We start from the raw sequence: 72,089 nt of genomic DNA on the forward strand, positions 1-72,089 counted from the left end.
CTCCACACTTGATTGTCTTGATTATTGGTAAATAATCCTTGATTTCCCTTAGGTTTGTGTTAATATGGTGTGTGGAATATTCTAGAGCTTTCAAGAGTTTAGGAGAAGTGAGGCAATGAAAATTTGGAACAAGGGTCGTGCATATATGGAAAGAGAAAAAAGTGACTCGACCCGATTATACGGGCCATATAAATTATACGGTCCGTACAATTGGACCGTATAATCATACCAGGGGTCACTCTCCTCTGGAAGTATTCTACGGACCATTATACGGGCTGTATAAATTATACGGACGTATAAATGGCCGTACAATTACGAATTTCCCGAAACTTGCTCTAGCCGCTTCGTTCAACCTCCAATCCTTGCAGAACCTTCTTGGCACTTGTTTAACACTTCATTAACCATCCAAGAAGTCCTATAACTCCTTCCCAAGAGATTACTAAACAATCGTTACCTTGATAGTTTCAAAAGCTTCCCCAAACATGACTTATACTTTACTTCCTTCAATGAACTTAGTTTCACCAATTCATATAACTTCAAAATCTTGTCGTATACACCTTAAAGCTGCCAAATGCCCCCCTTAAAGTCATAAAGACTTCATGTCCACCTCAAGCTTGCATTAGTCTATTCACATCCCAACGATATGAAAATCTGAGGTGTAACAAGGACGATCACACACCACAACCACACAGTTTCTATATACTTGTCTAGCTATTACCAGGTCACCAACAGGAGTAGACACCTCAAAAGGTTAAATTGACTCGGGTTTCACTCCAATACGATCAACAATATAAGGAGTAATATAAGACAAAGTAGATCCCGGATCAATCAATGCATATATATCATGAGAGAATACTGATAATATACCCGTGACAATATCTGGGGAGGACTCAAGACCCTGTCGCCCGGCCAATGCATAAATAGAGGGCTGACGGCCACTTGAACTGGATGCTCCCCCTTTGCCTCTACCACGACCTGAGGTCTCTTGCGAGCCTTGCCTCACAGGGTGCACAAATGAATAAGACTAGCTACCGATCTTGTGGGTTGGGTCCTACCTTTACCATTCATCGATGGACTCATATGCCCAGTCTGACCACAGGCATAACAAGGATCTGAGCCTCGGCGACACTGACCCGCATGTAACCTACCGCACTGGCTGCGTCATGGTACAAATGGTCTCCTCTGACTAGGATCACCTCTAAGCCGGGAACCCGAAACTCTTGAGCTCTGACCCGGTCCAGAATAAATAAGGCTGTCAAATCTCTTGCTCGCAAATCGAAGAGGTGCACTAGCCGCGGATTGGCCTGAATACCTGGAATACTATTACCTCTGACCCATTCTATACTCACTGCTAGCATATGCAGATCTGGCTCTCTTACTATGTCCTCTGTCAATATCGCGCGCTCACCCCTGTGCGGTTGTTGCTACTCTTCCAAATTATAGATATAGGCCTAGATACTAGAGATATCCATCCCTTCCTGGAGTGAAGCGATCAAGCAGTCTTTAATCAAATATGGCCCCAAGTCACTCACAAACCGACGCACCCAGTCTCCCATATCTGCTACCATAGCTGGAGTATACCTAGCCAATGAATTGAAGCGGAGACTATACTCCCGAGCACTTATATTTCCTTGCCTTAGATTCAAAAATCTATGAGCTCGGGCCCGTCGATCCTCGAGTGGCAAATAATAGTGGAGGCGTATTTCTCCCTCTCGAAGATATCCAATTATTGTACCAAAGAACGGCCACATCTCACAGTCTATAGGAAACCAACTCCACTGACTCAGTGTCAGAAGCATGTATTATGCTTAACGTCCTCAGCATCTCATCTATAAAGCCCTGTTGGTCTTTATCCGGCCTTGACCCAAAAAATTCTGGAGGATTCAAGCTCATAAAATCACGAGATTTGGCACTAACCGTTATATCACCTTGACTTGCACCCTGTCGCTGAACCTAGGCGGCAACTAAATGGGTCAGTAATTGAATGGCCTCTGTCATCTATTGGTCGGAGTCACCTGGAGGAGGAACTGGAGGCATTGGAGCTAGAGTTGAGGCTCCTTCATGCCCTTCTAGAATAGGTGAAGTATAAGAGGTTCGAGATGGAGACTCATTATAGGACTCACCCTCCTCTATATTTATCGGTGGATGCTTTCAGTCCGCCTTCCTATCTTTGTCTTGCCCTTCCGGGTAGTTGTTGCTTTCCTCTTCATAGGCATCACTGAAATCATAACACACAATTAGGAAAAGGAGAAATCTTATATTATGGCTCTATCACACGATCTATGAATAAGAAGAACAGTCATTATTCCTAAATTCCCCACAACCTCTTGTTTATAAGTGTGGCGCGCTTCACACCCATAAACAAGACTCTACCGGACACAGCTCATACACACACCCTAGGATGGAACTGCTCTGATACCACTTTTGTCACGACCTAGCCATAGGGCCATGACGGGTACCCGGAGCTAGCCTACCAAACACCACTGGACATACTTCTTCCAATCTATCTTGGTGGACCACTTTTCTAATTATTAAATAACTGAACCTGAATAAAAGCCATTCTCAAAAGTAAAACCCATTATGAAGTAATCTTCGATTCCACCTCAAATATATATAAACAAGCGTGCAAGGCTACAAAGTGATATACATAATATACACTAATAAGGTCACGAAATATCGACCATCCGCACATGTCTACAAGCTTCTAACTGGTGTACTGAAAGTCATGAGGATGGGATAGGACCCTGCCATGCCCCAAATATAAGCACAAAAGAATATACCAATAAACCATAACTCTGGAGTAGTGGAGCGCTCCTGTATAGCTACTGATAAAGCTCATAGGGATCTGGACCATCTCCCTGTCTACCTGCGACCATGAACGCAACATCCACAAAAGAAAGGACGTCAGTACGAACTTTTTACTGAGTATGTAAGGCATGAACAAGAATATTATAAAGAAATAAAGAAACATGAGATAAAGAGATAACCTGTAACTGACTACCTCTTAAGTCGGAACCGTGCATGCTAACTTTTACTTTTAAAACAACATGACATCATATATACATATGTATAAATTTCCCGACCATATAGGTACGGTGTAATCATCATTAGCCCGCATCCGGGGTAACCATCTCATGCCTCCCACTAGTGGTGTCTGCTCGGCCAACTAGGCACGGTGTAATCATACATAAGCCGCCCACCGAAGTGATGTTTGCCCGGCTAACTAGGCACGGTGTAATCATACATATACATATAGCATGCATGAGAGCCCAATGTAAACCTACAACTCTATCGGAGTGACATAAGGTCGGTAACCTCCGATTTACATTGTGGAACAATCATCATCATTATATCTCACCTTGATAGAACAAGTAACATAAGGTGAGATCACAACAATGAGTAAAATGAAGAAAAATCATAGAATAAGATCAACTGTCTCATAGTAGCTTTGCAACCACAAGCTTTGGAATTCCTAGCATTAAAATTATTATCATCATGCTCATCATAGAAAATATCTCATCTTTGGTATCATAAGAAGCTTTTAAGAATCATGTACTTCTAACTTTTAGGCGTAAGGAAGTTATGGAAAATATGGATAGAATCATAACATAGGAATCATTCCTTTGAAGGAAAGGGACTAGCCTTAACATACGTTTTTTATTCTTAACAACTAAACATTCTCCTTCCAAGCTCACGACTCGACATTCAAGAGAATTCGTACCAAGGTTAGGTCATTGAAAGCATGATCAAGCTTAAACTAAGGTAACGTAGAGTTAACGGAATTTGGGTAGCATTTCCTTTGTTTCATCAACTTTCTCCACATAATGAAAAACTCCCAAATATTAATAGCAACATCCATAGTGTCATAATATAGAGGCTTCTTTCAAGTTAAGCATTGTCCAATCCTCAAAACTCCCTTTTAAGGTCTTTCGTAATCATAGCTACAACACAACACCATATTGACTTACAGACAATACTTCCTCAACATCATTAGTACCACCCATAATAATATTATACCCATGGCATACTAAGAATCATAACTCAATTTAATTTACTATTCAAAATATGATTAAATCCATATTTGAGCTCCATCTCCTACTTTCTTCTCTCATAAAAGTTATTCAACAATAAAAAAACCTTAATAACATGAAATAGATGTAAAACTCACCTTTTATCATATAAGGATGAACTTTGGATTAATGTATTTCGCTTGAATGAAACGCCAACTTCAATACCAAAGGAAATCTTGAATTCTACAAACCCTAGTGAGTCTCCCCACACTTGATATTCTTGATTCTTGCTATTTAATCCTTGATTTCTCTTGGGTTTGTGTTAATATGGTATGGGGAATGTTCTAGAGCCTTCAAGACTTGGAGAAAATGTGGGACATGAAAAATAAGACAAGGGACGTTCATATTAAAAAGAGAAAAAATCGACCTGACCCGATTATACGGCTAACTATATGGGCCGTATAAATTATACAGTCCGTATGATTGGAAATTATAATCCCACCATGGGATAACCCTTCTCTAGAAGGGTATACGGACCGTATAAGTGGTCGTACAACCCAATTTTTCCGAACTTGCTCCCGTTGATTCATTTGACTTCCAATCCTTGAGGAACCTTCTTTCCACTTATATAACACTTTATTAAACATATAAAGACCCCTATATGTCTTCCTCAAAACATTACTAAATAAATATTAACTTAATTATTGCGAAAACCTTCCCAAACACAACTTATATTTCACTTCCTTTAACAAACTTAGTTCCACCGATTCATGTGGCTTCAAAATCTTGTAGTACGCACTTTAAAGCTATCAAATACTCTATTTAACTTCATAAGGACTTCATCTTTACCTTAAGCTCACATTAGTCTATTCACAACTCAACAACTCAAATTTTCTGAGATGTAACATCAGATCAAGTTCTGTCTAATGAACCGTCTCTTGTACCTAAGATAGTGCCATGGATTTCTTTGCTTCAGTTTTGGGACTCTTAAAACCTGTCATTTACCTATTTGAAGTCTCTTTTCACTCTTGACTTGTTTGGGACTAATGGACCACTGTTCTATCTAATATTGGCTACTTGTTTGCAATATTCATGGTGGTTTGTCACCTGTGACCTATATTCTGCACTTGGATTACTCATAGATTACTTGGTTCTCTTTGTCTAATATGATCACATAATAGCCTAAGTGTAGGGAGTCTAAAATATGACTAAGGTTGTTTGAAAGGACTGAGTGGGATACTTGCTTTTGTGATACACCCTCCTCTTATCATTTGCTTGTGAAATCTGAGATTGTCTCATATGCATTCTTCCTCCTATTTGCTTGAACCATGTCTGATATTGTTAATGCCTAGGATAGTTTCATGCCTTTTTAAGATGATCTTCGAGACTTCTGAATACCCTTATGGAATCTGTCCTTGCTGAGTTAGTCATAGGATGCTAACTATAACTTGCCTTTACATATGCATGCACCCCCTTAACAACTGTTGAACCATGCTAAGACTTGAGAGTTGGTTTAAAACCAAACTTTCCCTTTAAGATTCTACCTAAGTGTTTGGAAGTTGTGATAATTGCTATGGTCCAAATTCATATTTTTTACTTTTACCATTATTTTGGGACTAAGTTTGATCTAAATCTCCTTGTTTGAAGCCATACTATGAACCTGTAAAATTTAGAAGTTGCTGAACCAGTGTAAAGCCAAAAACTGAAGTCAAAACTGCTTTAAAAAAGCAAATATAACACTTGCTAATGTGTGCCTGTTTTTATAACTTGATGGTGAGTTCTTGTGGTTCATATGTATGATTTCGCTCTTTTGTTTGCTTACTTGAATCAAGAAATGTTTAGTATAATGCTTTTGGAACCCAGAATAGTATCCTGACCTTTTCTAACCATAGTCTAGATTTTATAGACCTGTAACTGTTTCCACATGAGTTTCCTACTACTAGGAGCCTGTTGTGATTGTAACTAAGATCATGTTTACACTTAGGGTAGTCTCATGCACCTTAAGGATCGACCTATTTCCTGTATTTGTGCATATGCCTATCTTGAGAATAGAACTAAGCTAAACTATCATTTTAAGAATCTGTTAATGTTTTCTATAAAACTGCTAACTAGTTAAAGATCTTTGTGAGTAATGACTGGATCTAAAAATAGGATTTAGAAGTTTAGGGAATATTAAGGAACTTACATTTTGAGTCCACTTGATACTGATATCTGCCTAAGTTAAAAAATAGTTAAAAATGAATTTAGATTGTGAAGTTTGCCTCTGTTGACTCCTTGGTAAGTGGTGAATGGGTAGAAGATGGCTTTATAGCATTTGGTTTAAGTTCCTTATTTGACTGAAATAAATTCTGGGCTAAATAGTTTGTTATTCTATCCTTGATAATTATTAGTAACTTGAACTATGTCGATTGGGACCTCGGCCTGATTCTTCTCCTCACCTCTCAACTCTGTACTACTTTGTTTCTTTACCTTTTTACTGTTGTGGCTATTTGCCTGCTATCTTGAAACTTGTTAGGCCCTGCTAACTATGCCATTGCTATTTTCTAAGTCTCAAAACACTTGTTGTGCTTTGCCTTAGCCATCCTTGCATTGCCTGAAACTATTTGTCTCCTGATCTGGTGTTTGTTGAATTACTCTGTGGCATTTTTATTTTGTGATAGCTAGCCTTGCAACTGTGCTTGATTGTTTAGCCTTGCTTAGTAGCTAAAACATGAGTTTGGGGATTATGGGATTACTGGGTATATTTGAAGTTTCCTGTTTGATCTAAGTTGATATTAGAGGATTTATATATGTTGGATGCATAGTGTATTGAAGTGTATAGATGGTATGCCTTTCATGGGTTTTGCTCTCTATATTAGTAAGTATATATGTGGTATACTATGTATACTACAGTTTGACACTTAGAAAAATTTGAAAAGAAGGTAGCTTGGACTTGTTATTCGTAATTGGGCCTATTATCCACACTTTTAAAACATGGGCCATCATTGTTTGTTTAGATTTTGTCTCGGCAATTCATTATCATATGGGCTTGGCCCAAGTTTGACGTAATTCATTTTTTGACATTGTAATAATTATTATGGCTCTTTAAATTTTTACTTAATTCAATTTGTGAACGTATACTAATATCATGTATGCCCATTTTCATTCTTGTCCACCTAAACCCATTGGTGGGCCCCAACGAGGCCCCCCAACGTATCTAGATCGAGTCAACTCAACTTGGAGCAAAAACTGGAGCATACGTTTTGACCGGAGGATTTCCCGAATGCATAATATATTCTTATTGGTCTTGGTCGGCCCAATATCCCTATCTCCTTACTTATTTATGTATTTAAATTCTATACTTGTGTATTTATCTGTCAATTGGAATCCTTAAGGTTACCCCATATTTAAAGTTGCCTAAAACCCGATTTTTTAAACTACATAAAAATTAATTTTGCAAACTTTAAATAAGACTTATAACTTCAAGCGGATTAGCTTAATATGAGTTGGACTAAGACGACCGATTTCATAGAATTATGGGACTGATTTGGACATTCACGAAACATGGGGACTTGAACGTATAGACTGATTTGAACTAAATTTGTGGGACCAATTGTGGCTAGTTAGACTTAAAATAAAAAATAAAATTTAGCTAAAACTTGACCAAAGCATGAGAATAAAATGGATTATGTAGTATGCTATTAATATATGAGTTATATGTTTAAAAACTATTTTTAAAAACTACTGTTTTTTGTACTAATATATATATATATATATATATATATATATATATTAAAACTATTTTGGGTGGAATTACGTAGGGTCCTACTTAGGCTAAGAGCCTTCGGGTATTAGCCTAAGTGTTCTAGTCCGACACCCTAAAAGCCCAATTTTGGGCAATATTTTACCACTTTTGATTCTTGAAATCTCCTATTTTGCATAAATGATTAATATTTATTAGCAAAAATATTTTTTTAAAAAAACTATTTTTATCACAAACTAATTTATATTTATATAAACACATTATTAGAAACCGTAGGTAAACCGCAATTAAGCGGATCCTTAATACCGGGGTGCATAACAGCTTCTCCGGGAGATCATCAAAAACCTTACCTAGACTCTGCGTAGATTAGATTTGTTTTAAAATAATCATAAAAATAATTGTTTTAAATGAACCCTTTTCGACTCAATTTTTCCTAATTTCCTAAAAATTAGGTGGCGACTCTAAAAATAAGTCCATTTAGAGTACCATTACATAGAAGCATATATTTTCCTTTTTGCCGGTACGATTGACAACCGTACTTTCCCGGGACACTTTCCTTTTTAAATAAGGCAAGTGCAAATACGAATCGGAAAAAATATGACACGCTACACGTACTGGTAGGTATCATAGGCCGACTAAGCTTAGCTAACATATACCAAGACAATAAAATAAGATAAACAGGTAAATCAACAAGGTACAAATCAGCGCGAGCCAACAAACCAAGCACAAGTCATCACCTATGTTATAACATCTAAACCCAACTATGCCAAGTCTCAGTATATCCAATCCGAATCAATCAATCACAATACATATCACGCCTATAACGCCCAATTGGGCCAAGTCTCAGTATATCATTGCTGATCTGTATATCACAATACTACCACAGGTCTAAGCCCGAAGGTACCAGGTCTCAATATATCAACATCGAATCCATATATCACAATGGTATCACAATAAATCACAGGAATATCATAGGAAGCCAAATGTGTTACACCTTGCACCTTTAGAGCATGAGCACGCCATGTATTTCACCGTATTAATGGAGTATCGGAGACTTCCCATGAAGTTTTGAAAGGTACAAACCATGGGAAGTACGTAGCAAAGAAGTAAAGGATGAATTACGATCTCGTAAGTCGTAACCGGGAAGGACAATCTTGGAACCAAAGGATATGACCATTATCAAGTATGATTAATGATAGATATCATGTATGAAGAGTTTCGGAAGATTCCGGGATAAAGCAAATCGAAGAAAATAAGTTTGTCGAAAATTTGAAAAAAAATCAGCAGAATTTTGGACAGAAATTTGGGTCAACTTTAGAGAAGTTTATCTCCTAGTATATCAGGAGTTTTGAAGTGAAACAAAAGCCTAAATTGAAGTTCAGGAAGTTTAGTTTCCAACACAACAAACCGTTCATCAAAACAACATCGGTGTAGGGAGTTATGGGCATTTCAAGATAGCCTCCAAATGGCTCCCCGCGGGCCCCACTTGGAAAGTCGGTGGAACTGACTCTCAAGGGGTATAAATACCCTATTATTCCACTTTTTTCATCATTTACACTTCTTGTTAGCTCTAGAAACATCCACACACTTCTGTTAAACACTTATAACCCCTTAAATCAAGAATCCAACAAGATTACACCAAACTAGTTCATGAAAAGTGATTGTTCTTGTTTCTACTTGATGTTGTGAGTGTCACGACCCAGCTAGGGGCCGTGATGGGTACCCGGGGCTGACCACCGAGCACCACTCGTTCTACTACTCATCATACTCATTAAGCCTCCTTTTTCATTCATAATCTCATAATCATAAGAAAATCATTTTTCATTAAAGAACATAAATACTTTTATATACATGAGCCCTTTGGCTATCAAAAGATAATGTACACATATCTACATATATACAGTAGTGACCTTGTGAGACCATATAACCCACACATACGTATCTACGAGCCTCTACTAGAGTACTAGACATATGGACGGGACAAGACCCCATCGTGCCCAAAATACTTATACATATATACATACACAAAAGTATAAACCCGATTAGCACCTCCGGAATAATGGAGTGCTTCTGCAAATCTACTGGTAGCTCCTAAAGGTCTGCGCCGTCTCCCTGTCTACCTGAGGGCATGAACACAGCATCTAAAGAAAATGAACGTCAGTATGAATATTGTACTGAGTATGTAAGGCATGAATGAAACAAACATAATAGAGAAATCATAAGTCATGAGGTGAAGGCAAAACCTGCGCGACCTTTAAGGGTGAATACATTTCATACATATATCACATATACATAATCGTCGTACATGAAACATCATAGTGTATACATCATCATGTCACATAATTCATCATCGTAGTACCATAGCTTCTCATACACATAAAACACTATCCGTATTCGGCCACGTAGGGCTCGACAATATCCGTATTCGGCCATGTGGTGGCTCGAAAGTATCCGTATTCGGCCACGTAGTGGCTCGAAAATATCACATGCATCATACAAGGATCAATATATCTCATCATTATCATCGCCATCACATACATCTTATAAGCTTATCGTAACCTTTCATTAATGCACACGTTTAAATTTAAAGACAATATATGAAAATCACATCATATTCGTAGCATGAATTTCGTATAAATATCGTATGATAGTCTTTATAATCTTTGGGCTTAAGCTCATCATTTCCATTATCATTTCTATAGCGTATCTCTTACCTTTATCTCACATGAAATCCTTTATGAACATCGACTCGTAGATTCTCGAAACATTGGTCATAGGACATGCATTGAGGCTTATGAACAATCTATAACAATGTCGGGGTGACGTAAGGGCGAGAGCCCCCGCTTACATTATGGAGAATTCATAGGTAATCCGCCTCACCTTGAAGGAATTACTATATAAGGTGAGTGTATACATCAAGCATTACCAATAGATCGTAGTTAATGTCTTTAGCTTTGTTTAAACATTATACCATGAACTTTAGAATCTTTAGTCTTAAGCTTATCATCTCCGTTATCGTGCTCATAACATGTCTCTTATTCTTATCTCACGTGGCTATCCATGAACATAGGCTCTTGGTTCCGGAATATAAGGAAGCCATGGAAGTGTATGGAAATAATATCATATCATAGGATTCATGCCTTGGAAAGAAAAGACTAGCCTTACATACCTTTTCCTTTAGCTATTCTACCGCTTGATCGTTCTTTTTCAATATTCGCGTTTTTACCTTCAAGAGAATTCGCATCAACGTCAGTTAATCGACTATAAGAACGCGTGACTATTTTCTAGGGAAAATTGGGCAGCATTTCCTTTGTTTCTACTACTTTTCCCATGTTTCATTTCAACTACCAAACATTCACAACAACACTCACAATATCGTATCAACAATCGTCATATATCTACATTTACCACATTCCACCATTTTTCTCCAATTTCTCCACATTTATGGGTTTTAGCTCATCATCACATTTTCTCATACATCACACCTATTTTATGGTATACACGTCATTTATAACATATTTATACTCCCAACTCATCAACATTCATAATTCAATCCCACTATCATTCAACTATGGCACTATTCACATTTTATGACCCATTTACTACACTATTCTATAATCCAAGTGTTTCAACGTATAAATACTTCAATCATCCTGAGAAAGTCATAAAACTTACCTTAGATGTGGTAGGAATGAGCCTTGAGTAGCAATACTCTTCTATGCCAAAAACCCTACTTCACTTTCTTTGCAATTTCTTGGTGTAGATGAACTTTGATGAGTTCCACACTCTTGATTTCATGGTTTTAGTGTTGTTGATCACTAATTTCCCTTAAATTCTTGTGGATGAAATGGTTGGAATGTTCTAGAGTTCTCTTGAGTTGTGTAGATGAGAAATGAAATGAAAATGAATGAAAAGGGTCCCTTTTAATAACTCAAAACCTGATTTTCAATGAACAGTAGTCGGGTGCACAGAACGGGTCGTAATCTCAGTTTACGGGCCTATTCTGGTTTACGATCCGTCCTTCGCGATTGTATTTAAGCATATCAGAAACAGAAAGGTTTGCTGGAGTCTTGGTGGTTTACAGTCACAGTTTACGGGCCGTATTCCGATTTACGGTCCGTATTCTGAGTCATATTTAACCATTTCGTCATTTGGCAGAAAGTTGAAGTTTTTGGAATGTTGAAGGACGATGGCAGTTTTTCGGTCCATAAACCACTTTACGGGTCGTATTCTATTTTACGACTAACTGGGTCGAAGTGCAAATCTGTAACTTTCTCATTTCCAAAATTCATAAATAGTCATTCCCTACTTAGTAAAACATCGCACACTCATACACTTCGTTGATCTACTCGTTGTACGTTCACGGAGAAATTTCCGAGGTGTAACAGTGAGTTTGGTCTTGAGGAAAGTTGGTGTGGCTAAAGTTCTTCAAGTATAAGGTATGTTCTTCATCCTATCTCTTATGTTAAGTTGATTTGAAGGTTTAGCACGTCTTAAAAGTGAAAATAGTTATGGAGGAAAGGTCATAAAATGTTGTGTTGTAGTTGTTGAGATTATGGACTATTTTGAGCATGTTGTGGCTGTGTTGTTGAGCTAATTTCAATGTATATGGATGGTATCTAATGTTTTTGGTGTGTTAATGAGACTATGCTCCGTGATTGGGAAGAAAGGAAGTATATATTGTTATTGTATATTGTTATACTTTGGGCTGTCTGATGTATACTTTTTGTAAGGGCAGTAAAAAGAGTATTTAAGGACTTTTGTAAGTTTGTTGTTGTTGTTATTGTGGGTTGTTGTATATGTTGAGGTGATTGGAGAGTAAGGGGAAATGCTGCCCGTTTTACTTTAGAATCAAGTTGTTGTTGATATACGTGATATAGTAGCACCATCTAAGTTTATATGTGTATTCCTTGTTATAGGAATGGCGTGCTAGTTATAATTAGCCCGATTGTTGGATTGCTTGGGCGACTTGAGGTATGTTAAGGCTGTTCCTTTCTTTCATTTTGGCATGATCCTTATCATATGAATGAACATAGCAAGCAAACGAGTTCCAAAGACTCTATTCTTGGATAGTGTAGGGATATTCGTATCCTTGACCTCTTAAGTCCCGAAGGGGCATCCATAAGTTGTGCGTTTTCATAACGATGTCAAAATCCTGAAGGGGACACTCATAAGATTTTTTTATTCATATGCATTTCATATTTTATTTTTAAGTCTCGAAGGAGACAAATGAAAAGGGGAAGAAGTTCCCATTTTTGAACTAAAAGTTGCTCCGAAGGGAGTCTTGATGTTTTACAAATATTATCATGCATTTGCATACTTATATACATCATTTCATGGGAAAGAGGAAAAGGGCTAAGGCGTTAGATACGCAAACCACCTGATCAGTTGGTCCACGATGATTATGCTGCCCGAAGGGGCCATTATGCTTTTATGCCCGAAGGAGCCATTATTCTATTATGCCCGAAGGGGCTGCCCAAAGGGGCCATTATGCTATTATGCCCGAAGGGGCTGCTCGGTGGGGCCATTATGTTATTATGCTCGAAGGGACTGCGACCAGGGCGAAGATATATATATATATATATATATATATATATATATATACACGCACACACACACACTCATGATGCATTAAAAGTTCATATGCACGTACATGATTCGTAGTATTGGTTACAGGTACAGATTGAGTCTGTTACTCTTTTTATCATTTGAGTCGAGATATATTGTTTCAATTCTACCTTACATACTCGGTATATTATTCGTACTAATGTCCCTTTGCCTGGGGGTACTGTGTTTCATGCCACACAGGTGCAGAAAGTTGAGTAGAGGACACTTGCCATAGGATGTTCTCGGGCTATCAGTTGGATTGGTGAACTCCATTTCTATTAGGAGTGTTGCTGAGTCAGAGTACTTATGCATGTCCTCGAGTCAGATGCATTATGGGTATGCTGGGGCCCTGTCTCAACTTATGTTATGGTAACTTGGTCCTTGTTAGAGGCTTTTGCAGATAGTGTCCTGTGAATAGTGCGTCGAGATGTCGACAGTGGTGTAAGGCGGCCACATAGGTCGATGTGTTCATGTGCATTGATTTAAAGATTTTATTATGACTAAAGGTTTTCTTTGACTTAACGATAAGGGAGAAGTCCCTGACATGATGAAGGAGTTCTGTTAAAAAGTTTTCTTGTTTTACTTGACGGATGCATCATTTCATAATTTAAAGGTTCACAAAAAGTTGAGACTAATGAATAGAATGGTAGTATGGCACTCAGCCGAGTAGGGTCGTGGGTGTCAGTCGTGGCCCTTCGGTTTGGGTTGTGACAAAATGATAAAATGCAATGCAATAATGTATGAAGTGTGAATGCAATGCATATGCATCGTACACATGCACTCCGATGATCACATCTCGGCAGCACAATCCATGAGGGACCCGCGAAGTCCATGTACCCTCACGATTCCAGCAAAGACCTCAGCAATCACTACCAGTACTCACACCTCGATTCCGGGATAAACATCGGACATTGGTCCTCATGTCACTCTCATTCAACTGAGCCTAGCTCATAACAGTGTTTCCTTGTATATCATCAATGTATCAATAGTATATCATGAAGGACGAGAATGCGTGCAAGGAATGAGTGCAATATCAATAATCAAATCAATCTCAACCAGTACCACACATGGGCACACCAATAATATCAATAAAATGCTACACAATAAGCCACAAAAGAATCGCAATCCCTGTCTCAACATCAACAAGTAAAGTGCTACAATATCATCATCAAGATATATCACTAGTCACCTATATCTAATATCTCACGTGGCAACGAGCTAACAATAAATAGAACAAGATAAGTCATAACACAACGGCGTGGCTAGTCCCCAAATCATACAACAAGGCCCAACCTACGGCAATATCCAACCCAACTTCATACCCGAAGGTTTACATGTAGTCTCCGACAATATCATCTAAATATATGCCTCGCTAATCGAAGTCTCACCATAAGGTAAACCGTAACCTACCTGGAAAGCCGAACTGCACAAGCTCCAAGAATCACATCTTAGTCTTTCCTTTCCCCGAGTCTCGTGATAAAGGAAGTCTAACCATATCCAAACGGTGGAATTAGAATAAAGAATAAACAACATCAACTCATACTCTAATCAAGCCCCAAACCCTAATCCCATAGGATGGGTTCATAAACTAGAAAGGTGGAATTAGGTTTCTACAAGTCCCAACATGAAATTAACATTCTAGGTGATCAATTCCCATCAATAACAAGCTATAAGGATTAATTAATCACTTAATTTCAGATTCGACGAAAAACCCCCAAATTTGGGCATAACCCTAACTCCCAATTCAACAATTAAACCTTAATAAAGAAGTAAACATGTTACTATAGCTTATACTCATCAGTTCCATGCTAAATAACGTTAACCCAACCACTAATTTCAAATTTTATAGCCAAGAAATCATTTAGGAAGAAACCCATTAAAACCCACTATTAATATCAACTTATTGATGAACTTTGCATGAACCATGAATTTCTATGGTGTTTTAATGATCAAGGAATGAAGTATAAGGTTGGGGAAACTCACCACAAAGCTTAGCCTCTTCAAGAACTCCAAAACCCTCTCCAATAGCCTTTAGACGAAATGGGGAAATGTTTAGACCCTTTGGGGTTTTTATCACTTAAACCATTCAGTTACTGCCCGACATGCTCTTCGGCGCTTAGCTTGACCGCTTCAGCGGTTGCGCTTCGGCGCTCCCTTGCAAATGGTCTAGCCCGCTTCGGCAGTCGGTCCACTGCTTTCGCGGTGCTGCTTCGGTGGTACTGGTGCCCCGGAAGTGGACACCAGTAAACCAGAAAACAGTCCAAGTTTCATGAACTTCACCCGAAATCCCGACTAACACTCGATACAATCTGCTCACAAATCAAATATGCAACTATATATAAAAATGCGCTACGAATGCACTCGTTGCCTCGGAATTCCCATCGAAGTTTTCTTTGATCGAGCCAACCCCCGATACCTTTAAACTAACTTTCCAACCCTTGTCCCAAAATGCACCCAAGTGCATTGGGAACCAAATCGAATATGCGTACAAGTTCTAAACGGCCATCCGAACCTCTCGGAATTGATGAATTTTCGATTAAGGTCCGTTTACCCAAAAGTCAACTTTGAGTCAACCCTTTTTTCATTTTAAGCCTAAACTTCTCCAAACTTTACCCAAATCAATTCCGATGACCTCAAAAAGCGTGCCAAGGGTCCCTGCGGGCCTAATATGAGCTACCAAAGCTCAGAAAGGGTCAAAAGCACTGGAAAAGCAATAACGACCAAACAGGTCGTTACATTATTAAACAAATTAATGTCATAGTAATGATGGGCAATAAAGAGAACAATAATGCTTATTAATACCCGTAGAAGGTGAAAGGTCATTACATAACGATTGACCGTTGTCCTTTCAAACCGGTGCCTTATCATTTCCACGGACCCCCGAAGGTAATGCCTCTTGAGCCCCTAAATCTCCCCAGAGGCCTAGAATGCTGACTTGGATCTGACTCACTCCTACTGACACGTGTCATCATAGTATTCGTCCAGCTGTGTTCTACGAATTTTGCACAATACATGAATTTTAATTATGGTCACAGCTATAGAAAATTATAAGAATCTGATATATAACCACATCACTACAAACAATTATTCAAAATTGACCAAATATTTATAAGGAATTGTCCAAATCTTATGAACGGCATTATTTTCACACTAAAAGATATAATATGTCAATTAATCCTCGTAATGGCATTCACATTTTGTAAGATATTTTTTCATTTTAATTTAGCTATATATACACTCCATATTCAACCCTCAAAATGCATTGTTTCTCAATATTTTTAGTTCCTCTTGAAGTAAATTTTCTTTCCTTTATCTTTCCTAGAGAGAAAATGAATTCTTCTTCTTCTGTAATTAACAGCCGCCGCGACATAATTCCATATCTGCCCCAATCAACATAGCGGTATGCTATGTTCTAACTAGGATTATTCTTTCAATAGTGATTTTTTTTTAAAAAACAATTTGTATAAAAAAGTGAAGATGCATTCGGTAAAAGTACTTGGATGGTTTGCACAATATTTTTGGATAAGATTGTTCGAAAGGTTGAATAAAATAGAAAAGTTCCTTACCCCAAAAAAAAAAAAAACAATTTCTTAGTTGGGTTCATTTTGAGAAATCACTGTATAACGGAACATCGATTTGTACTTTGGAAAAACTTAAGCGTACATTAGGGTAGCTGGGATAGTTATGAAACTTGATAAATAAATTGCTATTTTGAAATATAAACAAGTCAAAATTATAGAGAACTTAATGTAAAAAGAGAATTACTTTTCTGCATTCAAGATTTTAATAATCTTTAAATACTCTTTATGCATCCTTGCAGGCTCATGAAGAAAACCAAAAATCAAGTCATCCAATGCAGAATGTCTCGAGGACAACAGTAAGAATACTATAGTTTAATTTCATTTCTTTCTCTTGCTAATTGGTGCTTTACCGAATCTTTTCATTTATTATCTTTTGCATATATTTTAACTCCTTGTTTAAATCTTAATTCTTGTTGGGCATCAGCAAACACACATGAATTCTAGACATTTCTATACACTGTGGTGGAATTTGAATGTGCTTTCTTCCCTTTTATGGGGTTAATTTATAAAAATAATTCAGAGGAAAAGTTGTGTACACATTTTGTCATAATTTTATGCCTCAATTTGAATTTTCTTTTCTGGTAGAACAATCACATTTTACCGAATCAAGAAAAAAGCAATTAGTGTGGTCATAACATATTAGTTGTATAGATTTGTGTTGTGGAGTTTTAATTGCAATGTCGATGAAAAATCACAAGAATCTATCAGATAATCTAATAATCTATGCTTTAATAATGCAATGGGAAAATAGCTACAGCGCACCCTAACTTTTGACCGGATTATTTATAGCACACTCAACCTTTACGGGTGACCTTTTAACCCTGGACAAGTTTAAAGTGAAATTAATACCCCCTCAAACGCTATAACCAAATTTGTGCTGAGTGTGTGATGTGCACATGTTGATACATATAATTTTTATATTTTTAAAATTAATTTCTCATTTTATTCTATTCCATTTCTCATTTATTTTTTCATTCTTTTCATTTTTAAGAGCAAAAAGGCTCTTTTCTTCTCTCAAGAAAGCTCCTCCATTGTTGAGCTCTTGCCGGAGCTCCAGCGAACTCCATCAACAATTGAAATTTGCCATGTAATTTTCCTTTTTTATATATAAAAAAAAATCTAATCTTCTTCTCCATCAAATCACCATTTCCCCTTCTTCCTCTTCTCCACCACTGTCCACTGCCGTCCACCACCCTCCACCGCCGCCAGTTAATTTTCAAAACATTAACCCATTACTTCTTCACCTTTTCTTACCCAAACCCATTACTTCTCCAGGGAAAAAAAAATTCAAACCCATTCCTAACCATGTTAACACCGTACATCACTTCTAAGACCCACTTCACTAACCCTTTCAAATGGTCTTGGTGTGACGTATCCATCGAAGTTCAAAACATGCGTCACTAGTATCTGTGTGTCAAGGGAAATTTATTGAAGTATAAGGAAGTGTTTGGGGATGTTGAATTGGATGTAATAGAGAATTCCCCCAATAATGAGATGATTGAGCTTTACCAGTGATGATGAGGTACCTTCTAATACCTTATTGGAGGATGATGAGGAAGATGATAGTGGGGAAGAAGAGGAACTTGAGGATAGTGTCAGGATTAGGATGGTGGGTGGATAAGTTTTGGAGTTGGGTTTGGGTAAAAGAAGGTGGGGGAAGTAATGTGTTAATTTTTAGAAAATTAACTGACGGCAGTGGAGGTGGCGGTGAAGAAGAAGAAGGGAATAAGAGAAAAAAAAAGAGGAGAGAGAGAATGAAAAAAAAAATAATGCTTATAATTTTTTTTAACATTTTTATTTTCTTCTCACTCTCTCAAAGAGAGTGAATTACACTCTCTGTACCACCTCACCATCCAGGGAGGTATTAATTTCACTTTAAAATTGCCCAGGGGGTAAAAGGTCACCCATAAAGGTTGAGTGTGTTATAAATAGTCCGGCCAAACGTTAGGGGTACACTGTAGCTATTTTCCCATAATACAATCTACAAATTTTCTTCTTTTTTTTTTCTCTAAAATGCAACTTTTTGGGAAATTTGGGCTTAAAGCGAAAAAGAGTGGACTCAAAGTTGACTTGTGGGTAAATAGACTTTTTTTGAACATTCGTTGATTCCGCGAGGTCCGGATGGTCTTAAAAACTTGTACGTATATTTGGTTTGTTTCCCGATGCACTCAGGTGCATTTTGGGACTTGGGTTGGGAAGTTGATATTGAGGTTTCGGGGGTTGACTTGGTTAACGAGACCTCCATTAGTAATTCTGAGGCCATGAGTGCGTTCGTAGCGTATTTTTATGTGTGTCTGTATATGCGGTATGTGAGCAGATGGCCTTGGGTGATAGTCGGGATTTCGAGTTAAGATTGTGATTATGTTGGGGGATTTCTGGTTCTGGTGCCCGCTATAGCAGCACCAGTACAGCATCAGCAGCACCGCTACAGTGGTGGACTTGCCGCAACAACAGCCTAGTGCTATGTTGGCTGACTGCCGCAGCGGTCCCGTTGTCGCATAAGCGGTATCGAGAAGATGATTTCATTAAATGAGTATTAAAAGCCCTAAGTCCCTCATTCTTTATTATTTCGACTTTAGAGTTTTTGAGAGATTTTTAAGGTGATTCTTTGGGGAAACTCTTTGTGGTAAGTTCTTCTACCTCCTTTGCTATTCCATTTTCCATAATCACCATAGGATTCCTTTATCATGATAGTTCATTAAGAGTTTGATTATTTAAAAGAGGGTTCAATGAGTTCTTCTTTCTAGGCTTGTAAATCTTGATTTATTGGTTGGGTTGGATTCATTAAGCATGGACTTGATGATTAGAACTTATTAATGCATGAATTCCTTCCTAATTAGTGGTTAAATTATAGATTTGGAGTTAGGGTTTATACCCAAATTTAAGGGTTTGCCTAGAATCTGAATTTGCGTAAATTGTTGGTTCTTCTAGCTTGATATTGACGGGAATTGATCACCTAGAGCTTTAATTTCATGTTGAGATCTTTCGATTCCTAATTTCACCTTTCTAGTTCATAAACCTTATTCCATAGGTTAGGAATTTGGGTCTTGAATAGAAGTAGGGTTTGAATGTTGTTCTTCTTGATTCTGATTCCGTGATTCAGATATGTTTAGACTTTCATTATCTCGAGGCTCAAAGGAAAGGGAAGACTAAGGTTTGATTATAGGAGACTTTACTGTTCGGCCTTCCAGGTAGGTTATGGTTTACCCTATGGTAAGACTTCGGCTAGCGAAGCGTATGTTTAGATGATATTGTCGGAGAATGCATGTAAGCCTTCGGGTATGAAGTTGGGCTGTATATTGTCTTAGGTTAGGCCTTGTTGTCTGAATTGGGGGCTAGCCACCCCGTTATGTTGTTGACATATCTAATCTATTACTCGTTGGCATTGTTGACACATTGATACCGTGGTAATTGTGAATAGTGATACATCATGGCTATGATATCACGATACTCTACTTGATTGGTACTGAGATGAGAACAGTGATTCAATTATGGCTTGTTGTGTAGCCTTGTTATTGATACTACTTGGGTGCCATGTGTGGTACTGTTTCAGATAGAATTGGTTGTTGATATCATATTTCACCATATTCATACGCATTTTCATGATACAGTGACATATGCATGGTTTTGGTACTGATGATGATATGTGAGAGAGTGTAGCCTCCGAGATTTCTGCCGAAGAGCATAAAAGGGAGATAAGTGTTCGTTGACCGAGGTTTCTTGTCGAGAACGATGCAGTGTACGATGCCCGAGGTCTTTACCGGGATCGTGAGAGTGTGCTCGTGATCCGAGGTCATATTTCAGAGCGAGTGGTACATGGACCGCTCGTTCCGAATACTCATCGGACCCGAGCCATAAATCCTCCACTTCGGAAAGAACTCGAACGTGGTCCACATCATGTACTACTCATTTTCGAAACGAACCTCGGACCACAAGCCCATAAACTAGGTCACATCCTCACCCCCGGTCAAATGTGACTTTTCATATATATACATATTAGTATTTCTTGTCCTCTTGTTTTTAATACTCGAATCATCATTTTTTATCACAATTTCATCGAGAAGATCATATTAACTTCTAACCACAACAACATCAACTGTTGGTTCAACATAATGAATAGTGGCACGAAGACAACACAGTCACTCAATAAGTTGCATATAGGAGTTCAACCACACACATATCATGTTTGAAGACTAGTCATGCTTTCTCTTATCGAATTCACAACACATACAATCAACTAATCAAAGTCTAACTCAAGTAGACCGTAACCTACCCCAAACGTAGACCTGGAACAATGTGAATCACTCCGCTACAACTTTTCCCTTCCATAAAGCCTCGGAACGCTCAAAGTCTAGAAATTAGAATGCCCAACGAGTCATAATTACTCTAGTCACAAAATCAATTCAAGAACTCCCTTTCCTTTAGCCCCATTCTCATGGGTGAATAATTTCTAGGTGTAAAACAACCTAAAAATGGCCTTAGTAACCATCAATCATCAATTTATAAAGATATCTAATCAAAACATCAATTACAATTAGTTTCCATGGTCAAGCTACCATTTTTATGAAACCTTAAGTCTCAATTTCGCTTAGTTCATGGCTCTAATGGTTCAATTCATGATAAAAAGGAGTTAACCCAAGCTGTTACACGATAAACACATGATAACGATCATAACCCATCAATTATATAAGGTCTATTAGGTTCTAGGGTTACTATTACTAATTCACCATTGGAGACCCATAAAAGGAATGATAATCATGAAGATGATAACGTAATGATTGAGACTTAAATCTCAAGAATATTCTTGCCCTAGCTTGGAACTTCTCCCTAGGTGCTTGTGGGCAACTATTTTGGAGTTTTATGAATAAAGAATTCGGAACTAAGTGTTTAAAACCCGGCTACTATTTTCTGTCGACTGCTACAACAGTCATTATGCCACTGCGGCGGTCTCGCTATAGCGGGCAAGTGCCTGCCGTAACGGGCCATAAAAAATCTGTCCCTCCACTGTGGCGAGCCTGGACCCGCTGCAGCGGTTCCGCTATAGCGGTCCAGTGCCCGCCATAGCGGACACTTTGATTCCCAAATAACAGTGGCGGCGAGAGGCCGGCCGCTACAGCGGTCCCGCCGCAGCGGTAGACCCCCCGTCACAGCGGTACTACAGAGGCAGTAAGCTCGCAATTTTCTAGTTTTTCAACTCTACCACCCAACATTTCATCCGTGACCTCAGAAACACAAACAAAACATGCGCATAGACATAAAAACATCATACGGACTCACCCATGGCTTCGGAATTCCCAACAGAGTACTAATTTCCTACGTCACCCCTAATGGACTTAACACAATCAAACAACAATCACAAACAAGTCTAGTTTCCAGTTTTTAGACTTATATAATCGTGTTTCTATTAGCTCATTCTACCCTTGGGAAGGTTCTATTTTATAAGGTGATCCTATATTCTCCATAATGACCGGGAGGGTCGTTACACCGGATACCAATTAAAACACCGTTAGTCCCTGAACGGACAAGGATGAGGAATCTCGAAAAAGTTACCTGACTCGGCGAAAAGCTGAGGATACTTGCTACGAATGTCTGATTCTTCCCAAGTAACTTCCTCAACTGGGCGATTCTTCCACTGAACTTTCGCAGAGGCTATTTCTTTGGACCTCAACTTGCGAATATCCCTATCAAGATAGCAGCAGGCTCTTCTTCATATGTCAAGTTCTCCTCTAGTAAAACCGAATCCCAATGGATTATGTACGAACCATCACCGTGGTACCTCTTCAACATCGAAACGTGAAATATCAGATGAACGCCTGATAGACCCAGAGGTAAAGCTAACTCATAAGCTACCTCACCCCACACGCTTGAGAATCTCAAACGGCCCAATATACCTTTGGCTAATCTTGCCCTTCTTCCCAAGCCTCATCACACCCTTCATGGGTGAGACCTTCAACAATACTTGCTCTCCCTCTCAAAACTCAAGATCTCAGACCTTACGGTCCGCATAGTCCTTTTGTCTACTCTGTGCTGCCAGAGGCTTAGCTTGAATGACCTTCACCTTCTCTAAGGACTCTCTCAGAAGATCCGTACTCCAAAGTCTCACGTCAAACGCATCAAACCACCCAATAGGGGACCTACACCTCCTCCCATACAACGCCTCAAATGGAGCCATATCAATACTCGAGTGGTAGCTATTATTATATGCAAACTCGGCCAATGGAAAGAACTGATCCCAATGACCACCAAAGTCTATCACACAAGCCTGAAGCATATCTTCAAGAGCCTGAATAGTCTGCTCGGACTGCCCATCAGCCTGCTGGTGGAAAGCTATACTAAGGTCCAACCTAGTACCAAGTTTCTCATGCAAATGCTCCCAAAATCTAGATATGAACGTTGTGCCCCTGTCGAACACAATAGAGATAGGAACCCCATGTAGCCTAACCACGTCACTAATGTAGATCTTGGCCAATTTCTCCCCATCATAAGTTATCCGTACCAGAATAAAGTGGGTAGATTTAGTCAACCTGTCAACAATAACCCAGATAGAATTAAATTTCCCCAGCGTCTTCGGAAGACCAACCACGAAATCCATTGCTATTCATTCCCACTTCCACTCAAGAATGGGCATCCTCTGAAGTGTATCCTCAGGATTCTGATGTTCATACTTTACATGTTGGCAGTTCAGACACTGAGCAACAAACTCCACTATATGACGCTTCATCCTAGTCTACTAGTAGTGTTGTCTTAAATCGCGATATATCTTAGTAGCACCAGGATGAATAGAATGTCACACCCCAGTCCTGATAGGGCATGACGGGCACCCGACTCTCATCAGAGTCTAGCGAACCCTTAGACATTCGCTCTATCAAAACCTGTCATTTCAAAAACTTTTTAAAAACATGAAACTTTTCACATAGAGATCATTATCCTTATAACGATTATGAAAACTTTCAATCAAATAAGTACTTTAACCCAATTGAAATCATCTAAAATACATGCTCTTTTAACGTACACAAATGGTTCAACTGACATCACTCTGTCGACATCTCGACAAACGTACCACAGGACACTGTCTGCAAAGTCTCTAATATAGACGAGATACCATAACGTAAGTACTCTGACTCGGCAACACTCCGGAAGGAAATAGAGCTCACCAATTCAGCTGGAACATCTTCTAGCAATATCCCTTACCCATCTGTATGCACCTGCACGGCATGAAACGCAGCCCCCGAAGAAAGGGGGTCAGTGCGGAATATGTACTGAATATGTAAAGCATTACTGAATCATAGCACAAGGAAGGTGCAGCAGTAAACAAGTTTAGAAATCAAACTGTAAGTAACCTGAAACAGCATTCTGAACCAAGTCCTGTGGCCTTTACCCAAATTCTAGCATGCACAATATAAATACAGCATACGCAAATTCTAGAATACACAATATAAATTTAGTATCACAATAGTCCCTTCGGACGGCCGCTTCCGGCATAATAATGATGATGGCCCCTTCGGGCATGTCGCTTCCGACATAATAATAATGATGATGGCCCCTTCGGGCATGCTGGTTCCGACATAATAAAAATGATGGCCCCTTCGGGCATGCCGCTTCCGACATAATAATAATGATGGCCCCTTCGGGCATGCCGGTTCTGACATAATAATAATGATGGCCCCTTCGGGCATGCCGCTTCCGACATAATAATAATGATGACCCCTTCGGGCATGCCGATTCCGACATAATAATAATGATGGCCCCTTCGGGAATGCCGGTTCCGACATAATAATAATGATGGCCCCTTCGGGCATGCCGGTTCCGACATAATAATAATGATGGCCCCTTCGGGCATGCCGGTTCCGACATAATAATAATGATGGCCCCTTCGGGAATGCCGGTCCCGACATAATAATAATGATGGCCCCTTTGGGCATGCCGGTCCCGACATAATAATAATGATGGCCCCTTCCGGCATGCCGGTCCCGACAAAATAATAATGATGGTGTCAACACAACTTAATCCACGAATATCAATACAAATAAATGATGCTATGGAGTGTAAACATAACTCGTAAATGAAATGAAATAGTAAAATCTCGCACCCCCTTCGGAGTGGTTTTGAAAATCTAAATTATAAAATCTCGCACCCCCTTCGGAGTGGTTTTGAAAATCTAAATAGTAAAATCTAACTTTATGTTCCTTTAGTATAAAACTAATTTTCTCGAAATCATCGGTAAAACCATATGCATATAAATCAATTTTGTTTAGGACTCAACCGATAAGTACACTAATCGACACTTGAAGGATCATGAACACGTTTCGAGTCAATCCGAGTTAGCACAAGAAAGTTATGGACATTATTCATTATAGAAACCTCCATGAATGTTTCCAAAACAATCCGAGTTAGCATATGAAAGTTAGGAATGTTATTCATTATAGAAACCTCTACGAACATTTCCAAAACAATCTGAGACCATCCACGAAAGTTAGGGACATTACTACTTACAGAACCTTTTAAAAGAAAACAAGAACTCTTTATGCTTTGCTTGTTATTCAATCGTACAATAAGCTCGACTATACTAAGTATACTCATATCAAGAAGTGAATAAGAATCATTAACAAGCTCGGAATCAAGAATAGAGTTACCTCAAGATACGTGTCATAACTTACTTAGCTCTAGGACATGCCAAAAGAAAGAAAGGGTAAGCCTTACATACCTGTTCCACGTCCTATTAGCTACGCTTATTTATCCAAGCTTGGTAGTTTACATTCAAAAGAATTTACACAATCATTAGATTCGTCGTCATACACTTGCCTTAGTTTCTCAAATAAATTCACTTACAATCTGCCGAAATTTCGGCAGCATCTCCCCTGTAAATATAACCAACCCCGAGAATCCAACTCGGCCAAATTATCAACAACAATCCGAGAATTCAACTCGGCCAAATTATCAACAACAACACCGACAACCATATTGACAACTTCAAAAATTAATTCAAAATGCATTCTAACACTAGCAACCCTTTCTACACAATTCGACGACATTTTGTTTATATTCAATTCAACCACATATAGTCAAGCCAACATCAATACTTACACATTTAAGCACTATCCCGAGAGCTTCCAAACAAAACTCAAGAACACTCCAACAATTCGCGCAATGTTCAAAAACGGCCCAAACAATATACAACACCTCCCGAATCCTCTCAACTCAACATAACCAACAACAACACATTCTTTCCTTCCAATTTCATGAAATATAACAATCACATGTTAACAATATCACTCATACAAACATAAGAAATCATTCTAACGGCACATTAACTTCTACAACAACCCACAAACAATCACAACTTCATTTCAAGTCATCAAACCTTCATTTTCATCATGGAATCCACAACAACAACAATCAATATACTAAATAAAATCAATTCATCACTTCTTACCAACACACCCCTATTCGGCTACAACCCTTGCACATATATTTCATGAATTTCATCCATTTCTACATGCTATAACATGCACAAATCATCCATAACACATGTAAAAGAAGATTGAATTCATACCTTTTTCACTTAACTCCTTAGCTCGGCTAGGGTTGTGAATTGCACAAATGAATAGTTTGATTGCTCCAACAACTACTCCATGGTAATAAAGACCTCTCAATTGCTTGGAATCCTAGAAGAAAATATTTTTTTTTGATCAATTTCCATGGGCTCAATTTTTGGAACCATGGCCGAATGCCCTTCTCTTTCTTTCTTTTTTTTTTTTTTCCTCCAAGGTTCTAGAGTTAGAAAAGATGACTAATAAGTCTTGCTTGGTCATCACCCATATATATATATATATATATATACATGGCCCATATAAAATGAACACATGCCCCACCTCATGGCTTGAGTCAATTGGCCAAGCCATGGGTGGGACCCACACCAAGCCACACGGCCACTTGTGACTTGTTGTGGTTCATGAAAAAATAATTTTTTCCCAATTTCAAATTTGCCCTTAGCCTTCCTCAATATTTCCGTGAACCACCTTGTGAATTTCCCTTTTTACCCTTAGCCTTTCTCAACATTTCCATACTAATAAACATCTTGTACATTAAAATAACTTTGGAAAATAGTCTTGCCCTTAACTTATTGTGGTTCTCTTGAAATATCCGAATGTACGAAGTACAGGATATAACATCCTCCCCCCCTTTAGAACATTCGTCCTCGAATGTTCGACTGGTTTTGTCGGGCCTTATAACACTTCGGGGAGATCTCTTTTATAGCTATCGCATACAGCTCATTCTTCAATCCACATATCCGCTTTGGAAATTCAGATTACCTGTAGGCATAGGGAATATGTAGGGGTACTTCTTCTTCATCTTTTCTTCGGCTTTCCAGGTCATTTCCCCCCTATTATTATTTCGCCACGTTATCTTAACAGAAACCACGTCTTTGGTACGCAATCTTCACTTGACGATCCAGTGTGGCTATAAGCTACTCCTTTATTCTCATGTCCGCCTCGTCCTATGCGACCTCTTAAGTTTTCCAACCATTTCGTATACTCTAATTTCCCTTAGGATACTCTAGCTTCTCATTTGCCTCTTATGTCTAAATCTATACGACTTTCAGCACACTTCCCATGGGGGTCACCCATCCTAAGATTTCTCTCACCTTAACACGCTTAACCTTGAAACTTTGATGAAATTCAGTGCATTAATGCCGATATAATCGCATCCACCTCACCGCATGGCCTTCATTACATGATCTGGAGCAAGTCGAAGTCTTACAGATTCCGAAACATTTTCATAACACGTCCTTCTCCTTAGCAATTACTAATTTAGCCTTTTTAATTCCCAATACTCACCTTCACTTTCATCTCCCAACTTTACATTTCAATCATATTTCAATATTCTTACCTTATCCAACATGCCTCTTCCGCACCGTTACTTACCACTGTACATTGTAATTGCTAATGTCATCGGTCGCTTCCTTTTGTCGATGTCGTCCTTTAGCTGAAATCAAAGGTTAGTACAAGGGACTTCATTTCCTACGACTGGGCTCTATCACACGATCTTAGATATGAAAGAAAGAATGACACCCTATTAATGTCTCGTAGCCTCCTATTTATAGATGTGGTGCACAACACACCAATAAACAAGACTCTACTAGACACGACTTTGCAGACAACCCCTAGGACGAACCGCTCTGATTCCAATTTGTCACACCCCAGTCCTGATAGGGCATGACGGGCACCCGACTCTCATCAGAGTCGAGCGAACCCTTAGACATTCGCTCTATCAAAACCTGTCATTTCAAAAACTTTTTAAAAACATGAAACTTTTCACATAAAGATCATTATCCTTATAACGATTATGAAAACTTTCAATCAAATAAGTACTTTAACCCAATTGAAATCATCTAAAATACATGCTCTTTTAACGTACACAAATGGTTCAGCTGACATCACTCTGTCGACATCTCAACAAACGTACCACAGGACACTGTCTGCAAAGTCTCTAATATAGACGAGATACCATAACGTAAGTACTCTGACTCGGCAACACTCCGGAAGGAAATGGAGCTCACCAATTCAGCTGGAACATCTTCTAGCAATATCCTCTACTCATATGTATGCACCTGCACGGCATGAAACGCAGCCCCCGAAGAAAGGGGGTCAGTGCAGAATATGTACTGAATATGTAAAGCATTACTGACTCATAGCACAAGGAAGGTGCAGCAGTAAACTAGTTTAGAAATCAAACTGTAAGTAACCTGAAACAGCATTCTGAACCAAGTCCTGTGGCCTTTACCCAAATTCTAGCATGCACAATATAAATACAGCATACGCAAATTCTAGAATACACAATATAAATTTAGTATCACAATAGTCCCTTCGGACGGCCGCTTCCGGCATAATAATGATGATGGCCCCTTCGGGCATGCCGCTTCCGGCATAATAATAATGATGATGGCCCCTTCGGGCATGCCAGTTCCGACATAATAATAATGATGGCCCCTTCGGCATGCCGCTTCCGACATAATAATAATGATGGCCCCTTCGGGCATGCCGCTTCCAACATAATAATAATGATGGCCCCTTCGGGCATGCCGCTTCCGACATAATAATAATGATGGCCCCTTCGGGCATGCCAGTTCCGACATAATAATAATGATAGCCCCTTCGGGCATGCCGGTTCCGACATAATAACAATGATGGCCCCTTCGGGCATGCCGGTCCCGACATAATAATAATGATGGCCCCTTTGGGCATGCCGGTTCCGACATAATAATAATGATGGCCCCTTCGGGCATGCCGGTCCCGACATAATAATAATGATGGCCCCTTCGGGCATGTCGGTCCCGACATAATAATAATGATGGTGTCAACACAACTTAATCCACGAATATCAATACAAAGAAATGATGCTATGGAGTGTAAACATAACTCATAAATGAAATGAAATAGTAAAATCTCGCACCCTCTTCGGAGTGGTTTTGAAAATCTAAATAGTAAAATCTCGCACCCCCTTCGGAGTGGTTCTGAAAATCTAAATAGTAAAATCTCGCACCCCCTTCGAAGTGGTTTTGAAAATCTAAATAGTAAAATCTAACTTTATGTTCCTTTAGTATAAAACTAATTTTCTCGAAATCATCGGTAAAACCATATGCATATAAATCAATTTTGTTTAGGACTCAACCGATAGGTACACTAATCGACACTTGAAGGATCATGAACACGTTTCGAGTCAATCCGAGTTAGCACAAGAAAGTTATGGACATTATTCATTATAGAAACCTCCATGAACGTTTCCAAAACAATCCGAGTTAGCATATGAAAGTTAGGAATGTTATTCATTATAGAAACCTCTACGAACATTTTCAAAACAATCCGAGACCATCCACGAAAGTTAGGGACATTACTACTTACAAAACTCTTTAAAAGAAAACAAGAACTCTTTATGATTTGCTTGTAATTCAATCGTACAATAAGTTCAACTATACTAAGTATACTCATATCAAGAAGTGAATAAGAATCATTAACAAGCTCGGAATCAAGAATAGAGTTACCTCAAGATACGTGTCATAACTTACTTAGCTCTAGGACATGCCAAAAGAAAGAAAGGGTAAGCCTTACATACCTGTTCCACGTCCTATTAGCTACGCTTATTTATCCAAGCTTGGTAGTCTACATTCAAAAGAATTTACACAATCATTAGATTCGTCGTCATACACTTGCCTTAGTTTCTCAAATAAATTCACTTACAATCTGCCGAAATTTCAGCAGCATCTCCCTTGTAAATATAACCAACCCCGAGAATCCAACTCGGCCAAATTATCAACAACAATCCGAGAATTAAACTCGGCCAAATTATCAACAACAACACCAACAACCATATTGACAACTTCAACAATTAATTCAAAATGCATTCTAACACTAGCAACCCTTTCTACTCAATTCGACGACATTTCGTTTATATTCAATTCAACCACATATAGTCAAGCCAACATCAATACTTACACATTTAAGCACTAGCCCGAGAGCTTCCAAACAAAACTCAAGAACACTCCAACAATTCGCGCAATGTTCAAAAACGGCCCAAACAATATACAACACCTCCCGAATCCTCTCAACTCAACATAACCAACAACAACACATTCTTTCCTTCCAATTTCATGAAATATAACAACCACATGTTAACAATATCACTCATACAAACATAAGAAATCATTCTAACGGCACATTAACTTCTACAACAACCCACAAACAATCACAACTTCATTTTAAGTCATCAAACCTTTATTTTCATCATGGAATCCACAACAACAACAATCAATATACTAAATAAAATCAATTCATCACTTCTTACCAACACACCCCTATTCGGCCACAACCCTTGCACATATATTTCATGAATTTCATCCATTTCTACATGATATAACATGCACAAATCATCCATAACACATGTAAAAGAAGATTGAATTCATACCTTTTTCATTTAACTCCTTAGCTCGGCTACGGTTGTGAATTGCACAAATGAATGGTTTGATTGCTCCAACAACTAGTCCATGTTAATAAGGACCTCTCAATTGCTTGGAATCCTAGAATAAAATATTTTTTTTTGATCAATTTCCATGGGCTCAAGTTTTGGAACCATGGCCGAATGCCCTTCTCTTTTTTTTTTCTCCAAGGTTCTAGAGTTAGAAAAGATGACTAATAAATCTTGCTTGGTCATCACCCATATATATATATATATATATATATATATATATATATATATATATATATATATATATATATATATATATATATATACATGGCCCATATAAAATGAACACATGCCCCACCTCATGGCTTGAGTCAATTGGCCAAGCCATGGGTGGGACCCACACCAAGCCACACGACCACTTGTGGCTTGTTGTGGTTCATGAAAAAATAATTTTTTCCCAATTCCAAATTTTCCCTTAGCCTTCCTCAATAGTTCCGTGAACCACCTTGTGAATTTCCCTTTTTACTCTTAGCCTTTCTCAACATTTCCATACTAATAAACATCTTGTACATTAAAATAACTTTGGAAAATAGTCTTGCCTTTAACTTATTATGGTTCTCTTGAAATCTCCGAATGTACGATGTACGGGATATAACATAGAATATCTTGAACTATGAACCTCTGTCAGAATAGTTTTAATCAAATCACCTATATGTGGCATGCAAACTCGCCTTTTAATCCGCAGCACCCCCTCTTCGTCAATCACAGCCTCTTTGGTTTCAATGCAACACCTTGTCACGAATTTTACACAACTTAGCATCCTCAAACTTCTTAGCCTTAATATGCTCCAGAAATGATGACCGAGCCTCAACACAGGCCAACACCCTGCCCGTGTTAGAAATATGCAGCCTCATAAAACTGCAAGCTGCGATGGTCAGTGTATACCTCACAGTGGACACCATACAATTAGTGTCACTATCCAAATCGGAGGGCCGCGACTGACACCTGAGACCCTACTCGATTGAGTGCCATACTACCATTCTATTCATAAGTCACACCTTTTTGTGAACCTTTACATTATGAAATGATGCTCCCGTTAAGTAAAACATGAAAACTTTTTAATAGAACACTTTCATCATGTCAGGGACTTCTCCCTTATCATTTAGTCAAAGAAAACATTTAGTCACAATAAAATCTTTAAATCAATACATATGAACATATCGACCTATGTGGCCGCCTTACACAATTGTCGACATCTCGATGCACTATCTACAAGACACTGTCTGTAGAGTCTCTAACATAAGCCAAGATACCATAACATAGGTCGGAACAGGGCCCCGATATACCCATAATGCGTATGACACACATATATATACATATGTACTCCAACTCAGCAATACTCCGAACAGAAATGGAGTTCACCAAACCAGCTGGTAGCCCGGGAACATCCTATAGCGAGTGTCATCTACTCATTTGTCTGCACCTGTGTGGCATGAAACGCAGTGGCCCCAGGCAAAGGGATGTCAGTACGAATAATATACCGAGTATGTGAGGCAGAAATTAAACAACATATCAAGATTTAAAGGATAAGGAGAATGTAGGAGTCAACCTGTACCTGTGAATGTCGCTAAGGGCCATGAATTTGCATAATGTACTTTTGAAAACATGCATCTATGTATATACACATTTACCCATTCGCTCCTTCAAGCTTCGCCCCATCGGGCATCATATCATAATGGCCCCATTCGGCAGCTTGGGCATCTCAATCATCATATACTCGCTGATTAGATGGGTTGCGTATATAACGCCATAGCCCTTTCTTCTTCCACCAACAAATTATGTCATACATATGTAAAACATCAAAAGGCTCCCTTCGGAGAAACTTTTAGTTCAAAATGGGAACTTCTTCCCCCTTTTCATTTGTCTCCTTCGAGACTTAAAAATCAAATATGAAATGTATATGAATAAAGAAACCTCCTGAATTCCCCCTTCGGGGTTTAGACACCATTATGGAAACATACGACTTGCGGATGCCCCTTTGGGACTTAAGAAGTCAAGGAACAATCATAAAAGGTCTACAGGAACATCAAAGACTGAATTACTCCTAGTGCTTCTAAGAGTAGGGTAATATGGAAGCTCGCTTACTCGTTTGTTCGTTCATATCATAGGATAATGCCAAAATGAAAGAAAGGATAACCTTAAAATACCTTTTTTTGTCGCCTTAACTTTAACTACTCAACACTTGTCCTCCCAAGCTCATAAATCTATATTCAAGAGAATTCATACTATTGTTAGGGTTATCGTCATATGCTTATCTTAAGCCTTCAATTTAAATCTTTTTAGAATCTGCCAAAATTCGGGCAGCATATCCCCTGTTTATATCCCTACCCCGAAATCACAATACCAACAACCAAAAACAACAATAACAACACTAACATCAACAACATCATTATCAATACCAATATACTCCATTCAATCCCAAAACTTCTTTTCATAATCAATCCATAATAACAACTTCACAGCCCCTTATACACTCGTATACGACAATTCCTTAACATCATTATTGTCCCTCATAATAAGATTATACTCAAAACATACTAATAATTATAACTCAAATAAATTCACAATTCAAAATATCATCAAATGCATATTTGAACTTTCCTCCAACTTTCTTCTCCTCAACGCTTAACATCATTACCAAACTAACTCATAAACATGAAACTAATATGAAATCTTACCTCAAAATTCAAGAACACTTCAATTCCATGGTTTCTCCACCTTAAAAATACTCACCCAACATCTTCAAGAAGAGGAGACAAGTGTAGACCTCACTTGGAAACCCTTAACCACTTTAATCTTTACTTTGATCCTTGGTTTAGGCTTGGAAATATGTTGGAATATGTTTGGAGAACTTTCTAGGACTTCCTAGGACTTGGGGCTATGCTAAAAATGAAATAAAATGACCAAAATTCTCATATAGACTTGTACGAATATATGCGCTTGTTGTAGAAGTTGGAAGAATGTTTTAGAGGATTTGGGATATGTTTAGAGAGGTTTGGACATTAGATGAATGTAGTGGAAAATTCTAGAGAGGTATGGAGGTGAGAGATGGTGAAAAATGGATGAAAAATGATGAGTCAGAGGGGTATTTCTAGGTGTGTGGGTCAGATTAGGCTCCATTGGGCCGAATTAGTGGGCCTTAGGTGAGTTTCTAGAGAATTCGCGTAGATTCGTAAGCTTCTGGCAGTCCGTCTTAAAATGCTCATAACTCTCTACTCCAATGTCGTTTTGACGAACGGTTTGTGCGTTATAAACTAGACTTCCTGAACTTCAATTTAGGGTTTTGTTTCACTTCAAAACTCCTGATATACTACGAGATATATCCCTCTAAAGTTGACCCAAAGTTTCTGTCTAAAATTCTGCCAACCTTTTCCAAATTTTCGACAAACTTATTTTCTTCGATTTGCTTGGTCCCGGAATCTTCCGAAACTCTCCATACATGATATTTATCATTAATTATACGTGATAATGGTCATGTCCTTTGGTTCCAAGGTTGTCCTTGCCGGTTACGACTTACGAGATCATAATTTATCCTTTACCTCATTGTTACGCATTTCTCATGGCTTGTACCTTCCAAAACTTCGTGGGACGTCTCTGATACTCCATTAGTACGGTGAAATATGTGGCATGCTCATGCTCTGAAAGTGCGAGGTGTAACAAGTAGTGCCTCCATATTTTCAACGCGAACACCATCGCCGCCAATTCTAAGTGATGAGTAGGATGGTTCTTCTCATGCACTTCCAACTGTCGAGAAGCATAAGCAGTCACCTTCTTTTCCTGCATCAAAACTGCACTCAAACCATAACGTGAAGCATCACAATAAATAATAAAATTCTTGCTCTTCACGGGTAATGCTAGATTAGGCGCTGTAGTCAACAATGTCTTGAACTTTTGAAAGCTCTTCTCACACTCATCGGATCATTAAAACGGTAGCTCTTTCTGAGTCAAACGGTTCAAATGAGAAGCAATAGAGGCGAACCCTTTCACAAACCGACGATAATAGCCAGCCAGACCCACGAATCTACAGATTTTGATCACTGATGTAGGCCTAGCCATTCCCTGACTGCTTGAATTTTCTACGGATCTACCATAATACCTTCCTTCGAAATTACATGCCCCAAGAAGGACACAGAAGACAACCAGAATTCACACTTGGAGAATTTAGCATACAACCTCTTCTCCCGTAATTCCCTAAGGGTAATCCTCAAATGTTTCTCATGCTCCTCCTTACTTCTAGAATATACCAGGATACCATCAATGAACACTATCACAAAAGAATTTAGAAAGGGCTTAAAAACACTGTTCATCAAATCCATAAACGCATCTGGGGCATTAGTAAGCCCGAAAGACATAACCAAGAACTCATAGTGCCTATACTTGGTCCTGAAAGCTAGTTAGGAACATCCTCTGCCCGAATCTTCAACAGGTGATACCCTGACCTTAAGTTAATTTTAGAGAGCACAGAAGCCTGTAACTGATCAAACAAGTCATCAATACGGGGAATGGGATACTTGTTTCGGACAGTCACCTTATTCAATTGACAGTAATCAATACACATACGCATAGACCTATATTCTTTTTAACAAACAATACAAGAGTACTCCAAGGAGAGGCACTACGGCGAATAAAACGCTTACTCAAAATATCTTGCAACTGTTCTTTCAATTTCCTGAGTTTTGTTGGTGCCATCCTATAAGGTGGAATAGAGATAGGATGAGTCCCTAGGTCTAAATCAATCCAAAAATCAATGTCATGGTTAGGTGGCATACTCGGTAAGTCCACGGGAGACACATCCGCAAACTCACATTCCACTGGAACTGAATTAATAGATGGAGTATCTACACTGGTGTCATGGATGTGTGCCAAATAAGCTAGACAACCCTTATTCACTAGCTCCTAGCACAAACGAAGGATATGACTTTCTTAGGGAGGGCACTAAGGTTACCCTTCCACTTAAGTCTAGGTGCTCGAGCATAGCTAAGGTAACATTTTTAGAGTGACAATCAAGAATGGCATAATGCGGTGACAACCAACTCATGCCCAAAATGACATCGAACTCTACCATATCCAGGATTATCAAATCTGTCAAAGTACTATACCCCATAAATGTAATCGTAAAAGAAGGATAGACGCTATCTACCACCACCAAATCCCCAACCAGAGTAGATACATAAATAGGGGCATCAAGAGGATCACACATCATATCCAAACTCACAGCAAAATATGTAGACATATAAGAAAAAGTAGAGCCTAGATCAAATAAAACAGAAGCCATTTGGTCACAAACTGAGATAGTACCTGTAGTGACAACATCAGAGGCCTCAGTTTCAAATCTACCTGGGAAAGCGTAAAAATGACTACGCCTTTCTGTAGCCAGTGAACCATGGCGATTACCCTGTCCAATCTGAGCCCTACCCCTATCGGGCTGCTATCCACCTATGCCTGCCTGAGGACCGCCTCGGTTAGGCTGAACGCCACCCCTACTCGCGGTGTGGCCTCTACACCCTACCGGTGTATGGTCCTTACCCACCCTGTCTGGTGCAAATGGAGCTTAGAGAGCTTGATACTGAGTCCCCTATCCACCCTTTCTGAGTCTGGGTAATACCTCTTAATATACCTTACCTCACCATACTCGTAAAATGCATAGTCCAGCATAGGTCGCTGAACAAAATCTGATGAAGCAATATAGCCCCTATGCTGACTGAAAGCTTGATAATTTGCCCCTGATGGGCCCCTAACAGCTGCATAGCGGATTGAACCGGACGTCCTGAATACACCTGTGAACTCTGACCCCTCGTGAAGGAGTTGCTGAAATTCCCACCCCTTCGGGATTTCTTCTCTATCTGTTTTGCATGGCTCTCCTGTGTAATCCCCTCAACAACATGGACGTGCTTCACTACCTCCTAGAATGAAACCCCAGTGGCTACAAGCTGGAGAGCTGATAGGTGAAGTCCGGTGTTCAACCCTTTCACGAAATGCCTGATCCTCCCCCCCCCCCTAGTAGGTAACAACTAAAGAGCATATCGAGACAAAGAATGGAAACGAGACTCGTACACAGCAACAAACGAGTTCCCCTGATCAATATTAGCAAACTCATCTTTCCTTCTGTCCCTCACAGTACGCGAGACATACTTATCTAGGAACACTGAATAGAATTGAACCCAAGTCAATGAAGGTGACCCAGCTGGCCTGCACTCCACATATGCCCTCCACCATAACTTGGCATCATCCAAGAACTGGAAGGTCACAAATTTCACACCGTACTTGTCCACAACCCTCATCTTATGGAGCCTCTCATGACAGTCTATTATGAACTCGTACGCATCCTCTGACTCAGTACCATAGAATACCGGAGGCTTCATTTAGTAAACCTCTACAACTAATCATGCTCCTTACCAGTCATTACCAACACTGCTAATGGCCTCGAAAAAGCCTCAAAACCCAGAACTTTATCCAAGTGAGGTGCCACTGCTGCGGCATGCTGAACTCCCGGAGCCTGAACTTTATTCGAACCTGGGGCTGTTATCCTTGCGCCTCTGCCTGTTGGAACGGTTGGTATAGCCCCGACCTATGCTAGCCTAAGCTACCAATTCAGCACCTGTGCTATCGCATCTGGTATACTAGGAGTAACTGTATTCTTTGGCGGAACTAGTACTGCCGCTGCTGGGCCGGTGTGGTTGCATCTCCCACGGCCTCATTTAGAGCCACTGGAGGCACGGGGCCAACTACTGCGACTCCGCCCCAGTTGGGGCCGCCCCTCTACCACGTCCCCTGCCTCCACCTCTGCCTTTGGCTGCTGCCGCACGTGTTCTCGCCATCTGCAATAGGATGAAGGATAGTCAAATACCAATTTGAATAATCCAGATACCAATTGGAATCAAGTAGCACGAAAGAAAGAAAGAAAAGGCTATTTTCCTAGTGTCCGGTAGCATCTCAAAGATAAGTACAGACGTCTCCGTACCGATCTGCAATAATTCTACTAGACATGTCTTGTACGACGAGATCGATGAACCTAAAGCTCTGATACCAACTCTGTCACGACTCAACCCGCCATGACTGGCACCCATGCTAACTCCTAGTGGGCTAACCAATACATAAGTCATCTATTCATTTAAGTCCATTTTTATATTAACTAATTCAATCAGTTATTAAACATTCAAGCACAAGATAAAATCCAATTAAGTCATGCCATAAAACAATGAAGTAAATGAGGAAGTTCTAACTATTACAAACCCCATAATTTGAAAGTCACAGTACAAGGTCTCTAATCTCAAACATGTCTAAGGAATGTAATCTGTCTAACTAAGTAATCAACAATGTCCGGAATAGAAATAGACATCATAAAGAAGATCTTCGGGAGGCCTAACATGGGAAGAAAGTCACCTTAAATTTGTCAGCAAAGAATGCAGCAAGGTAGTATCAATACAAACATTATGTACCGGTAGATATCATAGGTCGACTAAGATTAGTATCATGCATACATCATAAAATTAATAAAATAAACAAGCCAACCAACAACAAGAAATCAAAAATCCAACAACAAGTCAACCTAGGGATATTACGAATCAAGTCACCTAAAAATATCAAGAATAAATTCAATAGAAGCAATAACTGAAAATAAATCCACCAACAATAACCGTATACACATTGTACACACATGCTAACTGATGTCATTGCTCAGTAGTCATAACTTGCAGGGGACCCATGGTGTCCATATACCATTGGTTCCGGATATTTATCGGACTTGAGCCATAAATCCTCCGCTCCGATAAAAACCTCGGACGCGGTCCATGTTATGTACCACTCGTATCTGGAACGAACCTCGGACCACAAGCCCATAATCTAGGCCACATCCTCACCCCGATCAAATGTGCCTTTTCATATACATATATATATAGACACACATCAGTATTTCTTGTCCTCTTATTTTCAATACTCGAATCATTATTTTGTATCAGAGTTTCACCGTGAAGATCATATGAGCTTCTCACCACAACAACATCAACTGTAGGTTCAACAAAATGAATTGTGGCACGAAGCTCACACAGTCACTCAATCAATTGCATATAGGAGTTCAACCACACACATATCATGTTTAAAGACTAGTCATGCTTTCTCCCATCGAATTCACACACATACAATCAACTAATGAAAGTCTAACTCAAGTAGACCGTAACCTACCTCAAACGTAGAGCTAGAACAATGAGAATCACCTCGCAACAGCCTTTCCCTTCCGTAAAGCCTCGAAACGCTCAAAGTCTAGAAATTAGAATACCCAATTAGTCATAATTACTCTAGTCACAAAATCAATTCAAGAACCATTCTCATGGGCGAATAATTTCTGGGTGTAAAACAACCTAACAATGGCCTTAGTAACCACCAATCATCAATTTATAAAGATATCTAATCAAAGCATCAATTACAATTAGTTTCCATGGTCAAGCTACCATTTTGATGAAACCCTAACTCTCAATTTCACTTAGTTCATGGCCCTAATGGTTCAATTCATGATTAAAAGGTGTTAACCTAATCCATTAGACAATAAACACATGATAACAATCATAAACCATTAATTATAGAAGGTCTATTAGGTTCTAGGGTTACTATTACTATTTAACCATTGGAGACCCATAAAAGGGATCATAATCATGCAGATGATAACGTAATGATTGAAGGGAATTTTTAAGACTTACCTCTCAAGAATATTCTTTCCCTAGCTTGGAAATTCGCCCTAGGTGCTTGTGGGGAACTGTTTTGGAATTTTATGAATAAAGAATTCAGAACTAAACGTTTAAAACCCGGCTACTATTTTTCGCTGACCGCTACAACGGTCGTTATGCCACCATGGCGGTCTCGCTATAGCCGGCAAGTGCCCACCGTAGCGGACCATAACAAATTTGTCCCTCCGCTGTGGCGAGCTTAAACCCACTACAGCGGTGCAGTGCCCGCCATAGCGGACACCCCGATTCCCAAATGAACACGGCGACGAGAGGCCAGCTGCTATAGCAATCCCGCCGCAGGGTACACTCCCCGCCACAGCGGTACTACTGAGGCCGTAAGCTCACAATTTTCTAAATTTTCAACTCTACTAACTAACATTTCATTTGAGGCCTCGGAAACACAATCAAAATATGCACATAGACATAAAAACACCATACGGACTCACCCGTGGCCTCATAATTCCCAACAGAGTTCTAATTTCCTACGTCTCCCCCCGATGGACTCAACACACTCAAACAGCAATCACAAACAAGTCCAAATTTCAGTTCTTAGACTTATACAATCGAGTTTCTATTAGCTCGTTCTACCCTTGAAAAGGTTCTATTTGGTAGGGTGATCCTATATTCTCCATAACAACCGGGAGGGTAATTACATAAGGCGTAACCTAACTCGATGCCAGTTAGTGCCACGAACCGCCAAACCTGAGCCTTGCTCTTCCGAGGTGCCTTGGATCGTTCGTCGTCTAACAATTAGCAATTCTAAGTAAGAAATGACTACCATAAACTACCTAATTGGAAGAAGAATCGATTCAGAAAAAGTTAATCAAAATACCAAAAATACCCCTAGCGAGTCACAAGGGCAAAACGGGAAATTAAGGGTGAAGTCACCTTACCCACAATCTCATTAGTCAATGTCCTTAATCACATGAAGTTCTAATCCCAAATGATACCTCAATTTCAATAAATCAACCAACCCCCCCCCCCCCCCCCCCCCCCCCCAAAAAAAAAAAAAAACTAGCAAGAACCTTTATTTCTAGGATGTGATTCAAGAACTCAAAAGAAGATTCAAGCCTAGAAGTTAATAATCCTTAGATTATGTATTAGAAATCAAAATTTACCTAACTCAAATTGATTAAGGGAGGTTTAAATCAAACTAAGGGTTTATAGACCCTTCTTCCCCAAAATTCGTACAAGGACAACCATGGAAGCTTATGTAGAATATGTAGAAAAGGAATACAAGAATAGGGAGATGAGAACTTATCCCAAAGATGCCTCCACCAAGACGCTCTTCAAGAATTACCCTAATTGCTTTTAGAATTAGGTTTAGGTGTTTGGGACTAATGATTCAAACTTAGGAAGATAAGATAAGGATCTGGTCCCGTCGATCCGCCACTGTGGTCACGAGATCGCCATGGTAGTCCAACCCTAGCAGTCAACCATTTGCCATGGCAAAAATTCATGAATGCATAAGCCCTCGCCATGGCGGTTCCGTTATGGCGGCACTAAGCCTGCCATGGCGAAAACACCAGAAACTAGAAAATCTGGTCTTTCACAAGTTAATCCTAAAATCCCGACATCAATCTGAGGCCTCCCGTACACAAACCAGATATGCACACACACGTTAAAACACGTTATAAACTCACTCGTGGCCTCAAAATTCCCAACGGAGGTCTAATTTATCAAGTCAACCCCCAAACTGACCAAAATGCAACCAAACGCCTTGGGACCTGAATCATCCACTCCCCTAAGTCATAATCAATCCTCAGGGCCTCACAAAATAGACGAAAATCTTAAAAAGCTCCGTTTATCCAAAAATCAACTATTGGTCAAACGCTTTCACTTAAGATTCTAAATCCTTTAGTTTTAATTAGAACTGCTCTGTAATCTCGGGAATTGGTCAAAAAAAGGACATAACGACCTAACGGGTCGTTTTGCCTAACATAAGACAAAGTACCTTTTATAACTGATAAAGATGACCTGATGGTTTGATACTAGTTGCTCCATGGCTTGGTATGTGTTTGAGTTCATAAGATGTTTCTGCTAAGCAGTTGCATTAATGTTTTCACATTATCTATCATGAGACATCTTATCTATTATAATGATTCTTTTTATTTTATATTTATTTGCATGTTTAGCTTAATGGGTTTGCCTAGTGGGATAATGAATTATTGATGAATGATAATGTATAAAACTTAAACCCTTTATCAATTATTGTAACCTTAAGAAGAACCTTGTCGTGTTGCATCTTCACTACCATGTAAAAAAGTGTGTTGAGTGCCTATCTGTTGCAAATGTAAGAAGACACATATTGGATGGTTTCTAGAAACTGAAGGTAGAAGTAGATCAATAAACTAATGCAGTAAAAGTTACTAAGGTAAGTTGTTAGATTATATTAACAGTTTACCTTAGTATCTTTTAGTGCATTAGTTTCTTGATCTACTTCTACCTTCAGTTTCTCGAAACCATTCAATATGTGTCTTCTTACATCTGCAACAGATCGATACTTAACACGCTTTTTTTGTGTGGGAGTAAAAATAAAACACAACAAGGTTATACACCTTTATTCACCAATAAGTCATTTAGCCCGCTAGATAAACCCAGTAAGCTAAACATGCAAATACAGATGAAGTGAAAATAATTATTATAATAGATAAGATGTGTCATCATAGATAATGTGAAAACAGTAATGCAATTGTTTAGAGAAACATCTTATAAACTGAAACGCATACCAAGCCATGAAGCAACTAGCATCAAATTATAAGGTCATCTTTATCTGTTATATAAGGTAACTTGTCTTATTTTTAGGATTTCAAAACTCACATTTTAAGAAAATTTACCTGTAAATAAACTTTAAATGAAATGATAGTGTAAATAATCTGTTAGACTAACGATGTATGTAACTTAAACTCATCGAGAAATTATAATTAGAATTGCAATTAAAATATTTACTTGATTCTTTATCTCTCATTTTCTTCATTTATCATTTTGCTAGTGCCTCATGTAACTAGCCTTTAGGATCAAGATCTAGCTAGAAAATTAAATTAAGAGTTTTAATTTTATGCCCTAAGCATGACAATAATATTAGTTATCGTGTCACATTGTCCATTAGGACACCTTCTCGTCTCAGCTTCTCATCCGTACAATATATCATGGTATTTGCAATTAATCCCGAGTTTATTGTTTGATGGTTCTCCATAAGCAAGTAATTAAAATAATTAATTGTCTCATCATTATGATTATATTGTTTAAGAAACAATCTTGTGTTATTCAAATTTACACACAAACACTCTTAGAAACGAAATGTACTAACCTTGTTTAATTTTACTATGTAAATGTTAGCTTCACCCTCTAAAGGTACAATTATGAAGCTAACAAAAATGTTGCCTAGGATTTCAGCATTAACCAGCCTTCTCTTCCTCCTGGTGAGTTGATACGGAGTTATCCCACGCTTATTTTCCAATAATAAGAAATTATTAATCAAGATATTTTGTTGTTTATTCATTGTACTTCAAACACATTGTAATTTTTACCCTATTAGGTCACCTAGATACATATTGTAACAAGTGGCCTACCTTATTTTTAAGACTACAAATTTTAATTCTAGAAAAGAATTACTTGTAGATATATTTTGGGTGGTCTGATTGTGTAACATCAACTTTCGTTGAATGAGGTATATGCTATAATTGTAATGACCCGTTTGGTCATTTGGAGCTTTTAGACTTGCGGGAAGGGTGACGCGGTACCCGATGCGATTGAGCGAGTTTTGATTGGTTTTGGTGGTTTCTAGAGATTCTAAGTTAAAGGAATGAAAACGGTTGACCAAAGTCAACATCGAGGGTATTTTCATCATTTCTGAAATTTCATTGATTCCACTAGGTTTGGAACATCATTTATAACTTAGTTGAGTCCTTGGTTCGAGTCCCGAGACGTTCGGGCGTGATTTGGTCATTGGTTGAAATTATGGATTTTGGATGTTTTAGAGTTGACCTTGGTCAACACCGGGTTAAAGAGACTTCTTTTGGGAATTCTGAGTGCGCGAGTAAGTTCGTAGCATTATTTTTCTCAGTTTGCATATTTGGTTTGTGTTTGGGGGGGGGGGGGTTCCGGGTGAATTTCGGGTATTAATTCCGAGTTCGGAGGACACCAGAATTTTCTGGTGTCCAGTTCTGGTTTTCTTCTTCGTGTTCTTGACGGAGGTACCGCGATCGCAATGGTCGCGTTCATGTGAGCCATCCCACATTCATGAAAAGGAAGTGGTTTGGGCAGGCCCTGGTGAAAAGCCCTCGTTCGCGAGTCTACGATCGCGTTCCCGAAGGCCAAATTCTTGGGCCAGGTTGCGTGTCATCACGATTGCGAGAGGCTTCTGCGATCATGGTGAAGGGAATTCACTGAACAATATTAAATTCAAAAAAATGATGGGAAACTTCATTTTCAAATATTAGGAGTTCTAGAGCTCGGTTTTGAGTGATTTCAAGTTCTACTTTCAAGATTCTTCATTGGGATAAGTTTCTAACTTTAATCTAAGCTTGCATTCATGGTTTCATCAATTAATTTTCAATTTAATCCATGATTCTATGTATCAGAATAATAGCTTTTCATGAATTTGAGTTTTGACTAAATAATAGAATTGAATGCTTACTCGTGGTTAGATTCTCACGAATTTTAGGATTTTGACTATTTAGACTATGAGCGACCTGTTTTCGCATAAAATTCCAGTTTTTCCCATGGGGCTCGGTTTGATAATTTTGGGTTCATTTTTGGGTTCCGGATCAAAGTATAGCAATACGAGTACTATTGGATTCGTGTGACATCGTAGAGAACTATTTTGACCGGGTTGAACTTTATTTCACAATAAAATTATCATTTTGACCTTTGGGATTTAGAATGGGGTTTTAGGTTGACTTGTCAGACCCGAATCCTTTTTATGGAAATATGGATAATTGTAGAATTGTATTTTAACATAGACTTCGCATTTGATAGACTTGACCGTTCAATAGTACTCCGGAAGGGAAAGGCGTTGATGGTTCATGGCTCCTGTTCGGCCTCGAGGTAGGTTACTGTTTATTTCTTTAGACTCTAATTGGAGGGCATATAAAGTTTATAATGTTGAGGGGCATTGGGCGTGAATAGGGGGTCTCACCTTAGTGACTGTAATGAGCATTTGGGTGGGTATCAATGAAACTGTGTGGGCTGTTATTGTGAATAGTAATTTGAGACGGGAAATGCATATTAAGACCTTCAGACATGGTTGTGGTGATAAATCCACTAGGCTGGTATGATTGATGTTTATGTTGGTCATGCGAGCCATGGTTATAAATACTTGAAATTATTTGATGTCATTATATCTCATCACTCTATGACTTGTATGACTTAGGAAAGGATGATCCATGTTGGTGTTGGAGTTGAAATTATTGAGAGTCCATGCTATATATATATATATATATATGCTTATCCATTCCTACATATATGTCATATGACACTTGATATTTTGCTTACATGCATTTATTCATACATGTGATGGATAAGTCGTAGAAGAGGTAAGATTGAGGTTTCCTAATTGTTATGTTATATGGGATCGGTGTAAGCTTGGGAAGGATCGTCTGACGTGACAAGAGATGTTAAGACAGCGAGAGAAGTTGGGTGTCACGACCCAACCCGATGAGCCGTGACGGGAGCCTGGCCTCAGCGACCAAACACCCCTAAATACTTATCTGAAACATACTGAACATCAAAGGCCCATGAATGGCACAAACTAATCTCATAAAAAGGAAACATCAGAACTCTGTACAATCTGCGTACATATACACACAACATGCGGAAGAACAGTGCCAGCCAGCTAGGCTGCTACATATATTGTACACAAAAGAATAAAGCCGACAAGGATACGTTATCTGACTAATACATACAACTGTCTACAGACCTTTATTGGAACGAAAGCTGTTGAAAGGACGGGACAGGGCCCTGTCATACCCATATGCATACACATCTCAAAAGGGGCATACCATAACTGACTGTAGCTCCAGATCGAATGGAGCGTACCGACCACTTCAAGATCTAGAGGTCCTACTGAGCTGGACCACCTGTCTGTCTCCCTGTACCTACGGGCATGAACGCAGCCCCCCGAGCAACGGGGAGTCAGTACGGATAATGTACCGAGCATGTAAAGCATAAGAGCAACATCATATATATGTAAACACATGAGAATCATGGATAAGATCTGAACTCATAAGCTGAAATTACTGAATGCATGTACTTGTATGAACTAGTATCTGCCTGAATCTGCGCAAACCCGTATAACTGACAATGCCTCTGTGGGCGCATAATATGCATGCTCATGCCTATCAATGAAGGTCATACATCTGTATATAGGTGTGTATATAACGCCTGTCTCTTTTCTCATATCATATCGGCCTCTCTGCGGCCATCATCATATACATTGCTGCGATACTGGCAGCCTGATTCTTATATTGTCATCATAGTGCACCAGCTGATCAAGTGGTAATGCGTAAATAACACCTGCTCCTATCTATACCTCATATACATATAATACTTGCGTATATAACGTCTTTTGGTCACGGGTCAACATATATATATATATATATATATATATATATATATAACTGTAGACATAAAACTGACCCATGAACAGAAGGAATAATCATAAAGGGGTACATGAACATCAAAGACTAAAATACTCCTAATACTTCTAAGAGTAGAGTAATATGAAATCTCGCTTACTCCCTTGTTAGATCACATCATAGGATCATGCCAAAAGAAGGAAAGGATAGCCTTAACATACCTTGACGTATATCAAATCGACCAACTCCTACTTCTCGACTGGTAAATCTACAATTAAGATAACATAAACCTTCATTAGACTATGTACTTCACTTACTAACCTCTTTTAGATGCATAGAGAGCTTAACGAATTATGGGCAACATTTCTCTCATAGCTTAACAACCCTTCAACTTCTCATTCACTTAATACCAACAATAACAACACTTATATATCAAAATATATTCCAATCCATCCCCAAATCATTTCTTAAAACAACCCTAAGTCACTATTTTGTCTTTCATCAACTTACCATTTTCACAACTACCCCCTCTTTACTTAGAATCACTAAAACTCTTGATACTCAACTTAAATACAAGGGTAGAAATTATTTACATACCTTGAGGGGTCAAGAATCACAAGAATCACTTCAACCTCAACTCCCTAAACTCCACAACTTGAAGAAACCCTAGAAGTAACCTTGTTCTTCACCATCTCGGGTTTACGGGGTTCGGGTCTTGTCAAATCCTCACTAATATGATGGAAAATATTGGGAGAGAATGTATTAGGATTTTCTGATTTTTGGAAGGAGAAAAATATGAAATGAAGTCGTGACCCACATTTTTATACTTGGAAGCCAAAAAGGCTACAGTGGTCCAGTTCGACGGGCAGGTCGACGGCCCGTCGACTTGCCCGTCGACCTGCGCCTGCAGATGCATGGATGTGGAATCCTATCGACGCTGCACGTCGACGGTCCGTCTAACATGTCGACGACCCGTCGATGATGACTGGTGTCCTGCAGGTTTTCTGGTTTAGTTCCAATCGCGTCGACTTGATTCACTCAAATTTTAACTCTGTAAATTACCCGAAACTCATATTGGGGCTCTTGTACACGGGGTAAGGCACTTCCTATCTCCAACTCTTGCTTGGGTCTCTATTCCAAGGGCATACCCGGCTAGAAAACCATAGGTTTTACTACTACGAAGACGAGGGGTGTAACATTGGGGATAAGGACATGAAATGTGACCTTTTGTGATAAGGTGTGAGGAAGTAAGGCTTCTTAGGGAATAATCGTAAGGATTTTTCAGTTGTCCTATGGGACGAGAACGTAAGGAAGAGTATTTGAATGGATCAATCTCCGTTATATGAAGAGAACAATTTTTATCTGACGTGCTCGTCATGATAAGGTTGCAAGAATGGGCGAAGGTTGTTGTTGGATAAGGTTATAGAAAGGTAAGTTGAGCTTTGGCATGATAGAATCATGGTGATGGAGTAAGAACTAGTGGTTTGGGGGTTCCTTCAGAGAATGGCTATTGGTCTTAAGTTAAGTAGGAGAACTTACTTGTGGCGAGGAAATCATAAAGGAATAGGCGGTTGTGATTCTCAATAATGGGAGTGTTCCTAGGGTAGTTTGATGTTTTGAGGTTGGTGATAAAGGGGACCATTTTTGGACGTAGAACTTATTGATTTTGTGATATGGATTGTAGTTGTTTGATGTGGAAGGATTATGAGTGACACTAGCTTGACGTCCTCAAAGGTCATGGTGTTAGAAGGGAGATGAATCCCTTAGTAGGTCATGGAATGAGACTACTCTATTTATGAAGTGGAGGTAAAGGAAAATGAATTAATTGGTATTATTGACTATGTCATAAGCTACTGGGAGACAGTGATTTATTAATGGAAATGACTCTAGCGGTGGGCATTGTATCTATTGTTTAAGACTCGGCAAGTTTCTGCAATTACTAGTGAGGTGACTATGTAGAGTTGACGATATGAGAGGGATAATCGCAAGATTGTTAGAGGTGTTATGGTTTGGCGAAATAAGGCATGAGGTGGTTCTTCACGGGAAAGCAACACTTAAGGATCCTCAAGTGAGGTGTCGATCAATGAGGTCAATTAAAGTGGAATATCAATGATGATTTTGGACTAACTCAAGTTGTGCATAGCATTTCAGAAATTGAGTTAAAGGATCAGCAATACCGGTCACTATAGAACATTTGGATATCAATGTTGGGTCAGTAAAATCATGAACTAAGATGGAAGAAGGAATCTTTAGTTAAAAGATTTTTGCAAAGGTACTTTGGTGAAGCTATATGAGGACTTTAGCAGGATTATGCGTACGATAATCTAGTATCGCCTTACGAATTATGGACCAGTGAAATGGTGGTTTGGGGTATTGTATCGACAATGATTGAACTTTTGTCGGAGTAACTTGGGTTGGTCGATATTTTCTAGTGGAGAGACTTCATGAAGGATTGTACATGTGATGTGCCAGATTTAGAGAAGTATTCAATTTTGAAGTTTTGAGAAAGGCTAGGGGACTCTCTATTGTTTAAGTGCGTGGCATAGTACTATCTCCAGGATTGGCCCGTATATTTTGCAAGGTTTATGATATTACGATACATTCTTGAGCGGATTTCAGTGATGTTCAGTCGATAGCGGTGAATGAAATTCTAAATAGAATATGTGTAACGACCCCCTTGGTCATTATAGTCTTTTGAGCACTTTTTACCCTTTCCCGAGCTTGGTTACATCACTTTTGACTCGAGGGGATCGTTGACATGCTTCCCGAGGTATTCGGGGTCAATTTTGGTGACTTTTTGGAAAAATTGGCTCAAAGCGAAAAAGAGTTGACTCAAAGTTGACTTTTGGGTAAACGGACACAATGCACTCTGCATTTTAGGACTTGGGTTGAGAAGTTAGAATTGAGGTATTGGGGGTCGACTCGGTCAACGCGACCTCTGTTAGGAATTTTCAGGCCACGGGTGCGTCCGTAGCGTGTTTTTATGTGTGTCTGTGTATGTGGTTTGTGAGCAGATGGCTTCAGGAGTTAGTCAGAAATTCGGGTTGAGTTGTGAAACGTGGAAATTTTTCTGGTGTCTGGTACCCGCTTTGGCGGATCCAGCACCGCAGCAGCGGTACCGCTATGGTTGTCGCCCTGCCGCAGAAGCGGTCTGTGCCATTTGGGCATGACCTCTGTAGCGGTCATGGGACTGCTGGGGGTGCCGCTGGAGAGGTAATCTCATCGCAGAAGCGGGTGACGGGTAGTTAGTTCATTAAATGAAGTGTTAAATGCCCTAAGTCCCTCGTTTATTACTATTTCGAAATTCGAGCTTTTGGGAGCTAATCTAGAGTGTTCTTGGAGAAGATTCTTGGTGGTAAGTCCTTTTAATCCCTTTGTTATTCCATTTTTCCTAATCATCTTAGAATCCCTCTATCTTGTTAGTTTCTTTAAGTGATGGAAGATTAAAAGTGGGTTTAATGAATATTCTTTCTAGGCTTCTAAATCATGAAATATTGGTTGTTTAAGCATTGAATTGTTGATTAGAATCCCTTATTTCATAGTTTTTTTCCTAATTAGAGGCTAATTTGTGGAATTGGAAGTTAGGGTTTATACCCAAAATTGGGGGTTTTGCCTAGAATCCGAAATTGAGTAAATTGTTGATTATTCTAGCTTGCTATTGATGGGAACTAATCACCTAGGGGTTTAATTTCATGTTGGGACCTTTAGATTCCTAATTTCACCTTTCTAGTCCATAAATCGGGAATTTGGGTCTTGATAGAAGTAGTGCTGGTTTTCTTATTCTTCTTGATTCTAATTCCATGATTCGAATATGCTTAAACTTTCTTGATCTCTAGGCTTGAAGGAAAGGAAAGGCTAAGGAGTGATTGTTGGTGCTATTGTTGTTCGGCCTTCTAGGTAGGTTACGGTTTACCATATGGTGAGACTATATTTAGCGAAACATATATTTAGACGATATTGTCAGAGAAAGCATGTAAACCTTCGGGTATGAAATTGAGTTGGATATTGTCTTAGGTTGGGCCCTGTTGTGTGATTGGGGCTACCAACCCCGTTGTGTTGTGATTTGATTTGTTCTATTGTTGTAGGCTTGATGCCATATGATAATAGTAGATATTGGATAGTATTGGTATATCTTGATCTTAATATTATAATATCTAGCTTGTTGACGTTTGATACGAGCATAGTGTTCTATATGGCTTGTGAAGACTTTTAATGATATTGTTAGTGTACCCATGCCTGGTACTGCTGATATTGATCTGATTATTGATGTTGAACTCATACATTGCACACATTCTCATCCTTCATGATATACTATTGATACTTTGATGATACTTTAAGAAACACTGTGATGAGCTGGGCTCAGTTGGATGAGAGAGACGTGAGTACCGATATCTGATGGTTGTCCCAAAATCGTGGTTGTGTGGTAGCGATTCCCAGGGTTTGTGATGATCCGGTATCCGGGTTGTCACCGGACCGTGAGGTACATGGACTCCGCGAGTCCCCCTTGGGTTGTGCTGCCGAGACATCGATACTTCCGTCCGGAGTACATGAGTACACAACATTGCATTGCATCCACATTTCATACATTATTGCATTTCATTCCATTATGGGTTTATGTTGATGATATGATCATATACTTGTGTTATTTGGATACAGATTGATTATATTGAGACTTGGTACACTTTTGTTTAGTTGGTATAACCTAGGTGATTACGTGTACTTGGTTTCTGATTTGTGTTGACTTATACTTGTTGATTTACCTGTTTATCTTACTTTATTGTCTGGATTATGTTAGCTAAACTTAGTCAGCCTATGATACCTACCAGTATTGTGGTTTTATACTAACCTGCACTTGTTGCATTCTTTTATGAATCCAGAATTCTAGGTGGGATCGACCTCTGTTTCTCGTGGCTGATAGTCGCTCCAAGAGTTGTTTAGAGTCTACAGGGTGAGCATGAGATGTTCGCCTCCTTGAAGATTCTTCTTTATTTATGTTTTATTTTCTATTCCGAGACATGTTCAAACTTGATCTATTATTGATATTCCAGACTTGTATATTCTAGTTAGATGCTCTTATATGGATTAGACCAGACTCTGGGGTGTATTTTCCTTACTTCCGCATTTTTTCTATATTATTATCGTCAGAATTACGTGATTTTATATCTTTCGCTTATTTAATTACTTATTTTTACTTTTACTATTGTTGGGTAGAGGGTTCACCTACTAAGGTGGGAAAGGTAGGTGCTTGTACGACTTATCTGAATTGGGTCGTGACAAGTTGGTATCAGAGACCTAGGTTGCCCGATCTATTATACAAGAGCGTGTCTCTTAGAGTCTGGTGGATTGGTACGATGAGTTCTGTATTTATTTGCGATAGGCTATAGGACATTTAAGAAATTTTACTTTCCCTCTTTCTTTCTTTCATGCTACTTTATTCCAATTAGTATCTGGAATAATCGAATTGGTATATAACTCTTACTTCTTCTCTTACAGAGGGTGAGAACTCGAGCTACTATAGCCCGAGATTAGGTGCTAGAGCCCGTAGCTGCAACTAGTACCAGATGGCGTGCGACAGCCAGAGGGCACGACAGAGTTAGAGGCCACAAGGCAGCCCCAGCCTGGGGTAGGGCTCCTGCGGTAGGACATCAACGCGAGAGATCTCCGTCTCCAGTGCTTGAGGATCAGCAGGTTCGAGACCAGGCTGTTGAGGATGATGTGGCCCTAACATAGACACAACATGAGATTACTTCAGAGCAGACTATGCAGGATACCATGGCCCGTGTTCTATTCCATCTAGATGCCCAGCAGGCTGCTACTGGTGTTACTACTCCGGGCAGAGTTTCCCATACCAGAGTTGGGGCGGAGACCCTTGAGTAGAGACCTACTTAAGTAGCACGCCTCGCTGCAGCTATGGCTCCCCGTATTGATACAGTGCCAGCCCCGGGGGGTGATCTTAGACCCGTGGCGGGCCCTGTTATGACCTTGACCGATCAGGATCTTGTTGGGAGGTTTAGTAAGTTGGAGACACCGAATTGTTCGGGTACTTCTGCAGAGGACGCTTATGAGTTCATCTTGGATATGTATGACTTGCTATGGGGATCATAGAATCTCATGGAGTTGACTATGTGTCCTACCAGTTTCGTGAAGACATGGTGGAGGTATTTTGTTGCTTGCAGACCTGAGGGTTCTCTTCCCCTGACTTGGACTCAATTTTACCGGGCCTTTTTGTGAAATATGTGCCCCGGGCTGTGAGAGAGGAGCGTAGGGAGGAGTTTTGACATCTTCAGCAGAGGGGTATGTCTATGGAGGCCTATGTGACCCGCAATCTGTATTTGGCCCGTTATTCCACTCCCATGATCCCTACTGAGCCTGACAGGATTAGGCGATTTGTTGGTGGGCTAGTCGGTTCTTTTCAGATTTCTGGCCTTCAGATAGAGGCTATGAGAGCTTTCTTCCAGTCCATTATCGAGCATTCTTCCTTGCTTGAGCCTACTAAGGCCCGTGCATTTAGAAGGGATGGTGAGAAGAGGCAGCGTCAGATTGGGAGTTATTGTGATTCTAGTTCGAGGGGTGCCGGTCAGTCTTCTAGGCAATATCAACCATATTTCGGCCGCAATTTTCACTCAGCCTTGCAGGCCTCCTCCAGTGAGCCACCTAGGCAGAGCGCTCCTCAGAGCTCGTTTTCTCGACCAGTAGACAAGGTTGTTTCAGTCGGGTCCTCAGCTTCAGTTTATCAGTCTCCTCCTCCTCAGGGCTGATTTGCATATGGAGAGCTTTGGCATATTGCTAAGAGATGTCCCCGAGCCAGGCGGTATTATCGGTATCAGGGGACTCCGACATCGACAGGTGGTCGAGGAGGTGCTTCTCAGAGGGGCGATGCTAAGATAGGCCGCAGTGGGTCTCAGGTTTCTAGAGGTCGATCGCAGGTTGGTAGAACCGGCTCCCAGAGTTCGAGAGGTGGATCTCAATCTTGACGTGATGGGGACCAGTGTTACTCATTCCCTGGTAGACCCAAGGTAGAGGCCTCAGATGCTGCTATCGCAGGTACCGTTTCTGTCCGACATAGAGCAGCTTCCGTGTTGTGTGATCCTAGATCCACTTATTCGTATGTGTCTGCTTATCATGTCGTTGATTGGGATTTACCTTGTGATATCATAGTTGTACCCATTCGTGTCTCTACTCCAGTCGGAGATTTTGTTATGGTTAATCGAATTTATCGGTCGTGTTTGGTTACTTTTATGGGTTATGACACTTGGGTAGAGTTGAAGATTCATGATATGATGGATTTTGACATTATCTTGGGTATGACCTGGCTTTCTCTTTACCATGCTATCTTGTTCTGTCATGCCAAGACAGTCACCTTAGCCATGCCAGCCATTCCTAGACTTGAGTGCTTGGGGTACTGCTAGACCTGCTTCAAAAAAGATCATTTCCTTCCTTCAGGAGAAGTAATTAGTCAACTAGGAGTTTTTAGCTTATCTGGCTCATTTATGTGACACAACTGTTGTATCTCTACCGCTTGAGTCCATTCCTATTGTAAGCGAGTTCGCGGAGGTATTCCCGATGAATTTTTCGGGTAAGCCACCTGATCGTGACCTTGAATTCTGTATTGACTTGGATCTCGGCACTCGCCTTATTTCTATTCAGCCATATTGGATGGCACCTGCTGAGTTGAGAGAGCTTAAGGAACAGTTGTAGGATTTATTGAGTAAGGGGTTCATTATACCAAGTGACTCTCCTTGGGGTGCTTCTATGTTGTTTGTGAAGAAGAAGGATGGGACTATAAGGATGTGTATTGATTATCGCCAGCTGAACAAGGTTACTATTTGGAACAAGTATCCTATACCTCGTATCAATGATTTATTTGATCAGCTTCAGGATGCTTCAGTGTTTTCAAAGATTGACTTAAGTTCAGGCTACCACCAGTTGAGGATCAGGGCTGAGGATATTCCGAAGACAGCTTTTTGGACGAGATATGATCATTATTAGTTGGTGATGTCATTTGGGCTTACCAATGCCCCTGCTGCGTTCATGACTTTGATGAATGGCATCTTTAGGCCATTCATTTGATGAGAGCCATCCTCGCCCTCTTGTTGGGTTGTTGAAAAGGAATTGCTTGTTTGCTAAGTTTTTGAAGTATGAGTTTTGGTTAGAGTCTGTGGCATTCTTGGGCCATGTGGTGCTAAGGATGGGATTATGGTTGATCCACAGAAGATTGAGGCTGTGAGAGATTGGGCGAGGTCCACTACTATGACCGAGATTCGTAGTTTTGTGGGTTTGGCAATCTACTACCTCCGATTTGTGAAAGGTTTTGCTTCTATTGCTTCGTCCTTGACCAGATCGACTCAGAAGGATGTTCCCTTCCAGTGGTCCGATGATTGTGAGGAGAGCTTTCAAAAGCTCAAGACTCTTTTGACTTCAGCCTCGATTCTGCCATTATCCGTGGGGGGGGGGGGGGGGGGGGGGTAAGGATTTCACAGTCTGTTGTGATACATCCCGTATGGGTTTGGGTGTTATGTTGATGTAGGAAGGTAGAGTGATAGTATATGCTTCCCGTCAGTTAAAGATTCATGAGAAGAATTACCCTACCCATGATTTGGAGTTATTGGTAGTAGTCTTATGCTTCCCGTCAGTTGAAGATCCATGAGAAGAATTACCCTACCCATGATTTGGAGTTGTTGGCCGTAGTCTTTGCTTTGAAGATTTGGAGGCATTACTTGCATTGTGTCCACTGTGAGGTTTTCACCGATCACCGTAGGCTTCAACATGTGTTACCTAGAGAGATCTTAATTCCAAGTAGCACCGATGGATGGATCTCCTGAAAGACTATGACATCTTTATTTTATATCATCCAGGAAAAGCAAATGTTGTTGATGATGCCTTGAGTCGCAAGGCAGTGAGTATGGGGAGTTTAGCTCGATTGATTATTTCCGAGCGCCCGTTGGCCACAGAGATTCAGACTCTGGCCAATAGTTTCGTTCGTCTTGATATTTCATCCCCAGGTAGAGTTTTGGCGTGCGTTGACGCGAGATGAATCTTATTAGAACAGATCAGGACTCATCAGTTTGAGGATGTTCCGCTGAACAAGTTTTGTGATAGAATTCTAAGGGGTGAGGCCAAGGAGGCCATGATTGATTCTGAGGGCACGTTGAGGATTAAGGGGTACGTGTTCGTTCCTCGTGTTGGTGATTTGATTCAGTTGATCGTGATTGAGGCTCATAGCTCTCGATATTCCCTTCATCTGAGGGCGACTAAGACGTATCATGATTTGAGAAAGCTCTCTTGGTGGCGTCGGATGAAGAGGGATACAGCCGATTTCGTGGCTAAGTGTGGTAATTGTCAGCAAGTAAGTATGAGCACCAGCAACCCGGTGGTGTACTTCAGAAGATGCACATTCCCGTGTGGAAGCGGGAGAGGATCATTGATTTTGTTGTGGGTCTCCCATAGACCCTGGTAAGTTTGACTCGATTTGGGTGATAGTTGATCAGTTGACTAAGTCTGCTCATTTCATTCCTGTTCAGATTTCCTATACCGCGGAGAAGTTATCCAAGTTGTACATTCGGGATATTATGAGATTGCATGGGGTTCCTATTTCTATCATATCTAATCGGGATACTATCTTCACTTTCCATTTCTGGAGCTTTTCATGAGGAGTTGGGTACCCGATTGGATCTTAGTAAAACTTTCCACCCCCAGACCGATTGGCAGTCTGAGCGGACCATTAAGGTGCTCGAGGATATGTTCAGAGCTTGCGTTATTGATTTTGGTGATCATTGGGATCAGCACTTTCCATTGGCAAAGTTCATGTACAACAACAGTAATCACTCGAGTATTGACATGGCGCCTTTTGAGGCTTTGTATGGTAGGAGATGTAGATCTCCAGTTGGCTGGTTTGATGCTTTTGAGGTTCCACCTTGGGGTATGGATCTGTTGAGAGAGTCTCTTAAGAAAGTGAGGGTCTTTCTGGCCAAGGTTTTGGCAGCTCCGAGTCGACAGAAGATGTATGCGGATCGGAAGGTCTGACATTTAGAGTTCGCTTTTGGTGACCAAGTTTTATTAAAGATCTCACCCATGAAGGGTGTTATGAGGTTTGGGAAGAGGGGCAAGTCGAGTCCGATGTACATTGGGTCATTTGAGATTCTTGGTTGTGTGGGCGATGTTGCTTATAAGTTGGCCTTGCCGCCAGGCTTGGCGTGAGTTCATCCGATATTCCATGTGTCTATGCTGAAGAAGTACCATGCCGATGGTACTTATATTGTTCGTTGGGAGTCAATATTGCTTGATAAGAATTTGACCTATGAGGAGGAGCCTATTGCGATTTTAGATAGGCAGGTTCGAAAGTTGAGGTCCAAGGAGATTGCTTCTATGAAGGTGCAATGGAAGCATCGTCCTGTTGAGAAGGCTACTTGGGAGAGAGTCTGATATGCATAGCCGATATCCCCAGTTATTCGCTGTTTCAGGTACTCCTCCGTTCTTTTCCCCTCTTTGCTCGAACACGAGCGATGGTTCAATTATTATCTGATGTAATGACACACTTGGTCGTTATAGTCTTTTCAGCACATTTGTACCTCTCCCGAGCTTGGCACTTTTGACTCGAGGGGACCGTTGACAGGCTTCCAGAGGTGTTCGAGGTCGATTTTGGTGACTTTTGGGAAAATTGGCTTAAAGCAAAAAATAATGGACTCAAAGTTGACTTTTGGGTAAATGGACCTTTTTCAAAAATTCGCCGATTCTAAGAAGTTCGAATGGTCATTTAGAACTTGTGTGCATATCTGTTTCGGTTCCTAATGCACTCAGGTGCATTTTGGGACTTGGGTTGGGAAGTTAGAATTGAGTATCGGGGGTTGACTCGGTCAACGAGACCTCCGTTGGGAATTTTGAGGCCCCGGTTGTGAAGCTTGAGAATTTTTCAGGTATCTAGTGCCCGCTGTGGTAGCACCAGCGCTGCTGCAGGAGTACCGCTATGGCAGTCGCTATGCCGCTGAAGCGTCCTATGCCATTTAGGCATGACCGCTGTAGCATGGGATAGCTAGAGCGGTAATCTCGTCACGGAAACAGTAATGGGCAGTTAGTTCATCAAATGAAGTGTTAAATGCCATAAGTCCCTTATTTATTACTATTCTGAAATTTGAGCTTTTGGGAGCTAATCTAGAGTATTCTTAGAGAAAATTCTTGGTGGTAAGTCCTTCTAATCCCTTTGTTATTCCATTATTCGTAATCAGCTTAGAATTTCTCTATCTTTATAGTTTCTTGAAGTGATGGAAGATTAAAAATGAGTTTAATGAATATTCTTTCTAGGCTTCTAAATCATGAGTTGTTGGTTGAGTTATCTTCTTTAAGCATTAAATTCATGATTAGAATCCCTTATTTCATAGTTTCTTCCTAATTAGAGGCTAATTTGTGGAATTGGAAGTTAGGGTTTATACCCAAATTTGGGGGGTTTTGCCTATAATCTGAAATTGAGTGAATTGTCAATTATTCTAGCTTGCTGGGGATGGGAATTGATCACTAGGGGTTTAATGTCATGTTGGGACCTTTAGATCCCTAATTTCACCCTTCTAGTTCATAAACCCTATTTCATAAGCTGGGGATTTGGGTCTTGATAGAAGTAGGGTTGGTTTTGTTGTTCTGCTTGATTATAATTCCATGATTCGAATATGCTTAGACTTTCTTGATCTCGAGCCTTGAAGGAAAGGCCAAGGAGTGATTGTTGGTGTTATTGCTGTTCGGCCTTCCAAGTAGGTTACGGTTTACCCTATGGTGAGACTTCATTTAGAGAAGCATATATTTAGAAGATATTATCAGAGAAAGAATGTAAACCTTCGGGTATGAAGTTGGGTTGGATATTATCTTAGGTTGGCCCCTGTTATGTGACTGGGGCTTGCCATCCCATTGTGTTGTGATTTGATTTGTTCTATTATTGTTGGCTTGATGCCACGTGATGACAGTAGATGTTGGAGAGTATTGATATATCTTGATCATAATATTGTAGTATCTTACTTGTTGACATTGAATACGAGGATAGTGTTCTATATGGCTTGTGTAGCCTTTTCATGATATTGTTGGCGTACCTATGCTTGGTACTGGTGATATTGATCTGATTGTTGATGTTGAACTCATACATTGCACGCATTCTCATGCTTCATGATATACTGTTTATACATTGATAATACTTGAGGAAATACCGTGATGAACTGGGCTCAATTTGATGAGAGTGACGTGAGGACCGATATCCGATGGTTGTCCCAAAATCGTGGTTGTGTTGTTGCAATTCCCGAGGTTTGTGCCGGGATCGTGAAGTAGTGGTATCTAGGTTGTCGTCGGACCGTGAGGAACATGGACTCCGCGGGTCCCCCATGGGTTGTGCTACCAAGACGTTGATACTTTCGACCGGAGTACATGTGTACACAACATTACATTGCATCCACATTTCATACATTATTGCATTACATTGCATTATGGCTTTATTTTGATGATATGAAGATTTACTTGTGTTATTTGGATACGGATTGATTATATTGAGACTTGATACACTTGGGTTTAGATGTTATAACCCAGGTGATGACGTGTACTTTATTTCTAATTTGTGTTGACTTATACTTGTTGATTTACCTATTTATCTTACTTTATTGTCTGGATTATGTTAGCTAAACTTGGTCGGCCTATGATACCTACCAGTATTGTGGTTTTGTACTGACCTGCACTTGCTGCATTCTTTTATGAATGCAGAATTCCAGGTGGGATCGACCTCTATTTCTCGTGGCTGATAGTCGCTCTGAGAGTTGCTTAGAGTCTACACGGTCAGTACGAGACGTTCACCGCCTTGAAGATTCTTCTTTATTTATGTCTTATTTTTTATTTCAAGAAATATTCAGACTTGATGTATTGTTGATATTCCAGACTTGTATATTCTAGTTAGATGCTCTTGTATGGATTAAACCAGACTCTGGGGTGTATTTTCCTTACTTCCGCTTATTTTCTATATTATTATCGTCAGACTTACGTGATTTTATATCTTCCTCTAATTTAATTACTTGTTTATGCTTTTACTATTGTTGGGTTGAGGGTTCACCCACCGAGGTGGGAAAGATAGGTGCCCGCGCGACTTATCTAAATTGGGTCGTGACAATATGGGAATTGGAGATTGAGACAAAGGCATGGTTGAACTAGAAAATGAAGGAGTAAGGTACATCTTTAGAAAAGGAAAGGATTGAATTCAAAGTAATGGGATTACTTGAGTCAGGTATGGATCATGGTGGTGTTTTTTGCATCATTCAGATAGGGTGAAATTGTTAAGTACACGTGGTGAAGGAAGTCTATGGAAATTGACTAAATTTTATGGCGAAGTTCCATTGGGTTTTGCGATTGGTGACTAGTGAGAAGAAAATTCTAGGTGTCTGACGTGATAGGATTGATAGAGAGACGACTTGCATTGTATCAAGATTGGTAATTTCATAGTATTCTTGAATGACTGGGCTAGAGTTGATTATAAGGAGGAATATTGGAAATCTCTTAAGTTTGAAAATTAAAGTCATATTTTCAAGGTGAGGCTATGTTCATGAAAGTGGGTTATGTTGAAGCGTTGTTAACTGGATAGCATGGGTGATTAATTCAAATCTTAAATACTTAGGAGTAATTGCTTAGGGTACAAGGATTGTTAGGTTGATGCATTAGGACTTCTAAAGGTGTAACGAGGTATTACAATTAGAGATTCAATGGCTAAAGGTGTGTATACAAGGTCGCAGGCCTTGCATTGTAGTGTTCATAGTTATGAGTGAGTTAAGAGAGAAGCACTAGGAGAATTTGATGTATTTAGATTTCATGGAGTTCTGTCATATTTGTGTGATGGGTGCGAATTATGGAACATAAGAATTTATCTCATAAGTTATAGCTCCTCAATAGTAGGTTGATAAGTTAGGTGATTTAGGTGAAGTTCACCTTTTGGAGTCGAGGGTGACATCACAGGATTGATTATTCATGGGAAAAAAGATGGAACGGGTCACTACCGGCTTATGGAAGGCTTACTATTTAGTCTATATAGATTTGGTAGCAGTTAGGGTGATTGTTTGTGATATTATAGGGGTTGTGCACTTTGCGCTTGGTTAGAATTGTTCCTATAATGCCAGGTGGCTTATGAATATATTGCCAAGAAATGTATGGATGTTTTAGTAACCCATTTTAGAAGATTGATAAATGTTAGTTTAGGATGGAGGTATGACATGTTTACCGGGCTTATTCGGAGTGTGTGGAGAGAGTTGGTCATATTCTGTTGATGATGACTTTGTGTACAGTCCTAATGGCTTATTTTAGTGATGTAATGAAGAGGTACAATCGGATATGGTGAGTTTCGGGGGTGAGTAGTTGATTTTCTGTAGATTTGACATGGCAAGATAATCATCGGATGATACGCTTGGTATGCTATTTAAAGGTTTAAGAAGGATTGGATGAGGAGTGTCGGATAAGTAGTTTCTACTCGATGAAACAAAATTAACAGATTTGGGACCAACACAATTAGCTTTGGCTAAGATCAGTTTTTGATGAAGTGCTTAGAAAGTGCTCAGATAAGCAAGGATTGTTTTCTGATGAAATTAAGTCACGGTTTGGACTTATGGCATGTGTCAATGTGTTTCTAAGGAATCCTAGTGCTAAAGACGGTTTTGGAAGGCGTGAAAGAAAGATTGGTGGAATTCAAAAAAATTACTGGTACAGGTTAGGCAATGGTTTACGGCTACAGCTAAATGATCGCAGTGATTAAGGTGATATTTGTGGGATCAATCGATTGTGTACAGGGGTGTGTATATAATCAAATTAGGGGATTCAAGCAGATTCATTTTGAATATACGAGGATTCAACTATGGAAGAAACATCGGGCATGGAGAAATGAAAATTTGGGTCTTACAGCTAAGTTATGGATAAAGTGGACACGCGGTTTCTCAGTGAAATTCTTGCCTGTGAAAGCACACAGGAGGTTTATAATGGAGTTTCTTGGGTTGTTGGTTAGCTTCCGTACTTTTCTTTACTGCTTGAGGACGAACAATTGTTTAGTTGGTATCTGATGTAAAGGCCCGTTTGGTCGTTTTGAGTTTTTAGGCTTCTTTTCCCAAAGTACCCTTCCCATAGCTTTGTATTAGTGTTGATTGGTTTTGATGGTTTTTAGAGGTTCAAAATCGAAGGTATTTTTGTCATTTTTGAAGTTTCGTCGATTCCACTGGGTCCGGAACATCATTTATAACTTAGTGAGTCCTTGGTTTGGGTCCCGAGGCGTTCGGGTGGGATTTGGGTCATTGGTTGGAATTATGGATTTTGGATGTTTTGGAGTTGACCTTGGTCAACACAGAGTTAAAAAGACCACTTTTGGGAATTTTGAGTGCGAGTAAGTTCGTATAGTTTGCATATTTGGTTTGTGTCTGGGGGGTGTCGGATGAATTTCGGGTATCAATTCTGAGTTCGAGGGACACCAAAATTTTCTGGTGTCCACGTTTGGTTTTCTTCTTCGTCTTCGCGAGGGTCGCGTTCACGTGGGCCATCCCACATTAGTGAAGAGGAAGTGGTTTGGGTCAGCCCAGGCGAAAAACCTCACGTTCACAAGTCTCTAGTCATGTTTTCGAAGGCCAAATTATTGGGCCGGGTAGCATGTCGTCACGATCGCGATGAAGGGAATTTAACTGAACCATGATAAATTCTGAAAATTGATGTGGAAAGTTCGTTTTAAAATATTAGGAGTTTTAGAGCTCAGATTGGAGTGATTTCCAGTTGTACTTTTAAGATTCTTCATTGGGGTAAGTTTCTATCTTTCATCGAGGATTTAATTCATAATTTCATCCATTAATTTTCAATTTAATCCATGATTCTAGGTATGAAAATACAGGTTTTCCATGAATTGGATTTTGAGTAAATAGTGAAATTGAAGGCTTAATTGTGGTTTGGTTCTCATGAATTTTAGGATTATGACTATTTAGACTATGGGTAACCTATTTCCCCACAAAAATTCCAGTTTTGCTCCTGGGGCTCAGGTTTGATAATTTTGGGTTCCGGACTAAAGTATAACAATATTGGTGTTGTTGGATTCGGGTGACCTCGTAGAGCATTATTTTGACCATGTTGAACTTGATTTCACAATAAAATTACCATTTTGACCTTTGGGGTTTGGAACGGGGTTTTAGATTGACTTGTCAAACCCGAATCCTTGTTATGGCAATATGGATATCTGTAGAATCATATATTAATGTAGACTTCATATTTGGTAGACTTTGACAGTTCGGAAGCACGCCGGAAGGGAAAAGCGTTGGCTTGAGGGTTCGTGGCTCCTGTTCGGCCTCGAGGTAGGTTACGGTTTATTTCTTTAGACTTTTATTGGAGATCATATATAGTTTATAAATGTTGACGGGCATTGGGCGTGAAAAGGGGATCCCACCTTAGTGACTGTGATGAGAATTTGGGTGGGTACCGGTGTAACTGTGTGGGTTGTTATTGTGAATAGTGATTTGAGACGGGGAATGCATATTAGGGCCTTCGGGCATGGTTGTGGTGATAAATCAAATAGGTTGGTATGATTGTTGTTTATGTGGGCCATGAGAGCCATGTTGATAAATACTTGAAATTATTTGATGTCATTTACCTCATCACTCCATGACTTGCATGACTTGTGAAAGGATGCTCCATGTTGGTGCTTGAGTTGAAATTATTGAGAGTCCATGCTATACATATGCTTATCCATTCCTACATATATGTCATACGAAACTTGATATTTTGCTCACATGCATTCATTCATACATATTGATGGATATGTTGTGGAAGAGGTAAAATTGAGGCTTCTTAATTGAGATGATATATGGGATCGGGTTGCACGCCGCAACATGAGATCGAGGTGCATGCCGCAACAAAAATAATTTATGGATCGGGTTGCATGCCGCAACATGGGATCGAGTTGAATGTCACAACAGGGTATATGGACCTCATGAGTCCCCCGTAGGTCACGACTTCATGGAATGACTGCCAGCTTGTGTGTACCAGGTTTTATATTGACCAACGCATTGCATTCACGCATTCATATATCCCTTTTTGTCTCTTATTTTCCTTACGTGATACGTGCTTACTGTCACGGCCCAATTTCACAAAGTCGCGCGGGCACCTACCTATCCTACCTCGGTAGGCGAACCCTTAACACAACATTCACAAGGCAATATAAATAGCGAAAAAGATCAAAATAACGTAAGTCTAACATATGAATAACTAAATAAATAGTGCGGAAATACATCAAAAACCACCCCAGCATTTGGTCTGGTTATACAAGAGCATCTAACTAAATTCTACAAGTCTGGAAGTAGTAATAATACACCAATAGTCTCAATATGTCTCAGAGTATCAAGTAAAACATAAATAAAGAGGAGTCTCCGGGTAGCGAAGCGTCCACATGCTCAACCCAAAAAGACTCATATCAGCAACCTCGAACTCTCAGCCCCGAGGGGTAGACGTCGATCCTACCTGATACTCTGCATTCATAAAAGAATGCATCAAATGCGGGTTAGTACAAACAACACTTACTGGTAGGTATCATAGGCCGACTAAGATTAGCTGACATATATCAAGGCAATAAAGTAAGAAAAACAAGTAAATCAACTAGGTATAACTCAACACGAGCCAATAATCAAGTACAAGTCAACACTTAAGTTATAGCATCTAAACCCAACAGTGCCAAGTCTCAGTACATTCGATCCGAATCCAAATATCACAATCATCACAAGAATATCAAAATAGAAGCCAAGGTACAATGTAATGTAATAAGGCATGAAGTGAGAATGCAATGCATATGCACCGCACACATGTACTTCGATGATAGAACATCACATCTCGACAGCACAACCCATGAGGAACCCGTGAAGTCCATGTACCCTCACGATTTCGGGAAAGACCTCAGTAATCGCTACCAGTACTCATACCTCAATTCCAGGATAAACATCGGACATCGGTCCTCACGTCACTCTAATCCAACTGAGCCGAGCTCATAATAGTGTTTCCTTGTATAACATCAATGTATCAACAATATATCATGAATGATGACAATACGTGCAATGCATGAGTTCAATGTCAATAATCAAGCCAATATCAACAGTACCAGACATGGGCACACCAATAATATCAATAAAAAGGCTACATGATAAGCTATAATAGAATCACAATCCTCGTCTCAAAACAGCAACAAGTAAGGTGCTACAGTATCATCATCAAGATACATCCCTAGTCACCAATGTCTATTATCTCTACGTGGCATTGAGCTAACAACAAATAGAATAAGATAAGCCACAACACAACGGGGTGGCTAGCCCAAATCACACAACAAGGCCCAACCTAAGACAATATCCAACCTAACTTTATACCCGAAGGTTTACACGCATTCTCCAACAATATCGTCTAAATATATGCTTCGCTAATCGAAGTCTCAGCGTAGGGTAAACCATAACCTACCTGGAAGGCCGAACAACAAAGTCTATAACAATCACACCTTAGTCTTTCCTTTCCTTTGAGCCTCATGATAATGGAAGTCTAATCATATCATAAATATGCAATTAGAATAAAAAAGAAACATCAATTAAACCCTACTTCTATTCAAGACCCAATTCCCTGACCTATGGAATGGGTTCTATGAATTAAAAGGACGAAATTAGGAATCTATAAGCCTCAACATGAAATTAAACCTCTAGGTGACCAATTTCCCTCAATAACAAGCTAGAACAATCAATAATTCATTTAATTTCGGATTCTCGGCAAAATCCCCAAATTTGGGTATAAACCCTAGCTTTCAATTCCACAATTTTAGCCGCTAATTCGGAAGAATCATGCAATAATAGGTTCTAATCACCAATTCCATGCATAATGAAGCTAACCCACTCAACAAATCAAGATTTAGAAGCCTAGAAAGAAGAACTCATGGAACCCTCTTTTAATCATCAAACCCTTAAGGAACTAGCATGTTAATGGAATCCTAAGGTGGTAATGAAATCATGGAATAGCAAAGAAGATAGATGAACTTACAGCAAAGAGTTTCTCCCAAGAATCACCTTGAAAAGTTCTCAATAACTTCAATGTCGAAATAATAAAGAATGACGGACTTAGGGTTTTTAATACTCATTGTATGTAATACTCTGCTCGATACACCTTCTGCGGCAACGCAACGGTTCTGTTTCGATGGTCACTTAGAACGTCACGACGGTCAGCCCATATTTTCACTTGGCCGTTTTGGAGGCAAGCCTACCGCAATAGCGGTGTCACTGCTACGGTAATGGTGCTGCTATAGCGTGCACCAAAACCAGAATTCCCCAAATAACCATTTCAACCCAAAATTCTCAACGTTGGTCTCGTTGACCAAGTCAACCCCCGATACCTCAACATCAACTTGCCAACCTAAATCCCCAAATGCACCCAAGTGCATTAGGAACTAAACTGAATATACACAAAAGTTCGAAAAGACCATCTGGACCTCTCGGAATCGATGGATTTCCGAAAAAGGTCGGTTTACCAAAAATCAACTTTGAGTCAACTCTTTTTCGTTTAAAGCTAATTTTGCCAAAAAGTCACCCAAAACATATCCAAACACTTCGGGAAGTGTATCAACGGTTCTCTAGGGTCAAATGTGAGCTAAATAAGCTCGTAGAAGAGTCAAAAAGTATCGAAAAGACTATATCGACCAAACGGTCGTTACATCTATACCAATTAAACCATCACTCGTCCTCTAGTGAGAAAAGAAGAAGAACAGAAAAAGTACCTAAATCAACAAATAACTGAGGATATCGGCTACGCATGTCGAACTCAGTCTCCCAAGTGGCCTCCTCAATAGGACTATGCTTCCATTGCGCCTTTACGGAAGCTATCTCCTTAGACCTCAACTTTCAAACCTACCTATCCAAAATCGCAATAGGCTCCTCCTAATAGGTCAAATTCTCATCAAGCAATACCGAGTCCTAACGAACAATATAAGTACCATTGGCAAGATACTTCTTCAGCATAAACACATGGAAAATTAGATGAACGCCTGCCAAACCCGGTGGCAAGGCCAACTCATAAGCAATATCGCCCACACGGTCAAGAATCTCAAATGGCCTAATATATCTCGAACTCAACTTACCTCTCTTCCCAAATCTCATAACACCCTTCATGGGTGAAATCTTCAATAGAAGCTGATCACCAACGGTGAACTCTAAATCTCGGACCTACTGGTTGGCATACATCTTCTGTTGACTCTGAGCTGCCAAAAGCTTAGCTTGAATGACCCTTACTATCTCAACAGATTCGTACCCCAAGTTCGAACCTCAAATGCTTCAAACCAACCAATCAGAGATCTACATCTTTTACCATACAAAGCCTCAAAAGACGCTATGTCGATACTTGAGTGATAACTGTTGCTATACGCAAACTCTGCCAGCGGCAAGAATTGGTCCCATAGACCACCAAAGTCTATAACGCAAGCCCTCAATACATCCTCGAGCACCTGAATGGTCCGCTCGGACTGTCCACCATTCTAGGGGTGGAAAGTTATACTAAGATCAACTCGGGTACACAACTCATCATGAAAAGCTCTCCAAAAATGGGAACTGAAGATATTACCTTCATCAGATATGATAAAAATAGGAACCCCATGCAATCTCATAATATCACGAATGTACCACTTGGCTAACTTCTCCACGGTATAAGAAACCTGAACTGGAATGAAATGAGCGGACTTAGTCAATCGATCAACTATCACCCAAATCCAATCAAACTTACCCAGGGTCTTCGGAAGACCCACAATGAAATCCATGGCAATCCTCTCCCATTTCTACTTAGGAATTGGCATCCTCTAAAGTACACCACCGGGTCGTTGGTGCTCATATTTAACTTGCTGCCAATTATCACACTTAGCCACAAAATCAGCTATATCCCTTTTCATACGACGCCACCAGTAGTGCTGCCTCAAATCACGATACATCTTAGTCGCTCCCGGAAGAATGGAATATCGAGAGCTATGGGCCTCGGTCAAAATCAACTGAATCAAGTTATCAACATGAGGAACGCACATACGTCCCTTAATCCTCAAAGTGCCCTTGGGATCAATCATGGCCTTCTTGGCCTCACGGCTCGGAACCTTATCTCGAATTATGCTCAACTGAGCATCCTCAAACTGAAGAGTCCTGATCTGATCTAACAAAGATGATCTAGCCTCAACACAAGCTAAAACTCTTCCTGGGGCTAAAATATCAAGACGAACGAAACTGTTGGCCAGAGTCTGAACCTCCATGGCCAACGGACGCTCGGAAACAATCGAACGACCTACACTCCCCATACTCATGGCCATTCGACTCAAGGCATAAGCAAAAACATTTGCTTTCCTTGGATGATAAAGAATAGAGATGTCATAGTCCTTCAGGAGCTTCATCGATCGACGCTGCCTGGAATTAAGATCTTTCCGGGTAAACACGTGCTAAAAGCTATGGTGTTCGGTGAAAACCTCACAATGGATACCATACAAGTAATACCTCCAAATCTTCGAACCAAAGATCACTGCCAACAACTCTAAATCATAGGTACGGTAATTCCTCTCACGGATCTTCAACTGACAGGAAGCATAGGTTATAACTCTACCCTTCTACATCAAAACAGCACCCAAACCCAGACGGGATGAATCACAATAAACGGCGAAATCCTTATCCTCCATGGATAATGCCAAAATTAGGGCTGAAGTCAAAAGGATCTTGAGCTTTTGAAAGCTCTCCTCACAAACATCGGACCACTAGAAGGGAACATCTTTCCGAGTCAATCTGGTCAATAAAGAAGCAATAGAAGTAAAACCCTTCACAAACTGGCGATAGTAGCTGGCCAAACCCATGAAATTATGGTTCTCAGTCACAGTAGTAGGCCTCGCCCAATCCCTCACAGCATCAATCTTCTGAGGATCAACCATGGTCCAATCCTTAGACACAACTTAGCCCAAGAATGCCACAGACTCCAACCAAAACTTGCACTTCAAAAGCTTAGCAAATAAGTTATTTTTCTTCAACAACCCAAGTACAGTGCAAAGATGGCTCTCATGCTCCTCTTTACTCTTAGAATATACCAAGATATTATCAATAAGCACAATCACAAAGGAGTCAAGGAAAGGCCTAAATATGCCATTCATCAAAGTTAGAAATGCAGCTGTGGCATTGATAAGCCAAAATGACATCACCAGAAAGCATAATGTCCATACCTCATCCAAAATTGTGTTTACGGAATATCCTCAGCCCTGATCCTCAACTGGTGGTAGCTTGAACAAAAATCAATATTCGAGAACACTGAAGCACCCTGAAGCTAGTCAAATAAATCATCAATACGAGGCATAGGACACTTTTTCAAATAGTAACCTTGTTCAGCTGACGATAATCGATGCACATCCTCATTGATCTATCTTTTTTCTTCACGAACAACACAGGAGCACCCCAAGGGGATACACTCGGTATAATGAACCCCTTGCTCAATAAATCCTGTAAATGCTTCTTAAGTTCGCTCAACTCGGCAGATGCCATCCGATATGGTAGAATAGAGATAGGGAGAGTGCCTGGATCCAAGTCGATACAGAAGTCGATATTGCGATCGGGTGGCATACTCGATATATTAGACGGGAATACCTCTGCGAACTCGCTCACAATAGGAATGGACTCAAGGGGTGGAGATGCAATAGTATTGTCACGCACATGAGCTCGATAACCTAAACACCCCTTGTTGACTAACTTTTTCACCTGAAGAAAGGAAATAATCTTCTTCGGAGCGGGGCTAGGCGTACCTCTCTACTCAAGTCTAGGAATGCTCGGCATGGCTAAAGTGATTGTCTTGGAATGACAGTTCAAGATTGCATGATCAGCAGAAAGCCAGGTCATACCCGAGATAATATCAAAATCCACCATATCATGAATCATCAAATCTACCCAAGTGTCATAACCTATAAAAGTAACCAAACATGACCAATAAACTAGATCAACCACAATAGAATCTTCGGCCGGAGTAGACACATGAATCGGTACAGCTATGCTATCATAAGGCAAATCCCAATCAACCGCATGATATGCAGAGACATATGAATAAGTGGATCCAGAATCGAATAATACATATGCTGTTCTATGTCGGATAGAAATGGTACCTACTATGACAGCATATGAGGCATCCGCCTCGGGTCTACCTGGGAATGAATAACACTGGGCCCCACCACATCTAGACTGTGGGCCACCTCTTGAACTCTAAGACCCGCCTCTACCGGCCTATGATCCACCTCTAGAAGTTGGAGTCTGAGGAACTGAAACTGAAGACCCAGCTAAAGGAACCCTATCAACTAGTCGAGAAAATGAGCTTTTAGAGACTCTCTGTCTGGATGGGCCACTAGAAGAAGCCTGCAATGCTGAGTGTACAGGGCCACCGGAATAGGGTTGATACGACCTAGAAGACTGACCGGCACCCCTCGAGCTGGAACTACCATAACTTCCAAACTGTTGCTGCCTCTTCTCACTAACTCCCCCAAATGTGCGGGCCTTAGTAACCTCGACTAAAGAAGCGTGCTCAAGGATGGGCAGGAAGGAAGCCCCCATGGCCTCAAGGTGAAGGCATGGAATCTGAAGAAAACCAAAAGACCCCACCAACAAAGCATCGAATCCTGTCAAGCTCAGTAGGAATCAGGAGTGCTGAATAACAGGCCAAATGCAAGTAGTGAGTCACACAAGCATCAACGGACAATCCCCTCTTGTCACGACCCGTCTCGGGGCCGCGACGAGCACCCGGTGCTAACCCACCCGAGCACCCTCTTAGCTTACTCTTATACTTACATCTAGGTGAGCCACATAATTATACATGCATTTCCATTCATTCGTCAACTAGTCCCATATGGACAACCGCACATTTATATCATCATAGGAATTTATGCCACATCAATATACATGGGCCAACGTGGCCGACAAAATGATATACAAAACATAGGCCGACAAGGTCAAACACATCTACCCACACACACACATGTCTACGAGCCTCTAAGAGTATAACATATCACATTAGCGGGACAGGACCCCGCTATGCCCATAATTATATACACAAAAGAATGAGTACCCAAAAGATATGGCTCCGAAGGAAATGGAGCTCTCTATGTAATCTCCGAATAGGCAGCTAAGGATCAAGTCTGTCTCCCTGTGCACCTGCGGGCATGACGCAGCGTCCACTAACAAAACGACGTCAGTACGAAGAATGTACTGAGTATGTAAAGCATGATCAACATCAATATAGAAGCATAATAGATATCATATGAAGATAGCATAGGATGGGAGACAGTAATATCATCATCATCATATCGCTTACTTGCATACATCGTCGTTCGTATTCCATAACAATACTCGTACCATACTTGTGCTCATATTCGTATACATGCCCCTATTCGCATTCATATACATAGTCTTTTCACATTCATATTCATATTATATACATAGCCATACACTTATATACATACATAGCATTTACATAGCATACCCGACCTCATAGGATCGGTGTTTCATACATGCTTAGCCAACCAAGGCTCAAGATCATACATACCTGGCCCTACCAAGGCGTCAGGATTATCCGTACCTTCTGCAGAAGTGCGCGCGCATTACGTAATCATATACATACTTTATACATAGTTATATACATATAGTCTTACCCGGCATCATAAGCTCGGGGTCTTATCATAGCCCTTCATAGGCACACATACACATATATCATAGCTCGTAAGCATCTCTAGTCTCATTTTACTCTCATCATCATTACTATCCTCATCATTATCGTTACATTTACATTATAGACTTACTCGTCATACGAGGAACGTAGTATAAGCATAGTACATATCAAGGGTCGTGAGCTTATGAGCTCGGAATGTCAACCATGTGAAGACAACATACTCATATAGAGGAATTTAGGAATTTGGCCAAGAACCATGCCTTATGAAAGAAGGGTTAGCCTTACATACCTTTCCGTCGAACTATTCTACACTTGCACGTTCCCTTCCAATGCTAGCGTTTATACCTTCATTAATATCATAACAATGGCCATTAGTCATTCACATTATCCACATTATCTAGATTCCTCAATTTGCCTCTAATCCACCCACATTCATGGTCATAACCCCCATCTTCGTCCATTCGTCTAAAGTGTTTAGTTCATAATCTTAATACCATTTATAACACATTCATATCACAACACAACAACATTCATATCTCAATTCAAACTATTTCTCAAAATGTCACTATTCATCATTCATGACCTAGTTGACCACATTTTCTACAATCCATGTATTTTAATTCTCCAATCCTTAAACATCTTGTAAAAATCATGAATCTTACCTTAGAAGTTGTAGGAACAAGCTTTGGTTGGTAATACTCTTCTTTGAGCAAAACCCTAGTTTTTCTCCATTTGGATTCCTTGACTTGGATGATCCTTGATAATTCTCTTATCCTTGATTCACTTGTCTTAATGTTATTGATGGCTTATAATCCTTGAAAACTCGTATAATAAATGTAGAGAGAAGTTCTAGAGAGAAGTGGTGTAATGTTGTAATGAAATAAAATAAGTCTTGATCCTCATATTTAATGAATTGGAAAATCTGTGCTGGGTGAACAGTGGTCGTCCATGGAGGTTTACGGTCCGTATTTCAGTTTACGGACCGTCCCTCGTGGTCATTTTTAAGCTTAAGCAGAACCAGAAACTTTGGCCAGCATGCATGGTGATTTACGACCATGGTTTACGGGCCGTAAATCACTTTACGGTCCGTCCACCAGGTCGTATTTTAGCCATTTCCTCAGCTGGCAGAA

At 39.9% G+C, this 72,089-nt stretch overlaps 1 long non-coding RNA gene across 1 annotated transcript; it reads left to right on the plus strand.

The window, feature by feature from the left end:
• The first annotated feature begins 16,636 nt into the window (after window positions 1-16,636).
• Window positions 16,637-51,398, plus strand: LOC132633152 (uncharacterized). Its single transcript, XR_009579603.1, has 3 exons — window positions 16,637-16,759; window positions 17,180-17,236; window positions 51,138-51,398. It is a non-coding gene; the product is annotated as an uncharacterized LOC132633152 (long non-coding RNA).
• Window positions 51,399-72,089: the final 20,691 nt, after the last annotated feature.

The sequence above is a fragment of the Lycium barbarum genome, chromosome 1, assembly GCF_019175385.1.
Source record: "Lycium barbarum isolate Lr01 chromosome 1, ASM1917538v2, whole genome shotgun sequence".
Taxonomy (NCBI): Eukaryota; Viridiplantae; Streptophyta; class Magnoliopsida; order Solanales; family Solanaceae; genus Lycium; species Lycium barbarum.